Here is a 56,706-nt window from a genome sequence, read left to right on the forward strand (position 1 = left end):
GTTCTGGTTTTTGCGCACTTTGATTTTCAGGATTTGGACTTTTCAAAACTTTGGCACAACACGTCTTATCACCAAGAACGATCGATGGAAACTCCCGACTCAGACTCTCTATCAAATGAGGCAATATTGAAATTTTCTTAAGTTCGGAACAGGTTGATTAGCACCAGCAGAGCACTTGGCAAATATGGGTTCTGTCAACCATGGTTGACCAAAATTCCTAAAACTAAAAGTAGAAGATTTTTAATCATCTGAAACGTACAGATAACTTTAGATTTATCACTAAGACTTTTGATAATTTAACTCAATATTGGCGTGGGTACGTTGCTCAGTTGCGACAAATTTTTATTATGTGTCCAATTATACTTTGTTTAGCAGGTGTCAGGCTTAAATATAATGACACCTTCATCAATGGCTTTGGGACCAATCGTTGGCACACTGTTTAAAGTTTCGTGTAATCGTGTTCATTGCATCACTACTGGTCTCGAGAGTGATCACGGAATTCGCGGTCTCGGATAAATTACGGTTCTTGCGCTGCTGGAGTTCTCGTTTTGCTCATGATTCGAAAAACTTTAGCCCTCTTGGCCTTTCCATGGGCGCCCTCTCTCCTTCTACTGGAAACATTTGACATGCTTTAATCACATATATGATATACGCAGAGGTGGACAGTAGCGCGCTACATGTAGCGGTAGCGGCGCTACATTTAAGCAATTATAGCGGCAGCGGTAGCGCCCGCTACATATTTAAGTAGCGATACGAGGTTTTACCGCTACAGCGCTACCGCTACATTTATAGATCTTCCTTCTTCTTAGCAGGGGGTCCACACTGTGGTGGACATAAAGCCACAGGTCTGCCTGATGGATGACCGCTGGGCCTGAGAGCTTGTTGCTTAATTTTTCAAGTGTACGAATATTTATTTCCCCCCACTGTATATGTGAAACCGAAATACAAGCAGATTTTGTTCGTATGATTTTTCGGAAAAATTAATAGAAAACGTGAAATTCATAGAAAACGGACAAGAAAAGGGTACTTTAAAAATCTATCTCTTCCTACAGTTTTCAAGCTACAGCATTGAAAGATATACCATTCGATTTACAAAGACCATACCAATCGAGTAACGAAGCCCGATTTTAGATTTTACCTTAGTTTTTACACGCATTTTCCCGTTTTCATCTCATTTTCTTCAGATTTTCCCTACTCCCCCCCATTTTGAATCCAAATTGTGCACAAATGTATAAAAGGGCTTCGGTACTTGATAGGTATGGTCTTTACGAATCGAATGGTATATGTCTCATCGCTGTAGCTTCAAAACTGTAGGACTTACTTGGTTAAGATGAGGCGCGTCACCGACTGAAGTATTGGCGCCCAAAACTGTAGGAGACAGGTTTGCAGTGACAATAATAATAATATTGGTTTCAGCGTTTATTAGGCCATAAGCCTGTCGCCGATTCTTAACATCGCAGAACATCCACAGCCTGTTGCGGTCTCGAACTCACAACTCACTGATTCAAATTCTGCTGTGCTCAATTAACCGCCCGGCCTCCTTGCCGATTCTGACCAGAAACTGGCGCACAGGGCTGGGATCGAACCTGCGCCTCTCTGCGTCAATCCTGGTACGCTGAACTGTAACCACTGGGCCACCAACTTTTCAGTAAAGCGCGACAAAGTCCCGCGCGCATCGCAATAGGCACTCAATGTAGCCAGGATACAAAACTAAACGTTACTGGAGCTTGATTCCAGTCAATGATGGTGGGAGCGACTGCATGCACACCTCCTCATAGACGCCAGGCGGGTAACTAAGGTGCACCTCAAGCAGACACTCTATTTAAAGTTCTCGCAGCGAATTTCCTCCTATACTATTTGTTAAAGAACTCCACCATCCCCCTCTCTTTCATGATCTGTCGTGAACGCATAAATCAACGCACAGAGATGGTAATGGTGCCCTTGGAAAGGGCAGAATGTCAGCTATTTTCTTCGAGCTTCATCTATACCCAGGCAGACACATGTGCTCATCTGCTACCTACTTGCCTGCCGATTTGACTCCTGCACATGACCCTTGTCCCCTAACTTAATCACCAGCTCGCTTGGTTGTTGTTTCAGTTTCCCTTCAGCTTTGTGTCATCTTGTTCAACTGCAGTGGAATTAAATCCAACGCAATTGAGCTGTTTACCTCCTTTGTCAGTACCGCTCGGACTTCTGGGAAGAATTTTTGAAACTAATTTCCGTTGCACGTTTCTCGCGCATAACTTAGTCAAATCCAAACCCTTCTTGACCTAACTTAAAACAAAGATATTAATTCACAATACACTCCTTCATGCGTTGTCTGATTTTTTTGTAAGCTTCGATTTTAATAACTGCCCTAAACGTTCAGTTTACGCATGTTTTCAGGAATAATCTTCTTAAATAACAGCCAATCTTGACCTAGTTATCAAAGAGCTATTCATTGACATTAGGTTCCTGTAAGCGTTGTCAGAATATTTCTTTGTCTTCTTCGTTTTTACCTAGCGCTCTGAACTCGCACCCATTGCATGCCTAACTTAGCGTTAGTTAGGCATGTTCCTTCTGTCGGCCAATCAGAACCTTGCGTGTTTGCAATTCCTTGCCAGCGCGCTTCCGACCCGGACGCATGCCGGAGGCCAGCTTTGCCGAACTTCAAACTTAGTTCATATTCCTTTCTATTAGGTAAGAACGCTAGAGTGAATAACAACGGCCTATGAAGTCAAGTGCTCAAAGCCATAGCGCCAAATGTCCACAGCCACAAAATAAGCTTGCCAAAGGTTAACATGCCCATACTGCATCTGGCCAAACCTCGATCCTCTGACCTAACCTCTTCAGGCCTAGCCTATACGTGCTGCAACCATTCTTCACCCAAAACAAACCAGAGCGGACCTAACCTAACCTCATTGGCTGCAAGAAATTAGAAAGGCGGTCCAAGTACGCTGGTAGAGCCAGTCATTGGCTGCAAGAAGATTGTGAGTCGGGACAGCGTGAATGGGTTAGGCCAGAAGAGGTTAGGCCGGATGGGGAAATGCCTGCTTACGGGCGGGAATGCTTACGCATTGGCTGAAGACCTATGGCGCTATTATCTTTCGGCAGTGTGTCGCTTGTCTGGATTACGGAGTTCAAGCGCAAGGTGCTTGTACACGGGGATAGTACTAGCGGCTAGTAGATCAGAAAATTGCCAAATGTCTGCCGCTTGGTGTCTATCCCGCAAGGAAGCTTAGACACGAGACAAGTTTAAGGTGCCGCCGTGCCGGTAATGACCAGATACCACTCATACCGGCACGGCGGCACTTTAAACTTGTCTCGTGTCTAAGCTTACTTGCGGGATAGACACCAAGCGGCAGACATCTGGCAATTTTCTGATCTACTAGCCGCTAGTACTATCCCCGTGTAATGTGCGGCTTCTAGTTCTGAGGCTGAGTAAAGTTAATGCATGGTGAAGCTGGGCGTTGGCTCCAGGGCTTATTTAAGAGTAAAATTTGTGGCCTACGCGGCTGCGCCCCCTTCCGACCCACTCTTATTTCCGATCGCACCCGTTCCATTCGGAGAAAAGCGATGAAGCCCACCATGGGGCACACCTGTGGGGGCTTGCACCTGACCACATTTAATAAATTGACTACTTTTCAGGGGTTTTTAAGGCCAGGATAACAAGAGTTATGCCAATAGGAACATATTAAAATTAACTAGAGCGGCTTGATGCAATTGGTCAGTTAATGACAACAAATTTAAGATTGCCAGTGTCAGGAGCACGTGGTGATGACGAGGTGTCAGGAGCACGTGGTGATGACGAGGTGTCAGGAGCACGTGGTGATGACGAGGTGTCAGGAGCACGTGGTGATGACGAGGTGTCAGGAGCACGTGGTGATGACGAGATGCACGTGGCGTGGTGAGATTCACGTGGCGTGGTGAATTGCACGTGGCGTGGGAAGATGCACGTGGCGTGGTGAGATGCACGTGGCGTGGTGAGATGCACGTGGAGTTGCACGTGCTGTTGTGATGATGTTGTGACAGGGGCAGCAATGTGTGCTTGGTAGGAGCTGACGTGATGTTGCTGAGAAAAGGAGCTATGTTAATTTTGAACACAAGTAAGATTCAATTTGGTAAGTAAGCAAGTTATCACGTAAGCTTGGCATGACAAAATTGACTATCACAGAACCTTGCGCTGTCTCCAGATTCATCTATCACGGCTACACTATACTGAGAACTACTGAAGACAAGGAAAATCCTAAAATCACTTTTTCCATTAAGTAATAGCGAGCTTACCACGATCCTAATGGAGAAGCTGCTGGAATAGAAGTGAGCTCTGAGTGGGCAGAAGTGAGCTGTGAGAGACCTGGAAATGAATGGTGTTAAAACGGAAGCAGTGATTCGCTAGCATGAATGCTCTCTAAACTGTTTTCTTAAATAAAGAAGTAGTTCCGAAGCGAGATCCGCTACACACCTACGGTTGAGACGCTGCAAATCCCAGGCATCGCTTAAATTTAGGGTGAGGAGCTTTCGGTCCCTAACTATTAAGGCCTACCCAAGTGACTTAGTCGAGTCTTATCAGCATGTCGATGCCTGAACTCCATTTCTCACGACTCGTCTCCGCACCGGAACCGGCCTGGTTCCGTCCGTGCGAGATCATTGATGCAAATAATAATGAACAGAAAAAACTTAGGCTTATTCTCCTTTTGTTACTAATACACATGGTGAAGAGTCGTGTCTTCTGGTGATTTGATTTATTGATGAGATTCTAAATGTACTTCCACAACGCTAGAAATCTATATTTTCATTTTTACGTGATAACAGAATATCAAATAACAAGGTTTCTTAGTTGTTAGCAGCTTCATGTTTAATTAAGTATCAACTTTTTATTTTAGTTTGCTGTACAGGTTAAGTACTTAACTCATCGTATTGAATAGCTTGGTATTATTTACATATTCGAAAAATTTTTATGGTAATTTCATTCATGTTCTACTTCGATGGTATTAAATTTGGAGCAGAAATGGCTACAACAAAAAATATGCAGCAATGAAGGCAGGCGGTAAGCTTTCATGATCTCGTCTGAATGTGCGACCTCACTGATAAGTGAAATGCGCAAAATTACCTGAAGGCAAAGTTTTACACTTGAATGCAATTACATTATAACAGATTTTCATTATACATAAAACATTGAATTAAAGTTTGTAATTAAAAAAAATCGAATTACAATAAATGTCTTGAGCATGCATGCACCGTTAGATTCCTTTGATTTTTGCAGATCGAAGTGGGGAAACGCAACTTTAATAATATCATAGCCAAGTTTCGTCTGAATATTTCAATAAATATGGAAAACTTTAAATTGGAAAATATATTTCGAAACAAGAAATCCTCGCATCTAAACTTTTTCTCACTGCAGAATTTCTGAAGTGTGGGAACGAGACGATAAGAAAAATTCTCGTCATTCTGTGCATGGTTATTCCATAACCTCAACAAATGAGATATTGGTTTTTAACATTCGCTGCGGCTAGCTAGCGAGTAAGCTCGAAGTAAATTTTAATGTAATTTTCTGGGTGATTGCATGTTATGTGCAGTTTTTTGAAAAAATACATTAACCACCAAGAATTTATGATTTCAGTTATTATTAACGAATTTAATGTGGGTATTAGCATTTATCGATAAATATCCCCACAATAAAGTCTTAATGACTTGAATAAGACTTTAGGAATATTAATCAAATATCTAAAGAAAAATATCAAATGAAAAAGTATATGATGTGAAATCATAATCGTGGTCATGGGAAAGTTCGGAAATATTTCGTACTTACGAGATTACGTATATGCTTGACAATTAATTCTGAGCCATTGCTCGATATGGTTATATTCGTCATCAAATTTTGAACGCACTTATTTTATCACGCAAATTTTGAACGCATCTGTTTGACTTATAGATTATCATTGTCTCAATACGGGACCTGGTTTGGTTGAGTGGCAATCAACGAAATGAACCTTCATTCACGTGACTATAACCATTATTCGGATGTAATTAAGTTGCTTTAATTGAAAAATGTGCTTCCTGGAAGTTTGTTTTTCCTTTGCTGAACTTGTTTTTAAAAGTTTCTTTCTTAAGGAATGTCTATATATAAACTGAATGCACTCAGCGTTTGTTAATTGCAAGAATTGAATGAATAATCCTGATTTCAACAGAAGATCGATGAGTCAGAGCTGATTGCAGCTAAGGCTTTACCTTATGATAAAATAATAAAAAGTGCGCTTTGCTCATAAATCCAACACGAAGGAAGTTATTGACTCACACGAAGAGACGCTGTGGACCAGGATGTTCGTATCTAGCTTTTCGATAAGATATCGTATCTTTACAGCCCTGAAAGTCCGTTAAGGCACGAATGGTATCAGATACGTCAGTTAGTGCGCTGCACACCGTGACACTGTTCAGTCGTCACGATCAAGTGGTTGTTCAAACCACCTACAGATGGAATATTCGTTTAAGGAGCTAAAAACTAGCTTATTACTCCAGAGAAGTAAATAAGACCACACTGACACTGCTTGTCTCGCCTAGCGAGCTGAATTTGGCCAAGATGGGCACGACGCGGTTACGTGACGTGCCCTGGTGGTCGGTTGCTGTGTGCCTGGTGCTGCTCGTAAGCATCGGTGTCACCGCCGACGATCAGGGAGACTACAACTCGCTTACGGAGTCGCGGCAGAACTACGTGGACGCTCAACAGAGAGAAGCTGCCCAGGGAGAATATGGTGAGATGGGTGCATTATGAGGGAGAGTATGGTGAGCTGGGTGCATAATGAGGGAGAGTATGGTAAGCTGGGTGCATTATATGAGGGAGAGTATATGGTGAGCTGGGTGCATTATGAGGGAGAGTATGGTGAGATGGGTGCATCATGAGGGAGAGTATGGTGAGCTGGGTGCATTATGAGGGAGAGTATGGTGAACTGGGTGCCTAATGAGGGAGATTATCGTGAGCCGGCAGATTAATGTTATCCTGAACTTTCGACAACTCACAATGGTAATACTCAATTTGGCTTTTATAAACAATTTAACCAGACAAAATCGGACTGGCTTCTTTGTGGGTTCAACAGTATCTAAAAAATCAGCGACACATATTTTCCTAAATTATTCGTTCAAATTTTGAGAGCTGTAATTGGACCTTTATATCAAAGTGTTCGGCTCTGGCAGTTTAGTGCTAGGTCGCTTGATACTTGTTTTGCGTTTCAGTATCAGTGATAAGATATGGCGTGTTCCGTAGCTTATCTTTGTGACATTACTCTTGAGTCGCACTTGAATACTTACGGCATGACTCAATGAAATTATCATGCCTTAATACACGCTGATTTAGATGTTAATTCCAATTATTAGTGGTTTCATTATTTTCAGCAGACCATCTATATCATTATATTAGTATTCCATCTGATTCATTATTTGAGTTATAGCCTATTTCGTTACTATGAGGGAACAGTAAGTTACCGAATTTTACAGTAAACCGTCTGTTTAGTTATTCTGAATGAAACTTTTCTTCGTTTTGAGCAATACTGTATATTTCATTATGCTGAGTAAATTGTTCGCACATTTATTTTGTGAAAACATCTGTATCATTATTTTTAATGAGCCATGTTTCTTCGGTTTGAATAAACCGTCTGCTTCATTATCTTGAGTGAACGGTCAATATTTTGACTAAACCTCTCTCTGTTTCATAATTTTCGCGTTTTTTAATGAATTTAGTATCATCGATATAAGCATAATTTCACACATATATTAAGGATTAAAAAAATACACAAATGATTGCGTTATAATGAAGAATTAGATCGATAATATAATTAAAATTTAATTAAACTATTATGATGAAATTTTGATGTTATATGGTTTGCAAATTTTGGTCTACATTTGTTAGAACTTTACCTTAAAACAGAAATTTACATCATTATTGCGACGAATAATCTGCATGCCTATTGGTGTTTGATGCTGTGTACCAATATATATTACAATATTTTCTCATCGTGGTTTTCCAAACAATTTTTGGATGAATTTACTAAAGCGCATCAAATTACTACTCATATGGATGAACTAATTATTCTCAAATGTTTATGGAAAATCTTCTATTTATCCTGATATAGAATGTTTTTACATTGGTTTTCACTTTTGTTCAAGTCCAAAAGAAATAAACCAATCTATGGAAATTTTCCAATTTAAAAACGATCTTTCTTCGCAACGCTCTTTCAGTGATGACTTTCAGTCAAACATGAATTGACATTGTACGTACGCCGCCGTCCTCAAATAAAAACGATTAATATTATTTAGAACTTTAAATAAAAAATTTTAAGTAACAAACAAAAATTTTTTAATTTTAAATTCGGAGAAAACAATTTGTATTGGGCGACCAGTGGATAACTGTTGCGACTTATGCCACAGTCTTGACAGTAGTTTTTAAAACCACGCGTCGTTTGCATGTACTTTATTACCTGAATGATGAAAACCTTGCGTGAATATCGTAGCTTCGTCTTGGATTTGGATATCTAAAACAATAATGTGCATTCAAGTCCTTCAATTGGTGCTTGCCGATCGATGTAAAACCTATACTGACCTATTTGAGGCTATTTGTTTCAAGCAATTATGTTTCATGTTGGTGTTCATGATTGATCTGCAGAATATCTTGGATGACTTTGAAGCAGGATTTGGACTTATATTCTTTTATAGCATATAATCCACACACAATTCATCGGATAAATGCAAATTTGTGCATCAAAATTTGTTTTGCAGATTAAGTGCGATGCTTGCTTATCGAGACTAAGTTTGAGGGAATTATTCCTACACAACCAAAATACTGTTATTTGTTATTAATTTTATGTAACTTAAATGCTTCCGACCAACATACATAATTACATACGGTATACTATATCCTGACACAGTAAATGCAGTTATTATACTGACATCTCTGATAGGTTGGATACACTCACATGTTTCATCCACCCACTTGCTGGCTCTTTTTATGGCTTGGCCGACGTCATCCGTCATCCCATGACGTCATCCCAGAGTAACTGAATTTTCGCTGGCCTCATTATAACATGCTAACACATAATATTCTGTGCACCTGAAATTCCCCTTCTTACCTTCACAACGATATTTAATTTGTGTTGGGATCGCCAAACGTTTACACTACGAATTCTTGATTTACTTGAAATCACTCCCCAGACCCTATGACGTCACGCATTGCGCCGTCAACTTCGGACGACAGGCCGTACGCCATCAGTCAAGAACGGCTGCGAGAGATCCGAGCTCGCTTGATGTATCCATACTACGATATGGACAATCAAGGCGGCAAAGGAGACCTGCAGGAAAATATCAACACACATAACTCACAGATCAACAAACAGCTCACCTTCCTCCTGCCATTCTTCGGGTTTGGTCTCAACTATACGTGGGTGAGGCTTCATTACAGGCTTCAGGGAATGACACTGTTTTTATAAAACTTCGCTTTAACTTCATTTCTTGTTGTTTGTTTGTCTGTCTGCTACAAATCTTATAATCGATGTTTAACACACTTCTACCTGTCCAACCGATCTGAAATTTTGCGCACTTACGTAAAATTTTATACAATGCATGAATCAGTTGAAAGAATAAATAATTTTGAAAATTTGCAAAATTTTTACATATTAAAAAATTCTGAAAATGAACTTTTTTAATAAATTAAAATAAAATTAGAAAATCATTGTACATGTGCAACTTCTAAGACACTGGATTTTTCAGAAATGTTGTCTTTAAAAAGTAATTTTTAAATGCATAGTATTACAGAATATATTTATTCAGACTCACGATGTTATATTTTACTGAATATAACACAATAATCATATTTTTGATATTGAATATACTTAATAACTATATATTACATATTCTTAAAATATTTGTCGTTTATTACAGGTATCTCTCAATGGATACTTGGGCTTTTCAAACGCCCCTTTCAGCTACGGTAGTTACCCACTAAAGTTCCCAGTCGCCGAATGGCCGACTATTCCGGACCCGTCTTTCATCGGCCCGTTTTATTCCAAGTGTCTCATTGGACAACTAAAATCTGGGGAACCTGAGCAGCAACAACCAGGAGTGTATTGGAGGTAAGCGTACTTTGATGACTCATCTTCATATTCTCTACAATACTTAGGACTAACTACCTCTTATCATATCAACGTGCTCCTATATTGACGAATAAGGACACGACGCTTTTTGGGCTTACCGTGGCTTCACAATCTCCTGTAAAATGTATTTCACTTGAGGCGTAGTGGATGGAATAATATGCAAGCCCTCAAGAACGCAATTACTCTTCCTATATGAAAATTTTCTGTAAATTTTATTTATCCAAATGTGTCGATATGTAAAAATTTACAATATATTGGATTGGTCTCAGTTTTTATTAGCTTGACCTCCGCAATTTCTAGATGTGATCCACAAAAAAGTAATCTATTTCAACTCTCTAAAAACTTTATAATAGACAAGAAAAGTCGGAGAGTATTGCTTCAAGCGAATTAATGTATGAATTAATTCTTTCCGGGTTCCCTGAACTGAACATCATACTTTGCTTTTAATGAATTGAATACGATAGCCATTGCGGTTAAAATATATACATTATATCAAATGTCTGAATTAACGCTTGTATTTTCATGGAGAGATGCTCATGAGACCGTTGTATGTATTTTACGTGGTGCTCCACCTTGAAGCTTTTCTTATCACGCGTTGGCCGTATCTTATCTCTGTGAGCTCGAGAACTCGGCCACTGATAAGCAAGGCTTTAGCTTTACGCTCTACTCGTGAAGACTTCGATTGTCGTCACTCCTATAAAATAATTCTTTCGGTCAATCCAAAAATCACTGAACAATGAATAGGAAATAAATTATAATTCAACCTTTAACAACTTAAGACAAGACATCTAAATTTTATGCACCGAAGTTATTAATCATTTTAGATCACTATTCAGCTGAATTTAAAATGTAAGTTTTTTGCCAAAGGGAGCACTCTGGGTTCTTAGAAGTTGCATTAAAAAAAAATAGCGGTTTCAGCGTTTAGTAGGCCGTAGGCCTGTCGCCGATTCTTAACATCGCAGAACATTCTCAGCTTGTTGCGAACTTGAACTCGCAACTCACTGCTCCAATTCTGCTTTGCTTAACCGCCCGGCCTCCTCGCCGATTCTGACCACAAACTGGCGCACAGAGCTGGGAACGAACCCGCACCTCTCTGCGCCAATCTTGGTACTCGGAACTGTTACCACTAGGCCACCCTGCCCTATTAGATTAGACGCCTGTTTAATAATTTATATTGAATTTTGGCAGACTGGAACGTGACCTTCCTACAAGAAACGATCGCATGGCCGTCGAAATCTTCGAGAGGATCAAGTGGGACATCAGGACAGGCATGGTGGGGGCCGAGATTTTCATCCCGAAGCACCTCATCACGGTCACCTGGAAGAATGTCACGTTCAGCGGCGGTTATGCCAACTCAAACGCAAAAAGAGTCGTGAGTCCATTTAGGAGCAAAGGCGATTCTCATATATTGCATTTTAAGAGCAAAGGCGTTGCTTATATATCGTTAATGCATTTCAATGTTAATAAATAAGTTCTCTGTAGAAATCTTCAAACTGAATGATTTAGATGTTGACTAATAATTGGTGGACTCAAAGTTTTATTTGCTTCGTCGACCATCGATCGAATTATCTAGATCTTATTTTGACTACAATCACTGATATAATAAGTCTATGACGCCCTCATATTCTGAATAAATATTTATTGGGAAATTAGTATTTTCATTAATAGAAATGAATTTATTTCGTGCTTATTAAGCTGAGGTAATCGCCAGTCTAGTAGAAACTATATCATAGCTTTATATGATCGTATTTTTTTAGAGAAAAGCCTTTTATAGTTATTCAAGGAGCTACATAATTTCGAGTTATTAAATCAGATAATGCATTTTGATGACAAACTTGATGTTTTTATCACTAAGTTCCATGTTTCAGACTAACACCTTCCAACTGCTGGTGGTGACAGACGAGGTGCGCACCTACGCAGTGTTCAACTACGAGAAGATGTCGTGGACGTCCCACACCGAGGCGGGCGGCTCGGCTGACGACGGTCAAGGCGGAACACCTGCTTACGTATGTCAATCTTCTCTCTTCAGCTCATCTTATTTGTGATCACATAGTCTCATTTTAGCAACCGAAAGCTTGCGACCACTTAATTAACGGTCTATGCTAATTTGCTACTGATTTTTAGCCTGGAAAAGCTTAAGCGAAACCCTGTTCTCATTAACCCGTGTCAGACGGCAGAATTTTATTATTTTATCATACTGCCGAGTTCAGGTACAATTGTACCTGTGCAATTCGACATGATGATCAGGCGTAACTTCTAATCGTGCAAAAAATCGTCATTAATTTTAAAACATTGTACAACACGGGCGAAACGAATTGAGTTTCGAAACTGTAAAAGAACGCAAATGTATCTGACCGCAATTTGTCAAAAGTTTTGCAATTTTTCGAAATCGATCGATTTTTTAATAAAATTATGACTACTAGACAAGCCTGTCACTAATGTTAATTACTACAAATTCGTGCTTGCATATTTATTATAGGTAATCAAACCAAGTTGCTATAGAATATTTTTAACAACAATCGCTATTACTCAATTTCAGGTTGGCTTCAACGCAGGCAACGGCACCCGTTCATTCGAGTACACCCCCTACAGCCAGAGTTTGTACATCCGCGATCTCGCGGTCGCCGGGCGCGCAAACGGCCTTCCTGGCCGCCATATTTTCCGTATAGATGAGGTCATCCTTCCAGGGAGTTGTCGTCGAGAAGAAAGTGGGTTACGGTTGAAACTCAAACTTTTTCATCTATAATTGAACTTCATCGTTTATAGAGATTTAAAGTCAAGGAGCTACTGTTTATATTATATATTTCGTTTCTTAGCTTGGAGTAAACTTTTCTATCCTAAATCATTTACATTTTGTTTTGTAAGATCCTAAACATTCATTCATGCCATTTTGTTCCAGCCTTAAAGGAATACCAGTTGACTTTCTCGCCGGAGCAAGCCAACATGATGGGTGGGACGATTGTCAACATCACAGGCCCGTGTTTTGAAACGAGTTACCGAGTGCAGTGTCAGTTCGACACGACCACCGTCGAGGGCCACGTGATGGACTCAAACACGGCCGTATGCATCACACCTCGTCTCTTCGTATCGGGCTACGTTTCGTTCTCTATCTCGGTCAATGGAGGCCCGTTTTATTGGAATGGAAGATTTTTCATTGGTAAGAAGTGAACATAATTACTAATCTTTGACGATATTAGCAGTGTCTTTGTATACCATATGGCCATTGTATCTATTCATAAATTTTATGGAGTTATCTATGTAGAATTTTTGCTGATAGCTGCCGACTTCTAACCCACTACTCGCGGTTCCAATCTTGGTGTTCCTTGCTTCACCTTACCGAGCAGATTACTCGCACGTTGTACCTGTCAATTTAGCAACTTAATAATATAAGAATAAGAGACAAGTCTCTATCAATAATAATACATCTTTAATCGTATTTTGAAAATAACAACAACTGCTTGCAACTCTACGCTAGTTCTGTATCCAACATAAGTAAAATGGTGGACTAAGCTCGATTATTCTCTACAGAAACGCCACTGACTGCCACTGAAGGCATTTGGTTCACAGACAAGTCGTACGAAAATCAAAAGGTAGAAAGCTTTCAACTACAATGGCTTTCTGGAAACTTGACTCAGCGATATGGAGCACAGACCACAGTTTCACTCTGGGGGTATAGAGAGAGAAGCATCACGCCGGAGATCGTCTACATCGGCGATATTATAGTGAGGATTTACAGATGATCAACTGTTGACCATTTTGTTCGTGCTAAGTTATTATAACGCTTATTTGAGCTGTTCAAAAAGAGTTCACTGCTCCATTTATCACATTGCATAAAATAACATTGCTAAAAAAATTGTTGTGGACCGTTCTTACCTAATCAAATTACTTTTTGGCTTGATTTACTAAGTGATTGTCGATGGAAGAAATTAATCAAAACCTCATCCACGGATAAATTTTTTTCATATAGCTACTCTTTCTAACAGACAACATCCAATGATAATCGAGAGAAGGATCCGGTGACCATCGATACCTCAGCTTTCAAGAACTTAGACTTGACCAGCGTCATGGACTTCGAGATGGGCTTGCTTATGGCAAATCTAACACAGATAGAACCGATATACGGATTGAACCAATCACCGTAAGTAAAGAAAAATTAAATTCAATGTTTCTTGTCCCTCAGGCTCTATTTTTTATGAAATCATACACTGAAAATTAAATTTGTTAAATTCGACAGAAAAAAAATTCGTTAAATATTTCAATTTTGTTCACAGTCAACTTTGGTCGCGTCCGATTCCTCTGGCGTGGTACTTCAACAGTCAGTGGGAGCGAAGCTTTGGCACAAACTGGCCGATCGCCATGTGCGACAGATGGATCGAGGGCGACAGGAACCTCAGGAACTTTGCTTTTGAGGTTTGACTTCAGTTGCTATTTTCTAAATCGACTATGAGATTTAGAAGTTGCTTTACACATGCCTCTTATTGCGCGTCTTTCTTTAGGCTTGAGTTTAACGCATCGAGTTGTTGTTACCAAAAGTGTTGCTATTCATGCCTTTTTGTCCTAATTCGTATTCGCAACACTGACATATCCACAGCTCCCTTTCATATGGTCAGTACGTTCTAAAGCAGCAGCAGAGTACGATTGTATATCATGTGAACGATCTACTCTCTGAAGTGGATTATTTTTCTCTAATGAAGGATTTATAAATTTCAGGCTCCACGATGCCCGTGCCTCTTGAAGCAGGCCATCCAAGACAAAGGGAGATTCTTGCCTGACTTTTCTTGCGATGACTTCGGCAACGCTGAATGCGCCTATCACTTCGGTTCCATCCACTGCGTTCGATCTGCCCTTCCAAAGTAGGAGAATTGTCTAAAATATATTTTAAAACATTTTATCTTGCATTTCTTTGTATGATGTACAAAATTAATCAATTCAATAAATAATCACATTGATACCCCGAAGTTGACGTCCATCCGTTGCAGGACGAGCGTCTTCAACTGAAACTTTTGACTCTCTTATCTCATTGAAAAAGTGCAGAAATTAACGTAAAATATGAGAAAAATAGTTGACGGTTCTAAAACAATTCGTACAACTGAATAAGAAGCAGACTTATGTCAACTAGCGGCACAGGAGCCTTAACATTGAAATAATGAGCGACCATTACCACAATACTAGTTAAACGCTTACCTAACCAAGTATTTATTTGGTACCGAAAAGTTTCACAGTGATTTTGGAACAGTTTGGCCTCTCCCGGTACATTGATATCCCATTGAACATGTTTAGCAAATCTTTTTATTCTGACAAAAAATTTCACTTGAACATCTCTGTTAAACACAATTTTTTGGCGCGTGCAGCAAGGATGGCGCGGGGCAGCAGTGCTGCTACGACCGCGACGGTTACCTCATGATGACCGCGGACACCATGTGGGGGGGCAACCCGCACAGGGCACACAACCTGGGCAAGACGCCCTTCAACGAGGCCAACAAGGTAATCAAAAAGCCAATTATCTTAATTACTCATAACAATAAAAATTCAAATTTGGCTGTTCTACAAATCGCCTTTAAAATGGTGCCTTACAACAATTAAAGTCTTCGCAATAACGCATGACTGCAAAAATGCTTCATGCGGAGAGGAAATATTTCTACCAATTAATACAATAGTGCATTTATAATCGGTGTTGAATGTGCTCGTGATGCTAAGGGATTAGCAATTGTAACCTATTCGGCTCTTTATATAACGAAAATTATTTTAGTGACACAAAAAATTCTCCGCTCGTCAACTTGCAATTATGAAGCAGCAATGTAAAGCACTGCAAGTTAAACGGATTTGATCTTTTTTTAAATGCTCTCACCAACCATTGTGCATAGAAAATAAAAATAAACTTGAAATGCGTCGGAAAATATTATTAATTTTTAAGTTAAACACTCCATTGGCTTCAACAAGTTGACCCCGATTGCTTCATCTTGTACTATTATTTCATTTTTTGTACAATATTCGTACAGTGTTGCCAGACGGTCTTTTTTCCACACAAATTCCGCGATTTAGTTTTTTCAATTTCGTTGGCCGGCTAGAAGTTATGATAGGGGTACTTCCTAATTAAATTTAAAAAACTAGAAAGGAATTGATTTTTTTACACCGGCACCTACTAATATACAAGTATATATTGAGTTATTGGCCTTTTCTGTTCGCGGACCTCGCCGTTTTTTAGGCCATCTGGCAACCCCGAATTATGTACCTCTACGTCCTGGAGAAATACACTTCGTGGTACGCGTATGTACCACTTCGGAGTCTACGTGTTAAGACTTCGGTATTATTTACATTAGGACGTGACCGAGATATATTAGAATTTCTGTGCTTTCTTAATGCGCTCAGGTGGCTCATTGTCTCATTTTTTCCTATGAAAGGGCAAACAATTACATTAATTGGTTAATGTTCGCAAAGAAGAATCTCACATTCATTTATTGGGAAGGTGCCGAGCTTGTCTCACTGGTACTACGACGTGATCCCGTTCTACACTTGCTGCAAGTGGCAGAGCGAGCAGAGCCCAGGCTGCACCACCTACCGCTTCGAGCGACGAGCCTCACAGGACTGCGTCGGCTATCAAGTGCCTACAGTCGGTATGTTCGATCTCGTAATTTTGGCTGTAATAGTATTTAAAAATTATATGAATACTTCTTGTGTCTGATGGCGCGAAATGGCAAAAAAATTTCGATTTTTTTTCTCCGAACACATGAGAAAAATCTAATAAATTATTCACATGGTAAAAATAAACGAATTGTATCTCGTGCGGCATAAGTTTTCATGTGTCTGCTCTAGCCGCAATATTACCTGAAGTATCTCACATTATCCAACAGCGACGGTATTTGGCGACCCGCACTTCTACACTTTTGACGACACTCAGTTCACCTTCAACGGTAAAGGCGAGTATGTTCTTACACGCGTGGACTCGGTGCGTCATGTTCTGGACGTGCAAGGCCGCTTCGAGCAGATCGACGAGAACTACCTCGGTGGAGCGAAGGCTACGATGCTGACCGCCGTCGCGGCCCGGGACAACGTGTCGTCTGTGGTGGAAGTGAGACGGCGGCCGCTGGATGCCATCTGGCGGTATCATTTGGACGTGATTGTTGATGGTCGAAGAGTTTACTTCGACAAATATTCACTGAAAATCCAGCAGTTCCGAGGTGAGATGCTTTCTATTATAAATATTTTTAAGTTTCTTTGTTTCAAGTCTGATACTGGAAATATAAGTTGGGACTCTTCGAGTGCGTGTCCACGATAATTGTCGTTTCAGGATATTATAACCTGGACATGGGATTTCACATTTAGCGATGGGACCAAGAGGCATCACTAAACTATGTCAAATTAAAGTTTTATTGAATTCATAATTTATAATAACTTCAAACGTCCAAAAATATGACTGAAAAAACGAGCGTTCTTTGTAAATGAGGTATTGAGCGAGTCATTATTCATTTCACATTAAATCAATTCGCACTTTATTAAGATAGCAGAGAAGATGTTTCAAAAATAAAAAATTTCAAAGATTTTCGACCCGGAGCATCATTTTACCAATAGAGAAAAATATACCGCCGTAGGTGACCAAAAACATTAACATTTATGTTCTATAAATGATGTACAACGAAGGAAAATTATCGTTTCGTTGCAGAATGCATCGTGTACACTCCGAGCAACATCCTGAACCAGAGTCAAGTGATCATCATGTTCTCATCTGGTGCCGGCATCGAAGTGCAAGAAAATCATGGTTTCTTGGGCATGAGAGTCTTCCTTCCTTTATCGTTTGCTGTAAGTCAACACATGCTTTAGTTTACAGCTTTATTATTGCCGTCGGTCTCAATGAAGCGAACAAGTTCAGATGAGGTAACTGAATTATTTAAGTGTTTTTGAAATATTAATGATTCAATACATTTTAAGACTTCGAGCGTGTGAGGAAATTAGTTCTCTGTTTAAAATAAGATAATTCGGTAAATTCATTAATTTATGTCATCTTATTTTTCGTACCAGAACGCAACGCGAGGCTTGTTCGGTAACTGGACGTTTGACCCCGAGGACGACTACGTGTTACCGGACGGAACGCAAGGGCCTTACTACGACACCAACAACTTCAAGACGATACACGAGGAGTTCGGCCTAGAATGTCAGTATCGAGCAAATAAATTACATTTTATATTTTTCGATGCCGTAATAATTCACAGTGAGAATAGTAATCAGTAATAGATTTAATTGGGTAATTATCCATAACAGTTATAGGAACTTTTTTTATATGACATCTATTTAGCGTCAAGTGAATATTTATTAAATCAAGCTTTCCGTGATGACATTTCACTTCGAAAGATCGTTTTCAATAATGTCAATGTTATTAAATGATTTGTATGGTGTTTATAAACAGGGGTGCTGGATGACAAGGAAGACGAGTACAAAGGTAAAAGTTTGTTCACTCACGACTTCACCCGATCTAGTAACTACTACTACGACGCAGACTTCGTTCCGGAGTACAACAGGGATCCTAAACTGAGCGACAACTCGTAAGTTGAACTTTTGGTTGAAGGTCTTACATCATACAACTATGCCTACTGGCTATAAAATCCGATGTTAAAATTTATATCCACACCATCACGTACATGTGATGAAAAGTATAGCTTCGGATGATATTCCAAAAGGCAAAATGTTCGAAATCATGTTAACCTAAGTAAAGATTTTTAAAATAACGTGAATTTGATAATTTCTGAGGCACGGTTCTTACAAAACTTGGTTTCAAAATAGTCGGAATTGCGCTAAATTTTAATTGAGTTATTTTAATTGAGTTATATTTTTCAGAACCACCGACCCACGGGAAGTGGAGCGCGTTTGTGGCGACTCCTACCAGTGCAACTTCGACTTCGTGACGACTCTTCGGCGCGACTTTGCTGTGATGACTAAATACTATCAGGACCAGTTCGTCAATATCAAAGACTACGGACTACTGCCAGGTAATGATAATATTAGGCTAAACTGAACTAATTTGGTTTGAATGGAACTGCAGTACATAGAGACAAGCTCATGTACACGAATGCTGTTCAAGAAAATTGATCTTAGACGTTGTTATGTAGTATGCAAACGTTTATTTATGATAATGACTTTCCGCGTTTTTTAAATTTTGCAGTAACTAAATCCCAATAAAAATTAACCGTGTTATTCTACAGTGATATCTTGTGGAGCTCTGCCCACTCCTCCGCATGGCAGGAAGTCCACGTTCAACTTCTTGAGCGGTGCTGAGGTGAAGTTCGACTGCGACCCTGGCTACGTTCTTCTGGGCGAGCAGAGGCGCTGGTGCTACGCGTCGGGTGACTGGAACTGGCCTGAGGATGGAGAGGCCACGTGTGTCAGTAAGTATTGAACTATTTCCCTTCGTCAGTGATCTTGAGGACATTTATTTAAGTTTTATTGTAATGGCCTCATGTACGATTTTTGTCAATATTACTTGTCGAAGAGTTACGCGACAAGCCACTCATCTGATAATGTACCATTGCTTCTTGATGTGATTTTATTAAACGATCGGCATTATAAGACTGAGAACAGCGAACTCTCTACGATTTGAATGCGGTGAGTTAATTCTATTTAGAAGCTGTGCGGAGAAAAATTTTTACCTGAAGCATTTCAGTTTTTGAGGACAAATTAATGTATCTTCTTCTATTACCTAAAAACGGTCTTCGATTAAATTCCTCAATAAATTGGTTCGAAACCGTTCCAGTTCGGAGACTTTCTTTTATCTAAATTTCTATGGTCACTGTTAAGAAATAAAGACGTCCATATTTCATGTAATAATTGGGCCAATAATAAAGGACCCTTTAAATTATTCTGTCATATATATGGCTAATCTCGGTCTGAAAACTGTGGGGCACTTGGAGAACGTAAGTGACATGTGGCTGATCGTGGTGATTATCTATGATTGTTTGACCTGTTCTCTGCCTGATATTTGTGTCGATGACGTTCAAAAGAGAGACTTTGGCTGCAGGGCAAGCAGTGTTGTAAGTTCAGTCGAAAAGTAGTCATTTCTCAACTAAAAATTATTGACATTTTATTTTCCGTGATCTCAGAAATATTTTTCAAATCGTGTCATAAGCAACGCTAGCAGTTATTGTTAGCTAATTATTGATCATTATATATTATCAACGTACACGATAGATACGAGTTTTGATCTTAAAATTATACTAAATTTTAAACTATGAAATGTGAGCTCGTCGGTCGCTTGCACGAAATGTTATTCTAGTTGAATATTTTTTTAATTCTTACCAAGAAAAATGCATATTATTTTCCTGTTGTATTTTATTATTTATAAATTTAAATGTGAGGCTCGTGTCCTGCCACCAACGTCTCTCTCCAACTCACCAACCTTATTCAATGATTTTTCTCAGGCACGCAAACAACTGTGCCACGTAAAATAATTGTGCCGTTTGATTTAAATTTGGTATTTGCTATAGGGTAATATCGTTCGAAATGTATCAAAATATTTGCGTAACAAGCTTGCGGCGAGCGCGTTGACTTGGTGGCGGGAACTGAGCTGTTACAGTGGTGATCGTCAGTGACCAACTCTCGTGGTTTGTGTGCAGCCGAGCGTGAATACAGAACCATGCGGCAAGGTGTCGTGGCTGGCACAGTTCTGGCAGTTCTCGTGCCCGTCGTGATTGCAATCGTTTGCTTCGCATGCCATCTTCGTGTGTCTTACTTAGAAGAGAAGGAAGAAGATCAGTTTAATTACATCGCCCCTCCTCGACGCCAGAGCCCAGTGCAGTCCGTGGTATCGTCTACGGCCAAGAAATCTTTCTCGAATTCGACAGGCTCGAAAGCTTCATCAGGTTATCCAGCCATTCAGATGCAGGATGCACCTGACGTCTCTTCAGTACCATTGGAAACGGCTACTTTAGTTCATGGTCGACCGAGGTTGCCTCCCTCCGCCCCGGTGCAGCAGGAGTATGGGTCTGACAGCGAGGCAGAGAGAGATGATGACAGTGTCGCCGCATCGTCGTTCGACGGAGACTATGATACGAACGAACCTCTGAACAATCAACCCGTCAACTTCACGAACGTCTTGTGGGAAATCCCACCTCGCCAAAATTCTTCTACCGCTGAGAGCGTCGTTTAAGATCTCCATATTTCCTTCCAATCCTTTTACTGATCAAATGGAAGCCAATCGATGATTCTGCTTCATTGCTGGAGCTTGATTACAATCCTGAAGTTTTATAAAGGAAGTAATGCTGCCACAAGTTGAAAGCGCACTAGCAGTTCAGAAAAAATTCGTTGTCTTTGGACATATATCTGATTAATTTAGGCCTTTGGATATGAATTAACAATGATCTCACTATTAAAAAGCCAAAATTTATTCTGTCACGAATGATGAACCGCTTTATAAAAACTCACTATAGTTTTATGAAATTTATCCTTCGTCTATCTCTTATTTGAGGCCAAAAAATTGCAAAGATATCTTATATTTTCCCCGTGAATTATTATGTTTAGACTGCAACATTAAGAACATTTTCGAAGAATAGCGATCGAAAACGTAGCTTCTTTAATTTACTGTAATTTAATTAATGATTAATTTTATTAGATTTAGTTTTTAGCGCACAGTACGCACTTTTGATTCTCTCTAATAATGATTGAAAACTACGAAAACAATAAAATGTGAATACAACTAAATTGACTATTAGGATAAAACAAAACCGACCATGAGATTTTGATTCAACCTCTTGACTACTAACCGCTCGACGATATGTGTTCAATAGAGGATATGTGTGAGAATATCTGTTGCTCTGGAGGCTATTTTTAATAACTGTTTCATGAAAGTAGCATTATAAGCTATGTTGTTTGACGTATGAAAAACAACAAGATCAATCAAGAAATAAATCTGGCGTGACGATTATATGAGAGAATAGCTCCATGATCTACAATTTTCCACCTACTTCATTGATGTTCTGTTCCTAAATTTTAGATTTTTGAGTAATAAATTCTATAAGAATCGAAGTATCAATTTCCAAGAAAGCATTGATTAGCAAAACTATTTCTCATTAATCTCCTAATTTACTTTAATTATAATTGCACGCACATGCGAGAAAAAAAACATAAGTGCACACAATTTCTGAAAACTGATAAGTCGCAGCGTCAACCATCGGGTAAGATTCTGAACATGTCTCGTGAATCGTGATTTTCGCTTATACAGAAATGGCAAATGTTCATGAAGATTACGGGAATATTACTCCAAGACTAGCATTGTATAGGGCACGGTGATTTAGTTTAGCACTGAGTAAATGAGGTGAAATAATAAACTCTGACAATTTGTAGAAATATATATTAAATAGTTAAAGATAGTCTCAGTGAATTCTAAATTCAAATATATTTGAAAAATTATAATAATCCTAAATATTTCTACAATTATTTCCAATATTTACATTATTTAGGCGCGTTTAGGCAGTGTATGTGAATCGGTTAACTCGTGCAAGACGGTGGTTACGCGCAAGCTTCTAGCATTCATCAAATATTCAACCTGAAAACGTGATATAACCGGAAAGAAATCTTTTTATTTTTATTGTTTTAGATAATTGAGTAAACTGTTTAATTTTATTTTCAATTGGAGGAGATATTTATGTGGAGATTCTTCTTGCTCTCCGTAAGTTTGACTGATTACGTGGAGATTCTTCTCGCTCTCCTTAAGTTTGACTGATTACGTGGAGATTCTTCTTGCTCTCCTTAAGTTTGACTGATTACGTGCAGATACTTCTCGCTCTCCTTAAGTTTGACTGATTACGTGCCCAGGTGAGAAGGAATACGTGTCCATGCGAGCTGGTGTGACGGCAGGCACGGTGCTGGCCGTGCTCGTGCCCGTGCTCATCGCCCTCGCCTGCTTCATCGCACACAAGCGCATCGAGCGAGAGGAAGAGGACTACTACTACGACGACGAGCCGTGAGTCATTGCTATTGACGTGTACATAGTTCACTGGCTTGAGTGAGAGCTAATACAGCGACGACGAGCCGTGAGTCATTGCTATTGACGTGTACATAGTTCACTGACTTGGATGAGAGCTAATATATAGCGACGATCAGCCATGAGTCATTGCTTTTGACGTGTATATAAATCACTTAATAGAAGTGAAACCTTTCAACAACTCAGAAGTGCGTGGAAAGGAAAGAGCGGATGCCTTGTAGTAATTAGCTTATATTGTCAATAAATGATGTGTATAGAATATAAAATATATATAACTTTTTGAGTAAACAAATGCAAATAGGCGAATCGAGAATATTAGGTATTAAATAAATCAGGTATGAATGTTCTTTATTTGCGAACAAAATATGAATCACAAAGTAACTGCTAGCTCTGTGTTTGTGAACTATACAATTAATCAATATGAGGTTTATTTGTATTGCATTTTACTTGTGTTGCGTTGCAGTCCGCGCAGCCAGGAGATGAAGGACATGACGCGCAGCAACCAGCGCGGCGATGGCTACGGATCAGACGTCTGATCAACTTTATAGTTTTTAATTAACTCGCATCTAATTTTAACATTCGTGATTTTTTATACCCTTTACCGCTACTGAAATGTAAAAAACAATACCGTTGAGCTTCACTTTCTAAGTGGGTATTATAGTTCGAATATGACACCGTCTTACAATTGAATTCTATAAGGTACGAAGGGTGAATGGTTTTCATTGAAAGGCACAAAAATGTTCGGCCTGAATTCAGTAATTGCGAGAAATTTTTATTTTAATTACCTATTGTACTAGCATTTGAACGTTTTTCCTTTCGACGTAAACTTTCTAGAATTTGATGCGGATCAGATAATTTGTAGTGCTCCATTTAGCGGGTTTCATGCCTAAAATATTATATATATACTCATCAGATTCAGAGTTTCTTTAAAGGTGAAAATAGGTTTCAATATATGTTTAGGCGGAGAAATGTCTCTAAATTTCTTAGTGGTCACACTCGATGTGGTCACACTCGAGAAATGTCAGTTATCCTCTCATGGCTATAATTGTGTTCGGTGTCTAGATTTTCTTAAACATAGATAGCATTTCAACGTCGATGACCCCCGAACATACTAGAATCAGCATTATTAATAGTACTGAATGATTATTTTCTGAAAACATGATTTTTCCCAGAAAAAAACAACAAAATTTTTGCTTTTTCACGCTAAAAATTGAAATTTTGTTGTTAGGCGTAGTTAATCTTAAGGACTCTACTATTAAATGCGACTTGATATGATTGGATGGTGATTCATTTCGGAACTTGGGGTGTCCATTCTAAGTTTGTTCCATTTTTCAGTTTTTAACGTACAATTTAATCTATGCTTAAGTAACTTCAATAGTAAAAATAAACAACTCGAATCGATTAACCAATGTTCTACACGCTGGAGCTTCACGTACATCATACGAGCTGCGTTCCAGCACGCATAACAAAATAACATCGTTCTATATTGCATGGTCAGTTTTAAGGTTTCTTTGTAAAAATATGTAATAAAATGTCAATAAATTTATGAATTTTCATTATTCCCAAATTCACGAATTTTGAGGCAAAAATAAAAAAAATAAGCATAATTGTTTCGCGATCGTACTACTATGGATAGGTGAGAATTCAAATAAAAGAAATCGGAAATCGAAATGGACTGAAAGCTAAGCTTCTGAATATGTGTGAATACATTCCTGCATACTCTTGCAAAATGGACTTAATTATCATTCAGTTTTGTTAACGTTGTTGGTCAACTATAACAACGGATGAATTTCATGGCCTATATTTTGCTCTCTATCGATGATTAGTTGTTCATGGCGAGTTCCTGTCTGAGAATAAATAAACGCATAAATATAATGGGAAAGTTTACCCCATTTTTCCGCTTCGTCCGTGAAATGGAAGCTCATTGGTCCATTGCCATCACTGACCGCTGCGTGTAATTTCATGTTTGTTGCTCCTCTCACTAACAGAAAACAAATATAATGCTTCTTAGAACTTCTGTGTTAAATAAAATAAGGTTATCATTCTTCAAATTAAAAATCAAATCGCCTACAATGGGACTATTTACCTTCAACTGTCGGCTAGTAACAAGTCCAAATGAAGATTAAAGCTACACGTTGAAATGAATTTTGCTGGAACGTAAACGAAGAATATGCACACCTCTCAGGACAAAAGAAAGCATTCCTTTTAACACCGCATGGGCTTCTTTCACTTCAAAGGTCCATAGACGCTGGCGACGTGACACGCTTTAAAGAGTGAAATGCAAGACGTGAATTGCTGCGTGGCCCGCGGCATGCGCTGCAGTGAGTCACGGACCGACCACGCCTCGTCCCAGATGAGCTCACTGCAGCCATGCTGACCCCCGTAACACGGCGCTGTGGTGCGGGAATTCCGCGCACTCAGGAAGCCTTTCACTTGCAGTATGTTTAGAGAAGTAATGCACGACGCATTGCTTCTCTACTTTAATGCTGACACAATTATGCATCAGTAAAGCTCGACTTGGTAACGATTGAATAGAGTAGTAATGCACGACGCCTTCTACTTTAATACTGACACGATTATGCATCAGCAAACCGTCGACTTGGTAACGCATGTATAGAGAAGTAATGCACGATGCATTACTTCTCTACCTTAATGCTGACACGATTAAACATCAGCAGACCGTCGACTTGGTAACGCCTGTTTAGGAAAGTAATACACGATGACTTCTACTTTAATACTAATACGATGTTGTACAAACAAACGTCGACTTGTTGCAGCATTTAGAGGGAAGCACTGCTTGACGCTAGTAACTTTTACACATGAATAAATTTTTGAGCATGAACGTTTGGACATTTTGTTCGACAAAATGAATTTTATTTTTATTCTTATTTTTATTTGAGGCTGATTCTTTTTTACGTAGCATATGACTCTTGCGTATCGCAAAGCTTTTCAGGTCAACTCGAGGACTTCTGAATCATGTAGAACAGCCGGGGTCATTTCAAAACTACTGATTGAACCTGAACAGGATAGTTAGCGATAATTGTGAGCTAAAGTAGTGATACAAGAATATCAGAAATATCACTTGAAGTGTTAGTTGATGTGTTCTCTCAAGTTGAGGCATTGATTAATAAGCCTGCGTAATTAGTGAGTGAAATCATCGAAATGGATAATTGTTCAGCCAGAAATTTGTCCTGAGTGAACTTTACTATTTTTCAGGAGCAGTCATGTTAATTGGCGAGATTTTGAATACAATTAGCAGCGACCACCAAACATTTTACATTAATGGGAAATGTTTGATGATGTAAAAAGACTGGAAATTTAAAGTTAATGAAATTTAATAGAGCATTAATCAGATAGCATGTATAATGTACATAGTCTTGCATCCTACGAAAAAAAACATGATAAGAATTTTAACAAAAGTAAGTAGCCCCTAGAAAGCTAATAACACTCAGTCAAGGCCTGAGCGCGCGTTTGAAACACCTTTCTAAAAGGCACTTAGACCCTTTGGACCCGAGGCTATTGGAGCCTCAGCCTGCATTTGGCTTTTACAGATCACTCTTACGTCACTGACGGCAGCTTTTTCATCCAGAAACCGGTTGTGCATCGCAACGTTTGAACTCCACCTCCCTGGTTGTTGCGGAATCTCGTCCGAACAGAACTCAATCCTTTAAAAAAATTGCTCGTATGCACGAGCTTGTATCATATCTACGGTCCGGCGCTGTGACGTTGCAGAACTCAACATCTAATTATTTGTAACCAGGAAACCGTGATATGAAATCGTGATGTAATAATCATTGAGACCAAATATTTATTGATTTGAGAATGAAAATCTCATGAAATTTGAAGAATGCTGTTATATTAACGGCAGCGGAATCAACGATTGATGTCATTATGGTTACGATTGAAACGTGCACACCAATTTTCAGTCCTTACGTCACTCAGAGAAATTATTGGACATAAAAGTTTAGCCGAGAGGTTGAGGATAATTTCATGCTTCGATTTTAGGATTGCCTTGACTTTCAACGCATGAATGACTGAGTTAATGAAGAATTGAAAGTAACTGGTTTACGCTGTTACTCTACTACCAGCTGCTAGCCGTGCTTAGCTACCCTACCTCCAAAACATGCGTGAACCTAATTTAAGCATTGATAAGTAACCATTGATATTGTCTGAAATGGTATTGTCATCGAAGAGCAGTCAAGATCAAATTCAAATATTGTATCGATTCAAAATGTGAAAAGTTGCTATTAATGAAGGTTCATACAAGAAAAGATAAGGTGCGCGCGAAATGAAAGCGAGCGCATTTCCGGTTGCGTCTTTGGTCATCAATCCCGCCGAGCCTGACACGCGTCGGGACCTCGCGACATGTAGCAGGAAATCACCCACGCTGCATTGTCACCAGGTCACTTTCTTTCTTCGGCAAATTTTCTTCCCTCTAACAGATTGTAGAACATGCTTCACATTATCATGCAACATGCTTCACATTACCATTGAACATGCTTCATATTATCATTGAACATGCTTCACTATATCATGGAACATGCTTCTCAGTATCATGAACATGCTTCGCAGCATCATGTGAAACACAAAAACATTGTGAATTAAGTTTATCAGAAAATCATAGAATTCTCTGAAAATTTGAAATGAATAACTGTTAGGAACGTCGATTATAATGTAGCTTCACTGAATTCCACAGAACGGGTCTACACGCGGCTGAGTGCCTAAGGCCGGAAGAAGTTAGAATTGGCTTATGTGTCAGAATGAGACAAATAGACCCATGACTACCGCTAAGAACTAAAATTGGTGCACGGCCAAATCCATCAATCCTCGTGTATATGGTGCCTGGATTTATGATCGAACATTCGGTTCACTGTGCGATGCGGGGTTATCATAAAAAGTGAAAGTGACTTTCTTTGCAACTTTCTTATCATGTGTATCAGTTTTATGCAAAAAGTCATTATTTTAGAACTAGTAAATTCAGACTAGATTTACTTCAAATGGGCATCTCAAGATGATAGAAACTAATTGAGCTGGTTTTACATGCCTCTCATTTTAATTTCTTCCAGCCGATACAATCGACTTCAACATAGAAATTTAATCTGAGAACATTGAAGATCTTATGATCTCACTTAAGATTCATAAATTTATCAAAGGTTATAATGTTGCAATTCACAAGACTTGCAAAATGTACCATTGATTCGAAGGGTCAAAATGAGTTGCATTGGCCGGTTGTTATTTCTCAGCTTATCACCACGTGAGGCAAGTCCGGCCCGTTACGCTGATTAGTTTATCTACATTTCCGGGTCAGCGGGCTTCACTGCAGGTCACATTATTTGTGATAAGAATGTACGACTCAGTGATCGAACTGCAAAACTATTATTGTTGCTGCCTCAATATAAATAGCGTTTTAGTAAACAGCAATCAATCCCATAACTCGTTATCGGTTATGATAAATATTAAAATATTACGCAAATCTAGGCTCTTGCAATGGTTGTATTATTAATTTGGCAACACCTGTTTTGAGACTTGCCGAAATTTTGATTGGATTTAAAAATACTTCAATTCACGACGAAGTTTTCGAAGGACATAAACTGCTCGCTAACAACATGAGTTCTAATTAATTCGCCTTGTGACCCAATAGTTGATCTCCTGATGGGCATCTGGGGAGGTTTGTTCTTCACGCAGTTGTGGTTAACTCTGAAAACTTTAAGATCTTCCAGAGAAACAACGCCTGTAGGGAGATAAGCCAGCAGGTTGTAGCTACGAAAATTTAAAGTACAGTAGTTTCAACTTTATAGATTATTTTAAAAGAAATTCAGTGTATTTACGTGACGATTATGAAAAGTTTCGTCATTTATGAAACGAGCACATACTAAAGGGGCACTTTCATGCGTGGTATGAAAATTTAAACATTTAAATAGAAAACAAATAGGAAATGTACACTGTATAGATTAGCCAAGAAGCCGCAGGGAATTTATCTATCCTAATGAAAAATCGTCCTGCGCATAGGTAATGGTTGTTGATTTATAAGAGCTATTTAAACAAGGGACAATGTCTGATTGTTGTAACCATTATACCAGTTTTGACTTAAAAAAGTTTTTAAAGAGTTATTGAGCTGCACAAGTGTCCTGCTATATCGCTTCGAGTGTTCTTGACATGTTCAACATTTGTAAACCTTTTAAGCGCAACTGCAACAATGAAGAATGCTGTTCTACCGCAAAGTGGAATACCATTTGCAGCCATATAGACCGCAGACGCGTATTTCTAGTCGCAAGAAACAAGTGCGTCGACCAAACCCGTCCCGCCTGAGCGCCTTTCTCTCTGAGCAGCGGGACATGGTAGGCACAGGCGGGGTCACTCCAGCCCTGCTGCAGCCGCCAGCGACCATCAATGTAGGGCATGTCTTTGAGATGAGCTGCCCTAGTGTACTGTGTTGCAACCTCTACTTACATTCTACAGCACAACGTAAGATCAACGTAGCCAGCTGGCATTCCTAAGATGGCGAGACATCGGTACACAGTAGGGGCTGAGTGCAACTATTTCATCCAGGGAGTGTTAGAAATTTCTCATGCACTCATCCCACTGTTGTTTTATTAGGTTTTATAAATAAGCATAGCAGTTGGACAAGTAAAATTTCACGACGGTTACTTGGTGTTAGTTTATTATTGATTTATTTGCGAATTATGTTGCACTCAAAAATGAAAAAAAAACTTGCGTGCTCAAGAAGGAACGTTATTGTATATGAAGCTCCTTACATCAAACAGGATGAAGCTTGCCAGCGAAATTTTGATTCACTATTCGTAACAGGTATTTTCCATGGCATCCGAACTCGGATATCTACTAAATTTTCTGTGTCCAGTGAATGTAACTTAAAAAAACTAATTACACAATGCACCACTTTTAATTCTAGATAATTTAACAGACTTTTCTTTTTCCTGATGATGATTAAAAAGTTTTTCATGGCTATCACGATATATTTTTTTCATTCTTCATTAATAAATGCGAGAAAGACTGTTGTTCACCGAACTCAAACGAGGATTATGTCATTAGCCTAGCCTTTACACATCGTACAACTCAGCGTTCATCCCACGCCCAGGAATGGAAACAAGAACTCTGCAGACGACACCCCGAAAAAGTTCATCCCGTTCCCAGGAATGGGAACAATAACTCCTGCAGACGACACCCCGAAAAAGTTCATCTCGTACCCAGGAATAGGAACAAGAACTCCTGCAGAGAACACCCCGAAAAAGTTCATCCCACACCCAGGAATGGGAACAAGAACTGCTGCAGATGACACCCCGAAAAAGTTCATCCCGTACCCAGGAATGGGAACAAGAACTCCTGCAGACGAAACCCCGAAAAAGTTCATCCCACACCCAGGAATGGGAACAAGAACTCCTGCAGACGACACCCCGAAAAAGTTCATCCCACGCCCAGGAATGGGAACAAGAAGTCCTGCAGACGACACCCCGAAAAAGTTGGCCCCCAAAACTCGTTCCAACTCTTATAAAAAACTAGCGCATTTTTTCATCTGAGATCGAGCGAAGACACAAAAAATTTTGGGCGGTAGAATTTTTATAATTTTTTTTTACTTTTTAGGTTGTCAAAGAGATCTTATGATTAAGTTGTTACCGTGCACGTTGTCCACTTCAGAGACTTAATTAAACAGTGGAAGCTATTTTGCCTATTAAGGTAATTGAAATAAAAGTTTTCTAGTAAAACCATATTCAATGATAGGTACAGTAAACAATTGGGGAAAACAGGTGGTATTGGACAGTGCATGAATTCAGACAGCAGTGCAGTCAGTACCGGCAATTAGGGTTAGGAATGCTGGGCCAAACTTTAGGTTATAGGGAGCACAGGGTAGGAGTGATACTGCAAGATATAAGGAACATAAATAACCTTAATACCTCTAGTGCTAATTGAAGAATTCACAAGGCAAATAATTTAATGTCCCAAACCAATGCCAGAATGTAATCAAAATTTTTTTTATGACTAAAATGCTTTAAAACTGCCACCGTCAACAAGAAATAATCATTTAATTCAAACAAGAAATTTACTTAAATAATCAAGATAAGCTTGGATAAACTAAAACGCAGGGATTAATAAAAAACCATGAACCGTATTAATTAGCATTAGGAGCAGGAGAAATAACAGTTACGCAAGAACTATAAGAAATGCACTAATAATCACCAACAGATTGTATAGAAAATATGGGTCTAATTTAAGAGAGCAGACTTACGAAGATTTGCAATTCCAGGCAACTTCCACACGGAGTGTCAGTGGCTGCTCTAGATGCTAAATGACGGAACTGATCTGAACTCAACTGTCATTAGTGTGGAAAAATACTCTGAACAAAAATGAAAAAAGGATGTAATCGAAAGTACAAAAATGAAAAAAGGAAGTAATTCAATTGAATCAAAAGTTCCTGAAAAATAATGAATTAAAACGCAGATTGGTCGAATGATAATAAGGGTAGATGCCTTCCGGTAAAAAGTCTTATAGGTTTATGCTTAGTTATATTGAAAAATAATTTTGATTTTTTAATTTATTTGATTTGAGTTTAGTTAGTCGTGCTAAAATTGTTTAATATGTTTTCTGTTGATTCAAGCAATTTTAGTACATTAGTGACTAAAATTTAACATTGTAATTAAATTTTTAACAAGCATTTTAATCATCACAGCAGGCACAATGAAACTTGCCTTCTTAATTTATATTTAAATTGGTCGCGAATAAAGAAACCATTTTGTTGTTCAGAACCAAAAATATTAATCGTCTTTTAGATTATAGTTTAAAAAATGAAAAACGAAATTCCATTTCTTGTCTTCACATCTAAAAATATATTGCTTTCCTTTCTCCACGCACGAGGCGTGTCGCAAGTTCAGCCTGCTAACCTTTTGCTGGCCGAATGAAGTAGTTCATCCAACACGCAATACTACATCCACCATCAGCGGAAGTGGGTCATCCATCACGCAATACTACATCCACCTTCAGCGGAAGTAGTTCATCCAACACGCAATACTACATCCACCTTCAGCGGAAGTGGGTCATCCAACACACAATACTACATCCACCTTCAGTGGAAGTCGGTCATACGACACGCAATACTACATCCACTTTCAGTGAGAAGCTTATCATCCAACACGCAATCCTACATCCATTTAAAGAGGAACTGGGTCATCCAACACGCAATACTACAATCACTGGCAGAAGTGGAAGAAGGCAACCGTAAAAAACAATGTTATAAGGGTTATATTATAATTAAATTTTTATAACAGTAATTAAAATTAATTTTAAACATGCAACATGCTTCGAGCATTTGTAGTCTCTCAGATCGAAGGGGAACTCAGTGACTGGAACAGGTTTTGGAATTAAAGTCAACCTAGCATCATGGATTCAGGATGGAGTGAGATTGATGCAGGAAGATCCATGATTTAGTAAAATGTTTGGAAACAAAATACTGTATTACTGTGTGTTTCAAAATGATTTGGAAATTGAATTCAAGGAAATAAATGCCTTTTAATAAATAGTAACTAAACAACCTATGTTACACGATTATGGCGTTCTTATTACAAAACTCTTGCTTCTCCTGTAGCGAGAGAAAGAGCAATCCCCGTTGCACAATGTCGCATTCCTGTTGACCTAGGGTGAACATGGGTCTTGCGATCTATTCATATTTCCATACAGCCATTAAATAATGCATATTAATGTAGCTGTGGTGCAATCACTTCCATAATAATGCATGGATATATGCGAGAACTTTTCCTAGCCACTCTACCCGCGCAGGGCAGTGCAGAAATAAAATCACACTTTGCTCTTTTAGTGTGAATAAAGTGCGCGTTGCTACACAACTTGTGTACTTACTACACAATTTGTGTACTTTGCTACACAACTTGTCTGTACACAACTTGTGCACAGAAATATAGTGCATTCTTTCCTAAATTCCTATTTAATGTAAAAGTGGAAAAGCGTGATCTAAATTCCGTCATGTCAAAAACACAGATGATCGTATGAAAATCATTTTCTTTATAAATCACTTTGTAATACCTACTTTTTACGATTTCATACACACTTTATCAAATCATGAGGTTTAGAACTGTAAATAGTCATTCTTTAAATTAAAATAATTGAACATAACTAAATCGGGAGGAAAATTTTAAGCATAATGAATCGATTAAGAGAATTAAATTGTGTCAGATTTAAAATTGTTTGAAGAAAACCTACCATAAAAACCCCGGATTTGACTGAGCATAAGAATTTGCATTAGAAACAAAGTTAATGAAGGGAAAATGAATCATTCGTGAATCGGATAAGCTTACAGGGGATACCAAATTCTTTAGCGTTTCATCTAAGTGAAAAATTTCCTTATTATTCAATTTGATATTACTAATATCAACGAATATAATAATATTCGTAATATGTTAAAATAATATGACAAAAATGATTGTTCATATGAGAGTTTAGGAATAATTTTGACCTTGACAGTCTAGCGCACTCAATCATTCATTCAATTGCATATTTCAATCGGAAGCGGAAGTGCCACCCTATAGACAGAATCCGCAAAACGTTGCTTCATTGGAATAAGAAAAAGGTATCCGACTTGATGGGTATTTTACAGACTTAATGAATTAGTACTATGGACCTGGTGGCCCAGGGTGACATCCACCAGATGAGCGAAAAATGTGATTTGTGCTTCACTTTTGGGCTAAACTTGACGTGTTCCTTGATGAACCTGCCATGTATCTCATTCATTTATGTATCTTTGAATTGGATAGAAATTCATTTCCATACGAGTATTCTTACACTAGTTCTACTTGTGAAGATTTTCATTTTTTATCTGTTCAATTCGGACGGGGTATAATTTTTGACCGTGCAATTCACGATTATAAAGAAATTTGAACGAAACTAATTTAAATACAATTATTTTTACGTTTTGAAGATGCACGCTGCTCTGATAAGCAGCACTTGACTACCAGAGTTGTTTTTACTCTTAATTGTAGGACCTCACTAGCTCATGTGTTCAAAATGAGAAGAAAAATGGATCAAACAATCAAAAAATCTTTAATAAATAACAATGTTCTTAGCTTAAAGGAATAAACATGAACAAAAATAAACTCGCTACCTGAATTTTAGGTGAGGTGAACAACGTTAAAAAAAAGTTCACCTGGCAACTGAGAGAAATTAAAATTTTACAATTATAAGTAAAAAGTTCGAACCTTGATTTTGATAAGAAATTATGTAATATTCGCGTATCTTTCAGATGCTCCTCGATTTTAACTATGAATCGTTCGTTGCGTTCCAAAGACATAAAACATCACTTGCGCAGTTCATTGAAAATATTTCGGATGCTTAATGCTAGTAGCTGAGAACTTCGACTTCTGACACTTTCTCGCGACCAAATAAGCGGTTGAGTTGAGCACCGGCATACATGGATGTACATTCCTCACCAATAGCCACCGCCACCACCGTAACCTCCACCACCTCCGTAACCGCCACCTCCTCCATAACCTCCTCCATGTCCCCCACCGTAGGGCACCGCAATGAGTTTATACGTTTGTCCATATCCACCACCATATCCTCCGCCACCTCCTTTCTTCTTACCACCGCCACCGCCTCCTTTCTTTCCACCACCACCACCATATCCTCCTCCCCCGTATCCCCCGAAGAAGTCTTTCATCTTCTTGCCAAAACCACCGCCTCCTTTCTTTCCACCCCCTTCGCTTTGGATGATGATTATGGTAGGTGGTGCCTTTTTGCCGTAACCTCCATGACCTCCACCATATCCACCACCGTGCCCTCCACCATATCCGCCACCATGTCCTCCACCATAGCCTCCTCCGTGACTGATACCATATCCTCCACCACCATGGCCTCCGCCAAAGCCTCCACCGTGGCCACCATCACCATAACCACCACCATGACCTATATCAAATCCACCACCATATCCGATATCATGACCTCCTCCGTATCCTCCTCCATGTCCACCACCGTGGCCTCCGTAGCTGATACTCTCAGCTCCGATGTATCCTCCTCCTCCGTCGCCGATGCCGGATCCTATGATGTGGCCTCCACCGTATCCACCACCGCCGTGGCTGCCGAGGCTAACTTGGCTGAAGGTGTCGTGGCCTGAGGAGTAACTGCTGTGGCCGATATCGTGGTGACCACCGCCGTGGTGGCCGATATCGTGGTGACCTCCGCCATGGTGGCCGCCGCCATGGTGACCGCCGCCTTTGTCGGGTGAGGGGACGGCGAGGGCCAACGCAAGCGTCGCTGTCAGAATTGTTATCTGAGGGTAAAACGAGGGAGAAGGTATTAGCTGAGGATGAAATTAGAGTGAGGGCGTTACCTGACGGTAAAATAAGAGTGAGGGCGTTATATGTGAGTGAAATATGAACAAGGGTATTATCTGAGGGTGAAATAAGAGTAAGGGTATTGTCTGAGGGTGAAATAATAGTAAGGGTGTTATCTGCGGGTATAATGCGACTATAAGAGTGTTTTTTACATGCATCACATTACATATTTGTATCCAGTTTTGTCTGACATTTATATTTGTACATGCGACCCTACGTCGTAAGAGCAATACGACATGGTGAGCATTTGTAGCAGCCTCAATGAGTGATAGTTACAAAATAGCAAATATAAAAACATTAATTTAATTTGTAGAATAGGAATGGCATGTACAATGTTACTCACGTGCAGCATAAGAAATGTATTCAAACTATTACAAATGAGAAAGATCGAATAATTGCATACAAACTATTCCTAAAATGCTGGATCGTAAATACAAATGCAGTTTTCCCGATAGGTGCATATTATCAATCGCTTCAAAAAAGACCAAGAAAGTAACTTGATAACCTAATTCTTAGCGAAGCAAATATTGCTTAATATGATTACAACTAATTAATTATAATTATTTTATTTGAAACTCCTGTCAGAAATACAAGTTGATATTGTGTCATGTTGGGGCAGTTTTGAATTCCTCGACATGCCTCCCCGTTGACCAGACGCAGGGTCGCAAAATTAATTCGCAGTGTTCGGTGTGGCACTCGGATTATCCTTGCAGATAAATAAAATTTATTCGATCTTCTTATGTTACCTCGCATCGCATTCATTAAGAAGTAAGAGCAATTCCAGCAGTAAGCATGTCCAATGCATCAAAGGAAAATTGGTGAGCAAAACATTTGCTCGCAAAATTGGACACGATTTAGACAGGAACATTTAATCCAGTAATTAATTCACTCCGAAACTACAAAATATATTTTTACTAGTTATAGAGTCTAGAATTATAACAGTATGTTTTTCCAGAAGGTAAATAATCTTGAGTCATTGAATAGCAGATAATATTTTAGGTTTTCGCGTGCTTAGGTGAGACGAATGTAAGGCTCTTCTTAAGACGAGTAAGAAACTTTCCGAACTGATGACTGAATTATCTACGAGTAAGCTTCTAATCTTATTTTTAGCAAATGAAAAATTTCGTCAATTTGTAGAATTCAACATGCCTCAAAGTTGGTGAACGGTTAATTTGTTTTTCAATAAATGATAAAAAAATCGTTCGATGCTAAAGACGTCAGTATGCTTGAAAGATTTTGTCGGTTCAGGCACTAAAATTGAATGACCAGGTCAGAATTAGTTGAAAGTTATGATATAGACATTAAATAGGTAAATAGTTGAAAATTTATTATTAATTTATAATTAATATCCAAATTTCCCTGGTGGTTTGTCGGAAATGCTCGAAATTTGATCGCAAAACGAAGTTTGTTAAATCAAACAAGTTATTCCAATTCATTACATACTAATTAATTTACGCAAAAACTTTCACCGAGAGTATTAATATAGGTCATTTTCTTCGCGATAATTTCGTCTAGACATAATTTGGGGTTATGCTGAAAATGAACGACCATTATCCGGCTTTGGAAATGAAAGTGCTCTCTCTTGCGAGTGAAACATAAGATGTCCACAGCCGCGGGCGACAAAACTGGAATATGCGTGTAAAATGTTATCGACATGGAAAGGCAATCTTTTGAGAATATTAAAACATAGTCTTGAAGGCTGATTATCATGCCTCTGCAATAAAATAAATGTATTTATGAATTGAAAGATTCAAGAAAATGTTAGAATATTTCGCTTGGGTGCACAAAGGGTCCTCAGTTTGGAAAAATGCGAGTATAAATGCAATCTCAAAAACTTGCTCATCCTTTAAGGTAGGAAATGCGTAACTTTCGCGAGGCCTTTCGCCGAAAGAGACCTGTTAGATGAGAAGAAATTAAGAAAGAGATGGGCTCCTAAACTGATAGCCTGCCTAGCGGTCCCCTCTGAACTGAGCTCAGGGCAGTTTTGGTTTCCCTTTCTCTGCCGCGTTCGCAAGATGAGCAAGTCGAGCAAAAACTGCCCGCCCAGCCTTCGGCCACATGCGCACCTTCGAAGGTCTTGGTTCAACTTTCGCCAGCTGCTTCTTTCACTCAGTGCAGGCAAAGGGTCGGCCGGACTCTTATTTTTTTAGAACAAAATGAAGTAATACTTAAATTGATAAGCCGTCACTTCAATGTGCTAAAGTATTTAAATTAGGAAAAGGTAAGTAAATCACGAATATTCTATATAGTGAAGCATTTCCGTTGAATTTTGTAATTATTAAAAAAAAATATCCCCGATACCTAATTCAACGGTGGAATTTGATGCAATACAGATTTTCGGAGATTTCTATTGAAACTAAGTACGGATAAAAAATTTAAGATAAAATTTTTGAATTCTCTCATTCATCATTTGACTGACATTGCACGGCTATAGCGATAAATATTCAGATTATCCATTGAAAATGTTTCGAAAAAGTTAGTTGCATTGAAAAATCAAAATTATTTACTTTCCTTGAGTGGTAATTTTTACGCAAATTTGTACAAATGAATGAATTATTGAAACTTAAATTAATTTCTATTATGAATCACAAGAGTATAATACTGAAACAATCAAAACTGAATCAGTTTCACTTGTAACATTCTCTTTTATATGGAAAATCGAGGCAGTGTCTTGATTTTTATATTGAGAGAAAAGTCATCGGGACCGGGCACTCTCTAAATTAGTAGGATTCATATTACAAGTCATATGCTACGATGCATTACAGTGGCTGATTTATGCCTGTCCTTATTTTATGCAGCTCTGCCTGTGCACTGATATATACTAAGCCACATGTTCTGGCCTCATCACGCACTGAAGGGCCACATCTATACTTACCGTATGCGCTGCCATTGTGGCAGTCCTCCTCTCTATACACCGGCTAACACGAGGAGCTGCGAAGAACAGACGTAAACCTCCAGCCGCCCGTGTACTTTTATACACAGCGTTTGCCAGCGCATTTACTGAACACGAGGGGTGGCCTGCTGCCGCCTGGGGCGAGACTGCGGTACAATTCGCGTGCGGTTTGGGAGTACGTGTGTACAGTGTGCTCGTTGGTTGAGGATAATTGCTGAACGACTGCAAGTTTCCAGCGATGTGTCAAAGATCGCCTGAATGGCGAAGCTATGCTGCTCCCTATCTAGATTGAAAGCAAGCTCTTTCGAAAACTAGCGTGTGTTTCCGGACGTCAAATCGCAACGAAAATGTCTAAGCAGAAAGTGCAGGTACGGTCGTTCTCATAACGTTTTGTATTCGTCACGCTGAGCGACTGTTACAAATGGTGCTGAAAAGCATGCGACGATATTTTTTGTGACTCGCAAAGTTTATATTTCATCTTAATTAACTTTCATATTAGGCCTTAATTTATTTTTAATATTTAATTTAACAATTAAACGAGAAACGAATCAATTTCTCAAATATGTGATCAGTTTTATTGATTTTTTGTCTTCAACTTGTACACTGTCCCTGTCACGTCATGTCATTACCCGTATTTAAGATAACAACTTAATTTCTGCTAATGTTATTAAAGAATTTTATTCGTGAAGCTTTTATAAATTATATAGCAAATTTGTTGTAAAGCTTATCGATTCAACTTGAAATAATTCACCTCTCACAACGAGATTCTCGAAAATTTTGTGCATTGAAGGATTTCGTGCACCAATGCTGGAGCATTCGAATTGAACTGTAAATAATAAATTCAATGTAAATTATCCAATTTTTGAAGGGAATAAACGACTGACGATAAATTTCACTCTGTAAATAAGTTTGAGTGTCAGGTGGCAAATTGATCAGTTTCTTAGATAGAAGCATTAATTTGCAGCACCAGAGTACAGAAATAATTGTAAATAACTTATCAATACAACGCTGAAATGTCTGCCGCAATCAAATTTCAAGTCTGAAATGTTACAGTAATAAAGATGTTGCGTGGCGTTCGCTGTGCGGCTCTCTCATGTCGACCGTGGGATTATCCACCAACATGACTTGGCGCAGGTTAAGTACGTTGTGTTACAACTTTAAGTAATTATATTATTAATTGGTCAAACGTACACATTTTTCTGTTCATTATCTGTTTCAATTGAAGCAACATTAGCGTAACGTAAATCAGAAAAAATTATGATTAGCAATAAGAATGGTTTTGAACTTCCTCAAAGAAAATGATTTTATGTCTTGTTCAATATTGAATTCAAAATATTAAATTATTTAAGAATAATTTGTAGAAGTTTGTTTGCGTGTTTGATGCCTGGCACTGCATATATATTTAAAGGATATTCCAGCGCGTATTTATCCGGGACAATAATAATATTGGGGAACTATCTGCATTTACTTGAAAATGTATTCGTATTGGGAGAATAGCAAGGCATTGCAGAATTAGAAGGAAAAGATTGGTTCAGAAATAAAAATAAGATTTTCAAATTGTTCATATGAATAAATTGAAATGGCGCAAAATTGTCTTTTTCGAAATGAAAGTTATTTGGCCGTTCTATGTTCTTTGTAGAATGTGCGTTTGAACGGGGCTCTCCTTAATTTGCAAACATCATGTTTGCTGTTATCTGCGCGATTCGGAATAACTTGATTATAAAATTATAGGGATAATCGACTCCAGTCAACGCAGGGCTAACCTGCTTGTTGTAATGACATTACAAAGAGAAAAAAATATTATAACATTTGGTACAATGAATATTGGTCATTTGTTTCACTATACGGTGGCATTAGACCATTGCCTGCGTTAGACCATTGTCGACGTTAGACCATTGTCGACGTTAGACCATTGTCGACGTTAGACCATTGCCTGCGTTAGACCATTGTCGACGTTATACCATTGTCGACGTTAGACCATTGTCTGCGTTAGACCATTGTCGACGTTAGACCATTGTCGACGTTAGACCATTGTCGACGTTAGACCATTGTCGACGTTAGACCATTTTCGATGTTAAGCCATAGTCGACGTTAGACCATTGTCGACGTCAGAACATTGTCGCCTTAGACCATTGTCGACGTTATACCATTGTCGACGTTAGACCATTGTCGACGTTAGACCATTGTCGACGTTAGACCATTTTCGATGTTAAGCCATAGTCGACGTTAGACCATTGTCGGCGTCAGAACATTGTCGCCTTAGACCATTGTCGACGTTATACCATTGTCGACGTTAGACCATTGTCGACGTTAGACTATTTTCGCCGTTAAGCCATAGTCGACGTTAGACCATTATCCACGTCATAACATTGTCGACTTATACCATTGTCGACGTTAGACCATTGTCGACGTTAGACCATTGTCAGTCGACGTTATACCATTGTCGACGTTATACCATTGTCGACGTTAGACCATTGTCGACGTTAGACCATTGTCAACGTTAGACCATTGTCGACGTTAGACCATTGTCGACGTTAGACCATTGTCGACGTTATACCATTGTCGACGTTAGACCATTGTCGACGTTATACCATTGTCGACGTTATACCATTGTCGACGTTAGACCATTGTCGACGTTAGACCATCGTCAACGTTATACCATTGTCGACGTTAGACCATTGTCGACGTTATACCATTGTCGACGTTAGACCATTGTCGGCGTTATACCATTGTCGACGTCAGAACATTGTCGACTTATACCATTGTCGACGTTAGACCATTGTCGACTTTTAACCATTGTTGGCGTCAAATCATTGTCGCAGTTGTCATAGAATTTATTTAACAGTTAATGTGCGTCACAGAGTCTATTTCATATGCCACACGAAGTGGAATTAAAGGATTAATATGATACGACCCATTTCTAGCGATGTCATTTGAGCATTTCTAGTTTTTCGAGTGGGCAAGATTCGCGGAAAGTGTAAAAAAATGTACGGAATAAAATGCCATAAAATCTGTCACGACTTGATGCCAGGCTTGACAAACGTCTATGGTCTGCACACTATTGCACTCCTGGCGCTTTTTCCCTTTCCTCATGTCATGCTGAATTACTTTCACCCAATTCTTCATTTAAATCTAAGTCACTCCATGACTGATGTGCGAAATTCATTGGTTCAGGAAAGGAAATACAACCTGCTGAGTAATAATTTTCTTAGGATGACCATTTTATTGTAGATTCTTAAATGTGTTTACCCAGCCTTTTGAGTTTGAAATTTGATGGCATAACAGCGTCAGCTGAATGAGTCTTCGCAAGCTCATTTCTTCTATAATGATCGTATACATAACGATATGAATCATAGCATTTCGCTAACTGTCAACGAGTAAGTATGAATTTACATGTCATCTATACTATATGTATTTTAAAGCTTAATATAATAGCCCTACGATTTTATAAATGAATATTAATTTAGTTAACCTACTTTAGTTACGGGAAGCACCGCGTCATATACGCATTGTATGTGAACATCTGAAGTGGTTTTGTGGGTGACATACGTCGTGCAGAAACATCATCATGCGGGTAGTTCCTCATCAAGACGTGATATAGAAATAGTTCCGTAGTTTCTTATTTAAATGCGTCTTACTTTCACTCCAACTCCGGAAGACTTGTCTACTCAATCCAGAAGAATTATTTCGGAGCTTTGCTCAACACTCGGAATTCAACAATTCGGTCTCAAAACTTTGACATACAATTATCATATTAAGCAAATTTGAATGAAATTATAATTAAAGAAACAAGGCAGAAATGTCGCAAGGCTGGGAAATTTAAGCCTTTGAAGCACAAGATATAAAATTATTTATGAAGAATTTCAAGCGCACTGTTCAAGTAGCATAATGTGCACCAGCCTTGAATTCAATGTTGTGAAAAACTGTCGCCAAATTACAAACTTATTGTACTAGTCAAATAAGTACACATCGTGGTCACGGCATACCCAAATAATAATATACAACTCAATTCTAACCTCATGGCTAAGACTGCCAAAAATTGAAGAACACCGGTCCGTAATGTTCAAATATTCGATAGATTATTTGGTTTCCCGATTGATTTACCCATGTAGAAACGAGTTTTACGGCTGCGAAACAGCCGGCAGCCCAGAAAGCTGTTTAGGAATGACAAACCTGCACGGTAACACGCACACAAGAAATACAGTCTATACAAGAGAGAAAACTTGTCAGCGACGCACATATAAGTTCAGAATATTTTATTTATTTTATAATGACGATTAATTTCAACCGATGATTGAGATTTTTTCGTGGGAACACGCGTTTTTTGAGTAAATGATCAGCCGTGGGATTGGTGTCTGTATTGCAGAGCAGTGAGGTGGGAGCGTGGAAAGCTCCGTCGAGAAAGCCTTTCATGATGACTTCGCTAGACACAATCTTGCGTAACGATCGACCGAGGAGGCCGTGTTGCGCAGCCAAAGCTCGCGATGAAAGAGTACAACGTTCTGATAATTACGGAGCAAAATGAAACAAAGCGCCTAGTTATGCATGGACTCTGCCTTGCTGCGCGAAGAATGCAAGCATTCCATACTTCCGAGTTCCGGCTGCCGCATCGAAGCAGCTGCTTGGAGAGGAGCTGTGATGGTCTAACAGGTGGTGTTCTGCATAGAAATGTGGTGTGCATAACTTGTGCTAACTGCTAAAAATTCTAGCTAACCAGGTAATTACAAATTATCATGTATATCATGAAGATAAATGAATATGTGATGAGTTGACAATGGACCGATGAAAAATTTTAAGTTGTTCTCAATCCAGTTGTGTCTTCATTAATTTTTTCTTTTTGTCTTGACGCTGAAATTTGAATAATAATATATTTACACTAAAATTGCGGCAGGTTTTATGAGTTTATTAAAAAAAATCAGCGAATGTTAAGTTATTGACAATGCCTCATGATCACGCAATAATTGCTTAACTTAATCCTAGGCGCTCTCCGCCATTGAGCGAACTTCAAGAGACGATGAGAGTGCAAGAATGAGCCTGGGGCTTTTATTGTCCAGTAATCTGCGTTGATGCCAAGGAAATACCGTAAAAAGTAATTATAGTGACGGCAGGCAGCTGTGCATCATTCAGTCTTCCGCAACAGCAGCTATTTGACTTCCTTCGCAAGCGTGACTCTCACGACCGGCGACTTTGATCCAAAATACAGGCAGAGTTACGTCAGTCTTTCCGTCGCACATGTGACGAGTTTACTCTACTTGCCGCACTAAGAAATCATTCGCAGGCATGAGAAACCATTCTTCTGCACCGTAAAACGCTCAATCACTCAGTAAGAGATTGTGTTATACTAAGTACACAAATTTGTAATCGTTAGCAGTGAAGGGACTGCAGCTCTCCATAACTATGATCTTCGCTTCAGCGATACATCGAGGTTCGAACGAAGCATTGAGAATCAGGGTATGTATTGAAGCATCTCTGTAGATAATCCCACTGTTTAGCTCGATACTGTTGCAAAATATTTTTTTTGTGACTAGCTAATGTGATTGTGCAAATGTGATGGGAATGGACTTAGGCCAGCAATAATGTCCCAGTTAAATGCTGGCGGGCAATAATTGTCATTGTCATACAAAAAATGTAGCGCGTGCAAACATAATCTGTAGAAGCAGGTCTGCTGTGTCGAGGCATCACGGTCGGTAATGGCGCACACACGATGAATTTAACTCGGCGTAAATAAAGCAAAATTTGCCAGCTTGCGAAATCATATAGAAAGGTAACGCAACAAGCGAAACGTTGCACGAACTTCTTGCGCAGTAAAATTTAATCAGTAGAATAAAAATTATATTCTTTTATACTGTACCTGCTAATTAATGACCACTAATCTATCCTAATAACTACCGCAGAACTTCTTGATCTGTGAATAACATTTTCACTAATATTAATGAAAAAATTACGTTCCAGTCGTCCGTTTATTTCAATTAATTTTTTATATATATTATATAACTTATTATATAATATATAATAATATATAATAATAAAAATATACTTATATTTAAAGTATATACGTATAAAAATATTTATAAATATAAATATTTAAGATAAATAAATGTAAATATATAGGTATATTTATAAATATAAATATACTTATATTTATATTATATAACTTGTGTACATATAATTAAGCTCCTATTTATTTCTTATTATAATAGCATAGAGTTTCTCTGGGTTCAATTAATCTGTAACGTCTGATAATTCAAGATGTTCTTCTTGGAAATTACGCTCCTTTTTGCGACATTCAGGAAGAGGTTTATGGAGCCCTGAGGCGTTATTTTAAAGCCTGTGATGGGCAAGCAAGTGGTCTTTGCTTGGTTTTATTGGGCCGGAACCGCCTTCAGTGGGACGTGCGTGGTGAAAGCAGCAGTATTTTCACTGGTATTTACATTGCAGGTCGTAAATTGCATCAAGGAAATTGAGAAGTAATCGGAATCAACAGTAAAATCGTTTAATTTTTTTGTCACTAGAGCTGTTTTGAATTTTTTGGTGGAAAAATCGGCATGGAATATGCACTTTCTGGTATTAGATTGAACAAAATAAATTGAACAACGTATTCGATCAGATTGCAAAGAAAATTAATGTGATACCATTTCTTAGAATACCACTCATGATATCATCAAATTATGAAATAATAAACTTCTTGTCAATCAGAACGTTGTACTGAAATGTTGCTTCCATGAAATATATGTTTATCCCAGCAACTTTACAGTGGGATGTTATTATAAGCCATTGTTGATTACTCAATTGTGGTTACTAATTAAGTGATTTTCATCATTAGTAACTGATGGAAGCACGAATTAGAAAGGCGGACTGGTTCTTACGCACTGGCGACAGTCCCCTGCGCAATTTGGAATGATAAGTCGAATTATGGAGTGCGATGCCTCACAGGATGAAGTGTTGATGGGTAATATAATGCATGGGACTATTAGCATCGCGCAGGACGGCAGAGCAAGGCACCTGTGATCGCGTGTTAATACGAGAAAGGGAAAGGAGGCCGCGACGCCGCAGACTGTGGCCCTGAAGTTGCCTTTAAGGACCACAGCAAATACTAGGGATGTGTGCTTAGGCTACTTAGGATCTGGGATAAAAAAAAACCTTGCCACGAGAAAACAATTTCATAGTTTTTTCTTCAGTGATGGAGTGAAACATTATTTCAGAATTCAATGTAGTCTATGAATTTTTCTCAAACGCCATTTGATTACAAGATTTTCAGAAATCTACAGTGGGAATTAGAAGAATAGTAGCTGAAAAAAAACTTCAGTGAAGTTTTTATTGCGAAAGACAAGGAGTTTTATGACAGCAACAACGCAACTGCATGCGTTGCGTTGTTGCTGGCACGTTTTGCCAGTCGCCAATTCTTGAAACTATTGACTGAATCACTCACTTATTTCATTGAATTTTCCCACTAAAATTCACACTTGCACATTTAACTAGGCCCCGTTAAGATGGATATGGTGGTGGCGGTGGAGGTGGATACAGCGGAGATATAGTGACTACGGAAACGATACGATGAAGGTGGTGGTCACGGAGGGTTATCATATATAATCTTATAACCTAGCAACTGTAATGTTTTTATGTGTCTCTGAGGCTCGGCACTATAGCTAACACCAAATATTTACGTTGTTCTGAGGAAATGATATCGGAAATATCAATACAAGGGAGAAAGCATTTTAGGAGGCAAAATGCTACAATGCATTTGTGGTTGCCTTTTCGCATCGCTCTCGAAAAATTTCAAGCCTCTGCAACGTCGGGCTATCTATACTTCATGCGGCCGACCTGCTACTTGTGTTATTGCCAGGTTTCTATATCGGTTGAATCGGGAGTAACTTGCTGAGCAGAGATCTTATCATGCCGGGTTTATCTGCATGCCGGGTATATAGCAGGTCAACACAGTGAATTAACTTGCTATTCATCCTACCAACCTGAAACCTTCCTGGCAACAACGGGAACCTGATCGCATGAAACAATATCTCGCTATTTCGCGCTTCAGCTGGCGTGGCTTCTTTTCATTGAAGTTTATCAATAAATTTTAGTGAGGAAAATCAATCACGGATCTTCGCCGGTTCGCTGATTTCTGGGTACGTTGATTGGCATATTTAAACGGCCCAAGGAACTCGATCAGCAGTTCTATGAGAAAAGTTGGCGTACACTTGAAACAATCAAAAGTTACCAAACAAATACTAAAATAGTACTATCGGTTATTATTAGTAATTCATGTAAATTCCTATCCGCGGATTTCACCTATCGTGGCCCTGGTGTGGAATGGAACAGCCGAGATTACAGCAATCCATTACTGTTGAGGCATTACTGCAATCCATTACTGGTAAATCATTACTGTAATCCACTACTGTTGGGGCATTACCGCAATCCGTTACTGGTGAATCATTACTGCGATCCACTACCGGGGAAAGGATTACTGCAATCCATTACTGGTGAGGGATTACTAGAATTTGAAACAAGAACCAACACCAGGGGCTACGTACGGCTATAAACTAAAAACTGCGTTGTAACACGTCCATGCGACAGTAATTCTTCTCGCTTCGAGTCACCGACATGTGGAACAGCCTTCCTGACAGCATCGTTGACGCTCCGAGTATGAACGCCTTCAAGAACAGACTAGACCAGTGGTTCCCAAACTTTTTCAGGCTGGCGCCCCCTTTGGCTCCCTGGTGAATTTCTAGCGCCCCCCACAGACATAAGCCCCCTTTCCTGAAATCTAGTACGCTGCAATTTTAAAAGAGAAAGGTTAAACACAAATGTGTATTTCACAAATGGAACCCCATTTAGTGAACCAATATGTTTTTCAGCTGTTGTTAACTGTTTCAGCACTAGAAACCTATAACGTCTCGGGCGAATTTACGGCCAGACTCGTGGCCGGTTTCACGACCAATCTCCAAATTCAATTATCAAGTAATATCTCCCAAACTAAAAAACGCAGTTCTGTGAAACTTGGAACATGTATTCATCAGAACCTAACGGTGATGTTTAGCTCGTAATTTTTTTTAATTTCACCTTCGTTTTTGAGTTACGCGTATATTGCGAAACAGGCCGAAATTCGCAGTGATCAAAGAATTTCTTCCAAACTATTGGACAGATCTGAACGAAATTTTGAATATACATTCCTGATTCCAAAACGGTGATTTTTTAGCTTATAATTTTTTTTCAATTTTACCTTCGTTTTCACCGTCATTCTTGATTTCACAAATTACCCGTATCGCCGGGTAATTTGTCACTTAAATTCGCGGCGATCAAGAAATTTCTTCTAAACGACAAGAAAGAATTAAGCGAAACTTTGTATATAATTAACTAACAGGGACGACTGAAATAGGGCTACGGCAGCGCTCCCCGCAGAACATCCACAGCTTGTTGCGGTCTCGAACTCGCAACTCACTGCTACAATTCTGCTGAGCTTAACCGCCCGGCCTCTTCGCCGATTCTGACCAGAAACTGGCGCACAGAGCTGGGATCGAACCCGCGCCTCTCTGCTCCAATTGATCGTGGTACTCTGAACTTTAACCACTGGGCCACACCTAAGTTCATTAGTTTTAGATATTTTCCTTGATCATTGAATTAGGAAATTGGCCGTGAAACCGGCCGCGAGTCCGGCAGTTAATTTGTCTGAGACGTAAACCCAGGAGAGGTTAAAAATGGATCTGGGTGACAAAACCATCGCTGGGAGTCATGTGCTGCACGTGTTGTGTACAAATCGTCAAACGTTCGAACTTCTGACATAGACTTCGGACTACCGCCCCCCCCTACCGTCCTCTTCTTCCTTACCGCCCCCCAAAATCTTTCCACCGCCTCTAGGGGGCGATATTGCCCACTTTTGGAACCACTGGACTAGACGAAGCTATGCAGGAGCATATGTTTAGTCTTGAAATGCCTAGCACCTTACGAGCCTTGCTGTAAGTCCAGCAGCTATCTCAATCAATCGTCAGTTAAGGAAAGACCGGGCTCTAAAGGCCGGATCCATTGTGAATCAAGTCACGAAAAGTACAAGAATTGGCAACAGGCCATGGGCCTATTTATTCAGTGCCAACACTTCTATTCTATTCTAATCCATAACCGGTGAGAGATTGCCGCAATCCATTTACCTTTAATTCATTTTGCCATCAACAAACCATTTTCTGTGATACATTTTCTATTTCAATCAAAGAAAATGACATATTTACGGATAATTACATTTCTTTATGAACGAGTTATTAGTTCCGAATTTCAACTCATGTTCACACCATTGTTTGAACGGATTTTGGTGCGTTTTTCGTTATCATTATTATAAAGGCACAAAACTTCAAAGTTAGCCTGATATCAGCTTCTGTTGTCATCATAAAAAAGGCAGATATAGTTAATCTAATATCAGCTTAAGTTATCATCATTAAAAGGTACAATACATTAACATTATTAAGTTAGCTTAATTTCTTGCTGCTCTGTTTGAAGGGTTCGGGGTTCACGTGGTCAGAGAATTAGTGAGATTGTGGTGTTTCAAGGAATAAATAACTGGACACGAATCGTAAAACTTGTCTTTATTGGAAAACATGAATTTCGTTTGTTTCTGTTTCGATTGTTTTGTGTTTTGTTTTGTTCTCTTAGCCTGAAAAGAAAGAGGAAAAATCAGACATTAATAAGAGATATGCATGTTGGCGGTACTGAGGAAACTTGTATTTTGAATTGTCATTGGTGGTTTCATTGGTAGGAGCAAAATGTGGAAGCTTAACATTCTTATTCAAATCGTTAAATATCTCACAGAAATGTAAACTTTGACTTACAATTTTACCAGCTGCCACTGTAGCCACCACCGCCGCCGCCGCCGCCGCCATAGCCTCCTTTCTTGCCGCCCTGCTTGAAGCCTCCACCACCTTTTTTACCTCCGCCCTTCTTCCCGCCAACTTTCTTGACGCGTACCAGCAGGAGCTTCCCGCCATCGTAGCCGCCACCTTTGCCTTTGCCGCCTCCACCACCAAAGAAAAGACCTCCGCCTCCTCCACCATATCCACCACCACCTCCGTGGCCACCACCTCCACCGTATCCTCCTCCACCTCCGATCCTCCACCTCCGTGACCCCCTCCACCGTATCCTCCTCCACCTCCGTGGCCACCACCGTATCCTCCTCCACCTCCGTGGCCACCACCTCCACTGTATCCTCCTCCACCTCCGTGGCCACCACCTCCACCGTATCCTCCTCCAACTCCGTGGCTAACACCGCCACCATATCCACCACCTCCATGACCATCACCTCCACCATATCCACCACCTCCATCATGACTACCACCACAATATTCACCACTTCCGTGACCACCACCTCCACCGTATCCACCACCTCCGTGACTGCCACTTCCACCGTATCCACCTTCGTGGCTACCCCCTCCTCTGTATCCTCCGCCACCGCCGCCATGACCGCCACCTCCACCGTATCCACCTCCACCTATCCCATGACCGCCACCTTCAAAGCTTCCTCCTCCATATCCACCACCTCCCTTCCCGCCGTGATCCCCACTAACACCTCCACTGTATCCACCACCGCCACCATGATGCCCAACAACTCCATATCCACCTTCATCACTGCCATGGCCACCACCTCCCCCATATCCACCACCAATTGCTCCGTATCCACCGCCACCACCACCTCCTCCTTTGTGATGCATGAAATCATTATCATATCCTCCATCGTCATCAAAATGCCCTCCACCATGACCGCTGAAACCTTTTTCAAAGCCACCACCGACGTGACCTTTTCCACCGCCACCACTGAAGTGACCTTTTCCACCGCCACCACCGAAGTGACCTTTTCCACCACCACTGATGAAGTGACCTTTTCCACCGCCTCCATCAAAGTGACCTTTTCCACCGCCACCGCCGAAGTTACCTTTTCCACCACCACCACCAAAGTGACCTTTTCCACCGCCACCACCAAAGTGACCTTTTCCACCGCCACCGCCGAAGTTACCTTTTCCACCGCCACCACCAAAGTGACTACTGTGGCTTCACGGTAGGCCCTACTGTGGCTTCACGGTAGGCCCCACTGTGGCTTCACGGTAGGCCCCACTGTGGCTTCACGGTAGGCCTACCGTGGCTTCACTTCATCGAACGATTTCAAGAAATATTAACGAAAAAAACAAGTGCGGATCTTCGTAGGGTCGCGGGTTTCTAAAGAAGTCGCTTGGCAGGTTTAAACAGCCCGCGGAACGCGATCGTCAGTAAGAGTGTTGGACACATGCCTCATCTGCACCTCATCTTACAGTAGAGTTCTAAATATTGTATGACTTTGATATTGGCATCGGTGAATTTGCGCTAAACAGATTTTTGTTTAGTATAAACATTATGATATTCTCGAAACATTACCGCAATAATGAACTTAAAACAATACCAGCTGACTAACAATAAAATTAAAACAAAATATCGATTTTTGAAGTTACTCTGCACCATTGTTTTGACTCTTTAATTAAGTTCTTAATCGACTAACTGATATAAATTATTAATTCAAATTTCAATACAATCACCAGCAACTAAGCAGCGATTGCCCTGAGCTCATCGTTGGCATTCTGCCTGCAGAATGGTTAGTTGATACTTGATGTCGCAAAAAGTAACATTTGAGAACGTCTTCGGACGCAGTGAAAGTGGAATAAGAGGATTTAACAAGAAATTTGGCCACTTAGGGTTAGGAAGTAAAAAGCTGCAGTGCCGGCTGACGGCTTGGTTTCATCCATAAGATTTTTCGAGTAAAAAGTTAAAACTCGCATGCAGGCATTCAAAGCTCGGCTGAAGCTCAGACCATGCAGGCCTCAAGCTCCCAGTTTGCAACCAAGTTATTGATATTAATCTTGACAAGTGAGCTGTGCCAAATTACATATAGCATTTCAGTTACGATTCTTCGCAGCAGGGCCTCTTCATCTTGATGGCTAATAAGAAATGTCAAATTTCGGATCTGAATTAATTGTCAAATACTTTCATCTAACAAAAATTTGTAAGTAAACAAATTCTCCATTTGAAAATGACACAGAAAGATTCTTTTATTTCAATGAGAGAAGTTTAACGAACATTTTAAAAACAATTGAAAAGCCTAGACATACTCCTAAAATATTATCAAAATCACGAGACAAAGCTGAATCACAACACAAATCGGTCGCACATGAACTAGATCACTCCAAGAAACGCTTCTCCTTTCTCCTTATGCTCCTCATCATTGTTACTGTCCGCCAGGTTCAATGCTCGCTTTTTTTCTACAAAGTCTCGCTAGTTTCACTCGAGTGTCTCAACGCACCACAGTTTCGTATTTCACATATCGGTCACCATTATAGCCTACACAGACTGCACCACGAGTATCGGTAAACAACGCGGCTCAACACCTGCCGCGACTCACCGTTCTGCAGACCGCCATGTCGGCAGGTTCGGGATGCGCCAGCCACAATGACCAGCAGACCAGTCTGCACGGCGCTCTTATATGAGAACTTTAGCTTGCTCGTCTTCACGCGCAGATTCCTGTTGGAAATATTGAACATTTGCGTTAGCTGAGGGCATGGCTTGATTATATTCACGAATCGTTTTAATTTGTTATATGATATTTGACTATTTACGTCCGACTGAAGCTCTTCTTTACATGTTCCCACTTCGAATTAGAATGTAAAACAATATCACCGCTGTCTCGAAAGGACCCACGTTGTTTCTTTCTGTCTGTCATTAATCATATTGCGAAACAGGAGTGGTATTGCTTGAAGCAAAAGTCCTCGTAAGTTAAACTCGGCTTTCTATCACCCATGAATAGTTAAAATGGATGTGGAGAGTAAAATTTTTGCCTAATTCATGTCGCTTCTATTATTTAGTTTGTAATTTTTTTATAAAAGATAGTTTGACATTTAATCGAGTTGAATCTTTGAATATAGGACACAATTATTACTTAAGTGTTCTATTTAGAATAATTACATACATTTATTTACAAAAATGCTTGAAATGTCAAGCATCACGTTGATCAAGGTATCAAATTTACTCGGCACATACATAATGTATACAAACATTAATTCGCGTACACTCAAGTAAGCGAGAGGATCAATTTGTTACTGCACCGTTCAGCTGCGAAAAGACGAATTTAATGAAATGTAGTTTAAGGCGTTTAGACAACAAAAGCATTCGCAAGGTGCGAAGAGTCGAAGGGTTTGCTGGCCGATGAGTAGAGGCCGCGCGGCGTCGGCCAGAACGCAAGCACAGTTTCCCTCATCACCGGGTTTCTGCGGAAGATCCGCAACAGCTGCTGGACTGACGGCTCAGCCCTTTACTTTTACTTATTGTTGCGGTTGCCTTCTTTTTTCCGAGATATTTCTTAGCTGATTTTCAATCTGGGTCAATCGTAAATTAGATTACGTTTCTGGTTTTATGTTTTAGTATTATGATATTTTTAACTCGGACTGATCGCTTTAATTCGTAATTAAGACCACTATATACTGTATATCGTTTTGATTCCGTGCAAGAAGGTTCCATGAGGATACATCGAATGTGAATGCAAATAATTTAGTTGAAAAAGTAAACAAATAATGTGAAATGCGAATAAAATAATACTTGATCTAGTTTATTTTACTGTCATTCATAACAATTTATTTTAACATATTTAATTTATTGTTAATACAATTATTCGAGGGGTACACAGCCGTGATTAACGTACTCATTTTAACTGTAATCGAGGAACGTTTGTTCTCTTCAACTATAATGCTGTGTGCTCTCATTTAACCAGGCTCATATGTATAACTGAACGTTTTCCAGTAAGCATGCAAGGAGCCAGCATTTATGAGGAATGCGTTTGGACGTTGTAGAATAGGTGTGCGTCTGAGAATCATATTTTTTAAGACATCAATGCAAACGAAATTAATGCATATGGCTGCATAAATTAATACTTTTTCCCCGACAAATAGCCTCATACATTTTTTAAACCAGTTTAAATCCGTAGAGTGCACTCATCAAAGAATTCGAACATTTTCGGGAGTTTTAGCCAACTTTTGGCAATAACCAATGTACAGTTGTATGTATCCCTCGAAAACGAACGGGTGGTCTCATGTATCGTCCACTACATTACCGTGACTGTCAGTGGCGGGAACTGAAATAGAAAATCAACAATTTCGGGCGCATTCCTATTCAGCTCTTTGCATGCATCTCAGACTTTATAGCAAATTTTGCAAAAAAATTAGTTCCTCGGCGCAACCGTTAGAGTATAAATCATTTTAGCATGAAAGGGTTACCAATTTTTTACACCTTTGAATCCTTCGGAAATAATTCCTGCAAATGAAATCTAATGGAAAATACCAGATTGTTTTTTTATATCTTACATGTGTCATTGCATTTTGGGTGTAAATCCCACACTCTCTACTTTCATAGTTTCGCTTAAATTGTTCGGTTTCGGTGCGCCAACCATTCACATCCGAATATCGGCAAAAAAAATTAATTATTCATTATTGTAATTATTGAATTGACTCGAGTGTCAGGACCAATTTCAAACACTTGTTACTTCGACGCCAACTTTGCTTCCATAATCAAGATGTCGAGCGACTTAAGTTGGGAGTGGACAAATGTAGTGGAAGTAATATTATTTAATGCATGTGGTAGAAAAAAAAAGATTTATAAATAAAATTTATCCTGCCACCTGCCGTTTATCCTGCCACCTGAGACAAGCACGCAACCAGACCAGGTCTCAAAGCATCACAGTAGGCGCCGTTGAAATCAATAGGCACCGTGACACTCTCGACAACGTCCTCGTGATACTCGATCTCAACGAGACTGTCACTTGCACTGTGCTGGAGGAACCCACCAGCATCGTCATCCTGCGATGGCCCGACATAATCCGACCGGCGATAGCTGAAGCACTTCTCTACAGATTGGACTCAATCTATCCATCTAATAACTACCTGATTTTCTGTGCTTCGAGATAGTTTTGGAATTATTTTCACGGTTCCAAATGTAACCTATTTACTTTTTGTAACCTATTTACTTGTATCATGACTTATTTCCATCAAAATTTCTGTATTCAGTGCTTCCTGTAACTCGAAAAAGAATGTTGTTACATTCGAAACGTCGTTAATAAATTGATATTACTTCCTTGAACCTGCATTTTGATCAACTAATGTCATCTGAAGAATATTGTTCGACCCTGAAAATTTAAATTGACGAATTCTCTGGCCATTAACCACCCGCGTTGAAATAAAATTAAATAGACTGCCAGACACAATGTAACTGAAAGATACGTCTTGAATTAGATTTGCTATAACTCCTCACTCCACTTTGCTGCACGTAACGACGCGCCCATTCCGTCTGCTCAAGAAACGAGTGAATCGGTCGATCGTTGCAAAGAAATGGGCAGCGTCAAGGCTCAATTAAGGGTTGCGCGGACACTTTCACTGCTGCACGTCGGTACTTCGTCCGCTCCGCATCTCAATTATTCACATCTCGCAAGACCGTCTGCATTTTACCCAAAATCTGCACAGAAAATATCAGATCATACATAGACGTTTGTGTATTAGATTTGAAAATTGATTAGTTGATTTTCATTCCGCCAACTGGGTAAAAGCTCGGCAAAAAAAAACTTGAAAGTGAAGTTCGCCATCCGACAGGCTTTTCGTAACAATACCTAGACAAACAATAATGAAAAAGTAATAAAATTAACAACTAATAGTAGAGATCGCTTTAAGTAGCTATCTCGACATCGTTCGCCGATAATTATGACTGAATTCATGCTTTTATATCATATAATTCAGAGAATGTGTGTGGTGACAGGGGCTACACCTTGAACGCTTTACATGCTGACGGCAAGAGAACGCTTCTTCAGGAGGGATCCTACCATCCAACGTCCCGCCGATGCGCAAGGCCGCGCCCAGGCGGGCATATCAAGTTTTTACAGAGGCATGCTGCGGGCGTCTTCAGGGCACGTGCCGTGTGAGGTAGCATTACCTGCACGTGGTCGTCTAACCGGTTCCCTGACCGTTGTATGTCATCATAACTGCGCTAAGAGAGTACTAGCGCTGGCTTAGAATGCTAGCGCTGGCTTAGAATGCTAGCGAAAAGTTTGTTTTAGCGCGTGTTTCATGCATGTAAATAATAATCGCGAGAACTGGATTTGGTAAATGAGGCAAACATAAGGAATTCCTACACTCAAGTTGAGGCAGTCTGTTCGCTATAAAAAAGTAAGAGGTCTGTAGAGTCCTTTCGATGATAGCTGCTCAATCATCCCCACATTCCTACATTTATGAATGTAAGATTTTTGTAGCGCACATCAGAAGCGAATGACGAGCTATGAATAGGTTTTTATATAAATAATTACTTTTAATCTTTAAATTTTGATCCATTTGAACAATTGTTTCGTAATTTGATACTTATTCCAACTAATTTGCTTCTAAGTGAAAGTGTAAGTAAAAATAATATTGATTTATAGTTAAAACACAGTCGAGAATACAATTGATATTGCGCAAATTGATAGCAGCTTTTAATGAGCTACTACAATATAATTATGGAAGCATAACGTTTTGCGATGAGCATATATTTGACCGTTATTGTTTGAACATACATTTCTGCGTTGTCTGGAAGTAGAGCGTCTTAAGAAACTTGGGCCAATTGAATAAAAACTCGCCTCATAAAACAAACTAGTCTCTGGGGTTAAGAACATGACATGGAGAATAGCTCTCGAAGAAGTTCATGTTGATTGTACCGCTTGGGAACTCGATTCTCAAAAATAATTCTACAAGATGGAAAAGTTAGATTATTTCAAAATTCGTGTATCAACTTCTCTCAAAAAAATTTTCATTATGATATTTGAAACACAGATTCTTTTTCAATGATGTTTAGCGTGTACGTCATTCATTGACTAAATTTTGATTAACCTTTTACTTCAATGCGACACTGTCTGGACTGTTTGGTTAATTTCTGTGCAATGTTGTTAAAAGAAAAAAAAATACGTTAACTTCAATTGTTCTTAACCATAATCTGTTTAGAGCGAGCGCCTAGGTCGCAGATGTTGACGGTGTAAAAGATGGCTTTGCCGCACCCTGGCAACAGTAGGAAGCTCAAGCCAAAGCAGCGTTCGCTATTAGTGTCAACTCTCGGCAACTGACGGCAGCTCGCAGGCACATATGCACCAAGCGCCTGGGCCTCAGACGTTGCGTTCTCTCCGCGCATCAAGTGTATATACTTTAACGAACTAATGGGGACCTCCAACATTTTAATGCTCGGTAGGGTTTTTTATATCGCTTCACGTGACTGCTATAATCATGTGCTCAAAACGAACTAATTGCAAAAACCTCAGGAAATTCATTGAATCAAAACAAAAATATTATTAAAGTGAGTAACTTATGATCTTGAACTACGAAC

At 39.4% G+C, this 56,706-nt stretch overlaps 2 protein-coding genes and 1 long non-coding RNA gene across 4 annotated transcripts; 1 reads left to right on the plus strand and 2 right to left on the minus strand.

Moving 5' to 3' along the window:
* The first annotated feature begins 6,386 nt into the window (after nt 1-6,386).
* Nucleotides 6,387-24,626, plus strand: LOC108678425 (protein mesh). 2 transcript variants are annotated; one of them, XM_018166853.2, is made up of 21 exons: nt 6,387-6,728; nt 9,178-9,407; nt 9,904-10,094; nt 11,304-11,487; nt 11,984-12,121; nt 12,655-12,823; nt 13,015-13,272; nt 13,644-13,837; nt 14,099-14,253; nt 14,387-14,525; nt 14,826-14,968; nt 15,467-15,599; nt 16,582-16,729; nt 16,967-17,293; nt 17,776-17,912; nt 18,132-18,264; nt 18,517-18,652; nt 18,945-19,096; nt 19,310-19,492; nt 22,914-23,061; nt 23,546-24,626. In XM_018166853.2, exons 1-21 carry the CDS (start codon nt 6,557-6,559, stop codon nt 23,616-23,618), a joined length of 3,543 nt encoding a protein of 1,180 aa, XP_018022342.1. In that variant the 5' UTR covers nt 6,387-6,556; the 3' UTR covers nt 23,619-24,626. The 2 variants fall into 2 exon arrangements, with proteins under 2 accessions (XP_018022342.1, XP_018022334.1); XM_018166845.2 differs by lacking the exons at nt 22,914-23,061; nt 23,546-24,626 and adding an exon at nt 20,717-22,119.
* Nucleotides 24,627-34,183: 9,557 nt separating this feature from the next.
* Nucleotides 34,184-38,389, minus strand: LOC108678458 (glycine-rich protein DOT1). The gene is made up of 2 exons (XM_018166882.2): nt 38,308-38,389; nt 34,184-35,368 (listed from the first exon to the last, which is right to left on the minus strand). The coding sequence occupies exons 1-2, from the start codon at nt 38,320-38,322 to the stop codon at nt 34,526-34,528; spliced, it is 858 nt and encodes a 285-aa protein (XP_018022371.1). The 5' UTR covers nt 38,323-38,389; the 3' UTR covers nt 34,184-34,525.
* A 10,489-nt stretch (nt 38,390-48,878) lies between these two features.
* Nucleotides 48,879-49,372, minus strand: LOC108678417. Its single transcript, XR_001931320.2, has 2 exons — nt 49,137-49,372; nt 48,879-48,961 (listed from the first exon to the last, which is right to left on the minus strand). It is a non-coding gene; the product is annotated as an uncharacterized LOC108678417 (long non-coding RNA).
* Nucleotides 49,373-56,706: the final 7,334 nt, after the last annotated feature.

The sequence above is a fragment of the Hyalella azteca genome, unplaced genomic scaffold, assembly GCF_000764305.2.
Source record: "Hyalella azteca isolate HAZT.00-mixed unplaced genomic scaffold, Hazt_2.0.2 contig13969, whole genome shotgun sequence".
In the NCBI taxonomy this organism is placed as follows: domain Eukaryota; kingdom Metazoa; phylum Arthropoda; class Malacostraca; order Amphipoda; family Hyalellidae; genus Hyalella; species Hyalella azteca.

Bases quoted from the DNA above. Each gene is read 5' to 3' on its own strand.
- LOC108678425 (XM_018166845.2), top strand. From the start codon at position 6,557: ATGGGCACGACGCGGTTACGTGACGTGCCCTGGTGGTCGGTTGCTGTG. The intron at 12,122-12,654 runs GTATGTCAATCT...ACTCAATTTCAG, and splicing joins AAGGCGGAACACCTGCTTAC to GTTGGCTTCAACGCAGGCAA. The intron at 18,265-18,516 runs GTCAGTATCGAG...GTTTATAAACAG, and splicing joins CGAGGAGTTCGGCCTAGAAT to GGGTGCTGGATGACAAGGAA.